We start from the raw sequence: 66,748 nt of genomic DNA, 5'->3' as shown, positions 1-66,748 counted from the left end.
AGAGGTCAGGGTGCCCCACAGACAAGGATACCCTGGAGATAGGGGCACCTCAAAGGTAACAGTCCCCCATTAATGTGTCTGTCATTTTACTAAGGGTGCCCTATTTATGTGGGTGCCCCATTACTATGGGTACCCCAGAGATGTGGGTGCCCTACTAATGTGGGTGCTCCATTAATAAGGGTGCTCTGGAGATGAAGGCACCCCAGAGGTGATGATCCCCCACTAATGCGTCTGCCCCATTAATGAGGGTGCCCTGGAGACGTGGATGCCCAATTAATGTGGATGCCCCATAACTAAGGGTGCCACGGAGGCGAGGGTGTCCCAGAGGTCAGGGTGTCCCAGAGAAGTGGGTGCCCTGATGATGACGGGGGCGGGCAGACGGTGGGAAGGACCCTTGTCCCCTCCACGGCCAAGCGTGACTCAGCAGCTGAGCCCGGCTGGAATGTGTGAAGACGAGAGGAAACCATCCCAAAAACAGCGTCGGGGGGGGGCGTGGGGGGGTGAGCTGTGACTCCGGCACGCGAAGCATCTGCCCAGACACCCCCAAAGCCAGCCCCCCTCCAAGGGACGGATCCTGCCCTACGACAGCGGCGGTGCTGCGGCGTGCACGGCCCCGTCCCCCAGCCCACGGGAAGGCGGTGGAGGATGCGATGCCACTGGGGAGGCTGAGTTCATCCCCCCGTGGTGCTTCGCCCCCAAAAAATCCGCCTGCTCAGCCCTGCAGCGAACCTGGATCTGCTTTTCCCTTTCCAAGAGGCAAAAAACCCGCTCGGCTGATGCTCGGCCGCATCCTGCGCAGCCGCCCTGGGTGCTGGGAGCTGAGAGAAACCAGCTGCCAAGTCCTGGCCCTGGTATCGGTGAGGATAAATTCACCCCCCTGGCTCAGCAAAAGTGTCTCGGAGGGGTAGAAGGAGGCGTTCTAATCCCAATCCGAATCCTAATCCCAATCTCAATCCTAATCCTAATCCTAATCCCAATCTATCTTCTCTCTATTGCACTAGCAGGTTGGGTCCTGCTCGTTCCCGGTGCCGGGCGCTGTACAAAGAGCCCTGTTGTCACCGTGTGGCTCGTGGGGTGTCTCGGGAGGGGGTTGGCCCTCAGGCTCCATCCGTACCCCGAGATGCTCAGCCTCGGGGAGGGGTGGGGGGGGTTCAGCTCTGTGCCACTCAGCTCCCCTCGCTGTAAACCTTCCCCCTACCTCCCAAAAAAAGGGGACTTCAGCCCATAAGCAGACCCACTTTCATTTTTCCGTGCTGGGGGGCACAGGGCAGCCCTGGCTCCAGCTGCTTTTCTGGATTTGGCTCTTTTTTCACCCTCCCCCCAAAGCGAAGATGTTGGTTTTGGGGTCTGGTACCTGCTGGTGCCATCGAGCCTCATGTGCCAGGGGAAGGGCTGAAGTGAAGCCAAACCACCCCGGGGCCTCGCGGCCAGGAGACCTGGAGCTGAGCAGGAGGAATTAACAGCTCCGAGTGGTTTGGGCTCTTCCCAGGGAGCTGATCCCGGCTCCCGTCCTGCTTTTCCGCAACGTTTCCATCAGCTTGGGATAACCCAGGGGGGTCCCCGCTCCGAATCCTGATGTAATTTTGGCATCCCTGGGGATGGAGGTGGGCTCTGTCCCAGCGCTGTGCCACGATCACCGGGAGGAATTCCTATTTCCCTTCTTTTTCATTGGCGTTTCCTCCCCTGTACCCGCCACCAGCATCAGCCGCGGGGCGGGATGGGGACTCGGCTGGTGGCTCTGCCCTCCCTGAGCCGGGCACCATCACGGTGGGGGTGGGAGAAGGAGGACGCGACCCACATGGAAACCACAAACGGTTTTAATGTGTTTATTAACCCCGGCCAAACTTCCTCCGGCCTCGTTTCCCAACGCCGGCCGCCGCGTTGCGAAGCCGCTCGACTCGACACGCATCGAGGATGTGCAATGGGGGGGGGGGGTGCAGCACCCATGGGTGCACCGTGAGGTCCTCATCTAGGGTGGCCCTGAGGGGTGGCTGTACCCCCAGGACAAGGCAGAGGTGGGTTTGGGGAGGGGGGTGGCAGCTCCGGCATGGCCAGGAGTGATGTCCCCATATCCGTCCCCGCTGCGTGGGGATGTGGGAGCGGAGCTGGGGCAGCGGGTGGGCTGGGGAGGGTCGGCCATCACCCCGGGGTGACGCTCACTGTCGTGGAAAGGGTGAGTGGTGCTGGCGGTGGGTCACGCTCTCCCCCTTCGGAAAAAGTTCGGGCAAAGGTTGTTCTTAAAAAAAGAGAAAGAAGATAAGTTTCCCCTCTTCCTTCCTCACTCCAGGCACGTGGTGGTGAGGTCATGGAGCGCCCGGCCTCACGGCAGAGCGTGCTTCCAGCTCGGTGTAATCCCGGCCCCGGAGCCGCGGCCAGACTCTTCTTGGCGGGGTCTGGGCGAGCGGTGGTGGTGGGGGGGGTGGATTTCTCCTTCCCCCATCCAGCCCCACTCTCCCCCTCCAGCTCCACTTTCCTCCTGGGCAAGCGACCACATCCTGGGCCAGCCCGTGGGCTCCTTCCTTCGCTCCCGTGGGGTTTCCCAAAGCGGCTTCTACATCCCAGAGGCCAACGTGTTTGGGTTTTTTTTTTTTTTTCATGGAAAAATCAGCCCCAGATGTGGCTGAAGCTGCTGCTGCTGCTGGGCCATGAGTGGGGATGGGGCCCGGGGGGGGCTTGGGGACCCCAGGACAGCAGGAGGGACCTGCTGGGTGGCCAGGACCTGGGAGCCAGGAACTCCTGGATGGGTTTATCCCACCCATCCGATAGCATGGATGGGGGAATGTATCCTCTCTGCAGCTGGGTGCTCCCCAGGGAGGGGTGATGGGGGCACCCAGGGGCTCCCCCACCCTTAGGGACAGTCACCAGGCTGCGGAGTGGTGCCACCAGCATCGGGCTGAGCAAACCCCTGCGATTTTGACCGTGCTTAAGAGCCCAGTACAGCCTCTGGTTTGGCTGTGCAGCTGCTGGCTGGGGGGGGCCGTGGGGCAGCTCCCCTGGGATCAGCTGCTGATTTCCATCCTGGGGTTGTTTTCTGGGAAGCGGGATCGCTTGCTGGCAGGAGGCAGGGCCCCATCGCCGTGCCACCCGCTCAGCTGATGGCACAACCATACCAGGGCAGGTCATCATGGATTTTAATGGGTCAGGGATGTTTGGGGACCCCTGGGGACATGGTGGCAAAGGTCCTGGCTGAGCACGGGGCTGGCGGCCCCGCTCGGGGCGGGCTGTCGGAGGGCTGCGGGGCGGGAACGACACGCTAATCAAAATCGGGTGGAAAACTCTTGTGGTTCCTTGGAAATGGAGCACGGCTACGAGCAAACCGCACCAGCCTCCGGATGCGACAGCAGTGGCCGCGGGATGGAATTCCACCGGATTAGGCTTAATTACGAGCACCGAGGGGGGCCACGGCGGCAGCAGAGCGGCCCCGTGGCATTGCCAAGCAGCACCGGACGGGCCCCGGCTCACACCCGGGTCTCCTTGTTGAGCTGGGACTCGCCTGGCTCATCTCAGCCCCTAAATTTAAGCCTTTCCAAGATCCTCGGGGATCCTAAATCCATCCCATCGCTTGGGATGGGAGGAACCATGCCAGCGGATGCCATCTCCATGACTTGGAGACACTCAGCATCCTGTACCCTCATCCTGCATCCTCCCCGTGCAAGGACATGGAAGATGACCCAAACTCAGGGTGCAATCGTGGGGTGTCCCCCCCAGCATCACCCGCTCTCCCGGGGCCACCAGTGCCCTTGCAGGTCCCCTGTTGCGGTTTCATGCTCTTCAGCCTCGCCGGGCACCGTTTCCGCCTGCCCCGTTGCGACAGCGTGTTGCTCCACAGGGTTTCAAAGGGGCCGTGGGCGCCGTTTTTTGCCGGCGGTCCCACGGGCCGGAGGGCTGCCGGGCGGGAGGATGGGCGGAGGTGCAGCAGCACATGCCAAAAACGCATCAGCTCGTGTTTTTCTGGTGGCTGGAGGTTGTTTGTGCCGTCCCGGGGATGATACAATGCTCTTGGCGGAGGTGCACGAGCCGGCGGCCGGGCACGCGTGGTGCTGTCGGCCGGGACGGGGGCGATCTGGGCTACCCCGTGGCATCTCCTCCTCTAAGCAGCCCCCCAAAAGCTGCTGTGGGACCCCATTTTTGAGCAGCTTTGCTTGAGCACCCCGCTTTCCAGCTCTGTTCAAACTTTTCCTTGTATCCGTGACATGGCTGATGCTTCCTGGAGTGGGATGGGGTGTTTGCGCCCTGCCTGAGCCAGGTAACAGATCACCTGCTCAAAGGTCCATTAATTTTCTTGGAAAAAGCAGCAAATGCATCACAATCGGAGACTCCGACCACATGCAAACAGCTGGAGCTGGTTCGCCCCATCACTGGGAGCTGTTCAGCTCCGCTCTTGGATGGGGATGGAGGTTGTGATGGGTGGGGGGAAGAGGATGGGGAAAAGGGTGAAGATGTTGGGATGGGAAATGTCCTGTGGGAGGGAAGCTCAGGCTGCCGGGCTGGAGGCAGGAGCACCTCGGCCAGCTGCGAGGGAGATGGGAAAGGCCGGATTTAGTATCGGTGTCAGCCGGGGAGCGTGGGAGCGGTGGGAGAGGTGCCGGCACGATGCCCATTGCCCTCGGTCCTGCCGTGTCCCCTCTCGTGACGTCGGACCCGAGCCAGCTGGATGCAGGGGGTTGGAGTTGGTGTTCGTAACACATTTATTCGATTTCCCGGAGCCCAAAAGATGCTTTTAATAAACCCGAGTGGATTCCAGACCGTCCCCAAGCGCAGAGTTTGGCTGGAGATGTGTGAAGCCGGAGAGCTTTTTGCAACACCCCCAAACTCCTCTTCACCCCCTTATCACCACCTTCCCCCCCCGCTGCTGTCGCAGAGGGTCCAAGTCTCCTGTTTTCCGCCCAAAATGAACCACTTGGCCCCCAGCCAGGGCACCGAGCTGCCAGCCCAGCTGGGTTTGCAAACACGTATGTGCTGCGGCGTTGGCACAGCTGGCACCGCGATCCCTCCAAACGGCCACCTGAAAAGCATCCCTGTGATGGAAAAGGGCTGGATCCAGGCCTGGAGCCACCGGGAGCTCTCCCAGCCAAAGCTCATTAGGGGTGAACCGCTACCAGCTTCCCTCGACCTGCCGTTGGCACCCCGTCCCTCCCAGGTAGGGCTTTTGGGGGGCCGTGCCGGAGCCGCGGGCAGGAGGGAGGAGGCAGCTTTACGGTGCTAAAAATCTCTGCTGCTGCTGAAAAACAGGCTCTGCTCGACCAAAACAGCTGATCCACGGGCTGCCGGGCTGAGTAATGCCTCGAATTCCTGGCAGGAGCCGCTTTCTTTCGGGAGGAGAAGGCTCCTGCCTCCGCAAACGAGACCCTTCGTGTGTGTGTCCCCAGCTCCGGGCATGGGGGTGTCCCAGGGGCTGAGCCCCGCTCGGGGACAGGGCAGCCCCCAGCCACCCCTCGGGGATCGGGGCTGGCATCAGGCAATAAAATTATGGGGTTTTGCACATTGCAGGGGGTCTGGTGGGCGCTGGTCTGGCTGGCTGGCTGGCCGTCTGTCTGGCCGGTCATATAGGTGCTTGTCTCGGTTTCCCTCCATCCGCAGGGAGGAAGATGATGGGGTCTGAGCCCCACTGCACCCTGCAGCACCCAGAGACTGGTCCTTGTCCCCCAGGGTGGCACTTTGGCTCTTGGGGCTGGGGGTCATCCCCCGATTTGAAGGATGGAAACAGAGAAAGGGGCTCCGCAGCTCCCGGGGACGGATCCTGTACGGGGGAGAGCTGCTGCCAGCGGGGGGGCAGGACGGCTGCTGGGTGTGGGGCAGGATGAGGCCATGACTCAGCCCTCGCCAGGGCTTTCGTACACCCCGAGCCATCCCCTCACCCCGCTCCAAAATGCCAGCGGCACCTGGGGACCCCGGGGTGCAGTCGGGGACGGGGCCCCGCGTGTGTGTCCCCGTGTCCGTGGCGGAGATCGGGGCCAGCGGCTGATGTCAACAGCTCCGGCTGCAGATAAACAACCCGCGCCGGCGGGGAGGACAAACGGCTCCTCTGTCCTGCTGCGGGGGTGGCTCCGGACCCCCCTCTCCATGCTCCCAAGTAGCATCTCCATCGCTCGGAGTCGGTGGCTTGATGACCGTCCCCCCCCGCCAACCACCACCTTCCAGCCCCACTTTTGTGGGTCGCACCCCCTGAGGTCAGCGATGATGCTGTCTCCATCCATCATGGCAGGGCTGTGGCATCCCAAGGGTTTGGCAGGAGACCCCAGTGACAGCCAGGGACCCCCCCGAGCCCTGCCAGGGTGACTGTGGCCAGTCCTTGTGTTCCCCCCCCCGCCATGGCGCCAAGGCCAGGCTTCCCTGGAGCGTTCCCAAGCCCTTTGCCCATCCTGCCCCCAGGCCTGGCACGGAGCCTCGCTCCCCCCACCGCCGCTCAGACGCCTGTCCCCACCTGTGCCCAGCTGCTCCCGGCACAGCCCCTGGACCCTCCTGCCCGGGTCAGCACCCACTTGGCTCCAGCCAGGCTGAGATGGAGGGTGCTGGGGCTCGACCTGCTTGGCACCGTGATGCCAAGCTGGTGGGTGCTCCCTGTGCAGGGCTGGGCAGGGGATGGGGCATGCTGGCAGCTGTGACCTCCCCCCCCCCCCAGCACCCTGGTTCAGGATATCCTGGGAGTGCAGGGGAGCCCTGGGCACCCATGGGTGCAGCCCCCCTGGAGAGTGGACACACAGAGATGCTGTGGGGTGGGCAACCTCATGCCATCACCCCAAAACCCCCGATCACCTCCTGCCTCCCCCTTGTCCCCTCCAGCCTCGGTGGGTGCCAGTGGGCAGCCACCCGGGGAAGGCGTTTGGTTCCAGCTCCGGCCAAATTCCTCAGTGGAGGGAGGAGTGGAGCTGGAGCCTGGTGTGACTCAACCCCCGAGCCACCGGTGACCCTTTTGGGGCCATAACCCGTCCTCTGTGCCCCCCTTACTGCCTGCCGTGGGTGACTCCTCCTCAAGCCAAGGGGCTGAGCTTTATCCCTGCCCAGGGACCCTCTAGCATGCCTCCGGGTGCGGGTGGCAGGTCCCTCCCATGGGTGCCCACCGCGTGGGGAGGGGGCTGCTGCCAGGGGACCTCGAGCACAGGGGTCATTGGGGCTGGATAGGGTGGGGGGTCCAGAGCAGGACAGAGGGTCCGTGGCTGGAGGAAGTGGCATGGAAGGATGGAGGGGAGGAAGCGGGGGACTCGCTGCAGGATGAAGGCTCCGTCCTCATCCTGCCGCCTGCTCATGACATCCTGAGTCCCCACCGCCGGCAGCGGGCCAGGAGCAGCGTCCGCCACCCACATTCCTCCGCTCCTCAAGGAACCAGCTCGGGACCTTCCCACGGGGATTTCCAGCCTGGGCACACACCGCTCCAGCCCGGATAGTGCCAGCGAGAAGAGGGGGGTGGTTCGTGGTCCCGGTCGCCCAGGAACGCTCCGCCACTGGCAGCATCCCGGCTCGGCGCTGAATCACCGGGGAAGGAACTGATTAAGAGCTCACAGCACTTTCTTGTTGGAAATAACTTTCTCCGCAGAGGCCATTGGCAGCCCAAGGCTGGTCCCCCTGGCACAGCCCAGGGAGGCGGCAGGGGCTTCGGATGTGCTGCACGTTTTGCTCCCCCTCTTTGGTGCTCGCTGGCCTGGAAAAGCTTCCCAAAATGAGGTGTTGGGGTTGGGAAGAGGAGGAATTGCTGAAGTTCATGGTGCCCGACCAGCTCCCTGAGCCAGAGGGTCAAGGTCCAGGGATGCTCGAACCTCAGACGCGGAGGAGATGTGGCTGCAAGGGGGGTGGTCCCCGTGTCTGGTCCCTTCAGAGCTGGGAGCTTCCTGCATCCCCCCCTCCCCCCACCCCGCATCCCTGCGTGGGGAGCTGCGGGCACGGGGAGCCCCCTGCGATGCCCACGAGCCCCCATGGCCTCATCCTGCCTTTCCCCCCCTCCTTGGGTGACAGCCTCAGGGCTTGGATATGGCTGTGGGCGAGATGAAGACAGCAGCCTCTGGTCCCAGTTTGCAACTGGGAGAGGGACAAGAAGATCCCCAGACCCCAAATTTCACCTCCCCTAATTTTACTGGCTGTGGTGCGGGGATGGAGGGGGGGCCACGACTCTGCCACAGCTGTCACCTGCCACCGCTCTTGATGTCGTCTTTATTTCTGCCCCGTGACTCAGGGATTTTGGCAGGTTTGGGAGGGGGGGGAGGGGCAGAAGCCACTTCCCTGCCAAAAAAACCAAACGTGGCTGCTGCTCTCGCCCTCTGTCATGCAGGAGGTGGGTTATTAACCCGAGCGCCATGTCGTGCCGCCGTCCCACCATCCCCCTGCCCGCGGTCGCTTGTCCCATGACTCGGGGATGTGACACTTTTCCGGTCACTTAAAAGGAGGTGGGAATGAGTGTGCGGTTGATAAGAAGGAGCGTGGTCCTCTGTCGGCTGGCACGGGGTCCCCGTGAGTCACCTTCCCCCCGCGCCTGGCGTCACCCGGCTGCCTCTCCTGGGTGCCCACCCCGGCGTCCTCCCACCTCCCGGTGCTGCGGAGGCTCCCGGGACAGCTCATCCTGGAAAACGGAGAGAATTCCTCACCATTTAGGGGTGGAGAAAGGGGGGGATTTTGTGGGTACAACTTGCTTTTAACCCCGGCGTCCTTCCTCCCCCCCCTCGTTCCCCGTCATCCTCAGCAGCGATGTTTATCGGTGCGGTTGCTATGGGCCACCCATGGGTGATAAGGCCACACGTGGCACCCAGAAACCGGGGGTAGATTTGATGCCATCACGGGGCTGTCACGGCCATCCCCATCTCCGGATGGTTCCCGGTGCTTCCCCAACCCCGACTCCCCGTTGTTCCTCCGTCCGGGTTCCCCCGATCCCGGCCCCTCGCTCGCTCGGGGTTCTCTCAGCTCCAAGAAAAACCCTCAGCAGCATCTGAAACTCCGTCAGCGTTTCCGGCGCCGGGGAGCAGATACCGCCGCGTCCTCGGAGCTCGGATGTGGTGGCTGTCACCGGCACGCGGCCCCGGTGTCACCGTGCCGCTGTCACAGCCGCAGCCCCGGGGCTGCCGGTCCCCTCCAGTTGTGTTCAGGGAATATTCAGGGTGGCGAAGGCTTTGCAAGGTGATGGTTCACCTCCTGGAGACCAGTTGTTTCCAGTCACCTGCAAACGAACGGGCAGCGGAGTGACAGGGGTTTCTGCATGCCCAGCACCCCAATGTCGGTGGCTTTTCTGTCCCCAGATCCGTCCCCAGATGGATCCGTTCGTGCAGTCTCTTGCACAAGGATCCATCGGTGCGCTCACGGATCCCTTCGTGCACACCCGTGCAAACGGATCTGCTTGTGCACGTGTGGATCCATCCACGCACAAGTGGCTCCAAGCATCCACATGCGTGCACATGGATCTGTCCATGCACACGGATCCATCCCTGCACGCAGGGATCCATCCATGCACACCCACGAAAACGGATCTGCCTGCGCACCCATGGATCTATCCAAGCACACATGGATCCATCCATGCACACGGATCTGCCCGTGCACATACATGCAAATAGATCTGCTTGTGCACACATGGATCCATCCATGCACGTGTGCACATGGATCTGTCCACACATGCCCATGCAAACAGATCTGCTTGTGCACACATGGATATATCCATGTATGAGTGGATCCATCCATGCACATACACGCAGATAGATCTTCTTGTGCACACGTGGATCCATCCTTGCACGGGTGGATCCGCCCATGCATGCCCGTGCAAATGGCTCCGTTCCTGCATGCAGGGATCCGTCCGTGCATGCCCAGGCCCACGGGTCCTTTCACACACCTCTGTGCCTGCTGCCTGCCTGGCACCAGCACTAGGAAGAGCGGCCATGGGAGCCTGGATCAGCCACCGCAGGAACACCCTGGGGCCTCTCACCATCCTCTCGCCTCCGACGCCTCCGCTCCGGCCCTGCTCGCATGTGCCAACACCCCCAATTCCCTCCCGCCGCTGCTCCCAGCACCCAGTGCACCCACGAACCCCGCACCCCAGTATGGCAAGGGCACCCCAATCCCAAATCGCCTGCAACCCTGTGCGTGGCAGAAACGTCTCTCTCGGACATTTCGGCTGCAGATGACGGGGTCTGGGGGAGCTTCGCCCACCGGAACCGGGCACGTTGCTGCAAGGGGAAGGTTGTCAAACCCAGGCAGGATTTTCTGCAGGACAACGGCAGGCGTGGAGCAGGAGCAAGGTGCAAAGTCGCAGCGGGGGCTGCGTGTGCGCATCGCCGATGCACTGGGGTGCGTGTCGGTGTGCGTGCGGACGCGTTTGTGCATGGTGCACGTGGGGATATACCTGCACGTGTGCATTTGTGGTTTGTGCACAAATAGGACCACGTAACCCTGTGTGTTTGTGATGTACACGTGTGGGTGTGCACACATGGCTGCATGGTTGCACCAGTGAGCCTGCAAGTGTGTGTGCACGTAGGAGGTTATGCATGTGCACACACTGGGGGTGTGCTTGGGTGCACACGTGCAGCGTGCATGCGGGTGGTGTGTGTGTGCATGGCTGTGCATGCAGGCATGGGGGCTGCGTGTGCACGCACATGTGGTGTCACATGCGTGCGTGCATGGGTACCTGTGCCCAGAAGTGAGCATGCACGTGTGCAAGCTCCAGGACATGTGTGTGAGTGTGTGCTGTGTGTGTGTACAGGTACGAGTGCCCGGGGTGACCATACACATGCACGTGTGTGCCAGCTGCAGCGCTGCACACGCAGTGGTGTGTGCATGTGCGTGTGTGCACGCCTCAGTCCTGTGTATGCCTGTGCGTGCACACGCGTGTTCCGAGGGGTGTGCATGCACGTGCAGCGATGTGTGTCTGTCCTTGATGTGTGCACACGTGTGTGTGTGTGCACGTGCGCAGGGGCGTGCATCATGCATGTACGTGTGTGCATGTGTGTGTGTGTGCATGTGTGTGTGTGCGTGTGTGTGTGCATGTATGTGTGCACATGATGGTACGGGGGGGGGGGGGGGGTGGTCGCACAGTGCCCAGCGCTCCCAGCGTCCCGAGTCGGGCTGGGGCCGAGCCGAGCCGATTCGATCCGAAACGGGCCGATGGGATCCGAGCGGAGCCGATTCGATCCGAGGTGGCCGAGCCGAACCGAACGGGGCCGATCGGAGATGGCCGATCCGATCCGGACGGGGCCGATCCGATCCGAACGGGGCCGATCGGAGATGGCCGATCGGATCCGAACGGGGCCGATCCGATCCGAACGGGGCCGATCGGAGATGGCCGAGCCGATCCGAACGGGGCCGATCCGAACCGAACGGGGCCGATCGGAGATAGCCGATCTGATCCGAATGGAGCCGAGCCGAACCGAACGGGGCCGATCTGAGATGGCCGATCCGAACGGAGCCGATCCGATCCGAGCGAGGCCGAGCCCACCCGGGGGGGGCCGAGCCGAGCCGAGCCGAGCGGGGCCGAGCCGAGCCGAGCGGGGCCGATCGCAGCCGCGGGGGCTGGCCGCCCGCCAGCCTTTCTCATAAACCACATGTGCGGGGCTATAAAGGGGAGCGCGGCGGCGGCGGCGGCTCAGCCCGGCTCCGCTCGGCTTCGCCGCCGCCTCCTCCTCCTCCTGCGCCGCTTCCTCCTCCTCCTCCTCCTCGCCCGCACGTCCCGGCCCCGCCGCAGCCCCGGCCCCACGGCAGCCCCCATGCCCCGCCTCGGAACCAAGGTACGGCGGCCCCTCCTGCTACCCCGTGGGGGCACCTGCCTACCCCCTGCCCGCCACCGGCACGGCCCCCGCGGCCAGTTGCGCGGGGTCCCCGGGGGGAGCCGCCCTCGCCGCTCTGTCAGCCCCGGTTCTCCTCGTCTTCTCCCCCCCTGCCTCCCCGGTCACGCAGGGGGACGTGGCGAATTCTCCGCCCCGGTTCCCGGCAGGGTGATGCTCCAGCCCCGTCCCCGTTCCCGGACCCGCGGGGGGAGATTCCAGCCCCGTCCCGGTTCTCGCTTCCAGCCCCGTCCCGGTTCTCGCTTCCAGCCCCGTCCCCTGTCCCGGACCCGGCGGGGTGAAACTCCGTCCCCGCCCTAGTTCTTGGCTTCAGCCCCGTCCCGGTTCCCGGAACCGGCGGGAAAAGGCCCCGCTCCCAGCCCCGTCCCGGCCCCCGGCTCCAGCCCATCCCCGGCGGGGTGAGGCTCCGGCCAGCCGTGGCCGCGTCTCGGCGGTGGCCCGGGCGGCATCTTGCAATTTCACAAGAGCGAAGGATTTCTGGACAGCCTCCGAGGGAAATTCCCCCCACCCATCACCCAGGCACCCTCTCGGTGCCGGTGCATCGCGGGGGGGGGGGGGGGGGCGGGCGTACACCCCTCGTCCCGGGGATCTGCTCCATCCCCACCTCGGGAGTCTTGGCTCTGGGACAAGCCCCGTTGCCCACCGGGGTCCTGCCATGATTTGGGGTCTCCCCGCGTCTTTGCAGGGGGATTGGGAGGGGAATTTGGGGTGACGCCAGAGCCGCTGCATGGAAAGAGCCCGGCGGGTGCAGGCGGTGGAGGCTGGGGGGGGTGGGAAGAGGATTTTTGGGGATGGGTGGGTCAGTGTGTCAGACAGCTCCCTGGAGCCGGGGTGGAGGAGAGGATTTGCAGGACAGGCGGAGAAATGGTGCTGGAGAAGGGACAAGGGCTGGCTGGGGAGCGTGGAGGTGGTCGGGAGCTGTGGCCAGGCTTGTGGCAGCCGGGCCCCGGCCACGCAGCCCCCCGTGTCAGGCACTGGGGAATTCCCCGCTGCCCTGGAGTTCCTAAAAATAGCGGGATGGGGATGGGCACGGGGCTTGGAGGACCATGGTGGGGTTATCCCGGTGGACTGTGGTCAAGCCCTGTCCACCACAAAGGTGGCCGCTCTGGGGGGTGGTGGGGAAGGGGAGGGGGCTCAGGTGGTGGGGTTAACCCTGCTCCAAGCCTTTTGCTCTGCCGTGCTCAGGTGTGCCTGCTCCGCTGCACCCTGCTGTCGTCCCTCTTCCTCCTCCTGCTCTGCAGCATCCATGAGACAGAGCAGAACAGCTACTGCCAGCAGATCATCACGGAGAAGCACCTGGCTGAGCTGGAGGAACTGGTGAGTGCCCTCCACGGGCTCTGCTGCGGGACGGGGGCTTGTTTGGAGCCAGGCAGCCACAAACTAGCCCTTATTTAGGGCTGAAAAATCAACAAATCAGCTTATTTTCACCTCCGCCAGCAAAACGATGGTACCCAGGAGCTGAGCATCCATGGGCACGAGAGACAAGTGGGCACCAGGGAGGGTGATGTGCGGCGGTGTCTTTGGCAAGGGGAAGGTGCTGGTGGGAGAAATGGAAGAAGGGAAGCGGGAGTGTAGCCGGAGAGTGGGGCTGGATGAGTGTGGGGGTGATGGAGGGGACCGGTGCTGTGGGATCCTGGTGATTTCTCTGCAGCCGCGCAGGGGTTAAGCGGAGGAATCCGGCTGCATTCCTGAGTCCAGCTGCTTGCCTGGAAGCTGGGCTGGCAACGGGGCTGTGGGTGGGTGGCAGGCAGCGAGGGAGGCTGCTGGCCAGGCTACCCTGCGCTGGAGCCAGCCGGGCTGGGGCGATGGGTGCCTTCATCCCACGGAGCCCGTGGGCAGCTCCGGGTGCTCGCACTCCTGGCCCCATTCCGGCTGTTGGGGCCGTATCTCGCCCTGGCCCTTGGCTCACCTCCGAGCTGGGAATCACGCGGCCATTCGGGGGAAGAAACGGGAATCGGGGGCACGCAGGGATTTGCGCGCTCGTCGCGGATTAAATTCTGCCGTCGCAGCGAACGGGGGTGCACGGGCGAGAGGCGCTGCCGGCCCCCTCCGAATCTTCCCCGCCAGCTTCCTTTGCACCGAGCTCTCTCCGGCGACTCGCGGCGTGTAAACCGCTGCGGCCGGACTCGCTTCACCTCTTCCTCTTTCAGCGCCGAGCTGCGGTGCCGGGAGCTGGCACGTACCGTGTGTGCAAACTCAGCTTCCTCTGCTCGAGCTGCCCCTGGACACCAGCACCCCGCTTTTCTGGGGGACCCTTTGCTTTGCAACCCCCCAGGGATTAAAAGCGGGTTGAGGAAGGGAGGGAAAAAGGGGAACGGAGCAGGTTTGAATGGAAGTTGTGGTTTCTGTGCTGAGGATGGCAGCCCTCTCCTCTTCCCGCTGGCGGAGGAGCCAACTCTTGCTCCAAACCCTGCGGGATAATGGAGTAATTGTTTCCGGGCCGGTATCCCAGGCTGGGAGGGCGAGGGCTGCCAGAATTGCCAGAATTGGCAATTCTGGCAGCCCTCGTCCTCCCAGCCTGGGATACCAGCCCGGAGGCAAGTGGGGCTTGTTCGGGGTGAGTTTTCCACCCCCACTATATCAGAAAGGGTCATGGTATGGGAGGCCGGCAGCGCCGCGTGCGGGGAACCCGGCGTTGTGCGATGCCGGAGGATGTGTGACCTCGGTGTCACGGCCACCGCCTGCATGGCGGGATGGTCTTTCGCAGCCTGGCTTTAGCGGGGCGAGTGATGTGGGGTAGAGTCTGGGAGGATGGAGCAGGGCTGAGTGCTGGGAGGAAGAGGAGGAGGAGGAAGAGAGGTAGGGTAGGAGTAAGCAGGGAGAGGTGGGGGTCCGTGGTACAGGAGCAACCGTCCCAGTGGGAGCAGGGGTCCTGGGCTCACCCCTGCCAAAGGTTTGGTCCTAGGGAAGAGTCTGTGCGAGGAGGAGGATGGTGTGGGATGAAGCAGAGGGAGGAGCAGAGCCTCCCAACATCGTGGATTCGGGGGGGATGAGGCACCCCTCTGTGCCCAGAGCATGGCACATCCCGGGGCTGCTTGTTTCCAGCCCCTCGGAGCAGCCGTGCTGGCTCTGCTGCGCCGTCCCCCTGGGACCGCAGGGTCACATCCTGCTCTGTCCTTCCAGGCTGACACCCAGATGCAGCACCCGGGCAGGGTCTCCTTCAAGTTCATCGATAAGATGCAGTTGGTGAGTGACTCCTTGCTGGGCACCGGGGGACAGAAGGGGATGGGGTGGGACAAGGACCAGGACTGGCTGGTGCACGGGGAGGGTCCCCAGGTCCCCAATCTCCCCTTTCCTGTTCCCCTTTGCGGGAAGCAGCCCAGGAGGGACCCATCCTGCCTGGCCAGCTTGGGCAGCCTGTGGGACCATAGAAAGACATTTTGTGACTCCGTGCCTCAGTTTCCCCCAGGCAGAGTGGGATGAGTGGTGCTGCCCCTACCCATCCAGTAACCAGCCTTGCTTTTTTTTCTGGGGGGTGGTCCGTGTCCTCGCAGAACGACTCCGTCTGCTACGTCAAAGCTGCCTTTCCTCTGCTGGGCAAGATCCTGGAGCGAACAGAGTTCAAGGAGAACTCGTCCAACGCCAAAAAGATGCAGGCGGTGCGGAGGATGTACAGCCGCATCGACGAGAACGTCGACCCCTGCATCAGGGAGGAGGATGATGAGGAGAGACAGGTATGATGTCCCCTGCCTGGTGGGGTGCCAGATCCGCAGGACTGGGGGTCTGAGCCCTTGTCCTTGGGTGAAACAGGGTGTCCAGAGCAGCCTGGGCTGGGTGAGCAGGCAGGACCTTGGTGTTGAGCAGAAACGGGGTGTGCATGAACTTGGAGAGCCATGAAGGGGTCAGACTCTGTCCTGGGCGCAGCGTGGTACCCCGTGACGGTGACACTGGGTGCTTGGCACAGTCGCGGAGCTGATGCTGAGCCCGGCTCTTCCTCCAGCTCTCGCAGATGTGCTTTGAGGAGTTCACCACCTCCCCCTACGAGATGCTGGTGCTGGTGAAGCAGTTCTTCCAGGACATCAACCAGCTGCTGCAGAACCAGGAGACCTTCGAGAAGGACTGCAGCCAGGTCTACCGCAGGACCTGCTTGGGACCCAGGAAGGCTGGATCCTCACCAGGTGAGATGCCAAAGCTTTGCTTCTGCCTGGCAAACCCGTACTGGGCTGAGAGAGTTGGGGGGGCTTGGGCTTGCCTGCATGGAGCAGCTTGACAGCCACGTGTCCCTGTCTGCGGGCACACGTGGGCACGACACGTGTCTCTGTTGGTCCTCGTCTCTGTCGCTCACCTGGCGGCCGTCCCTGCGGGGTGGCCTTGGCGGCGTGTCGGTGAGCTCTGCGTCTGCGCCTGGGGAGAGCCAGGGTTAGGGAAAGGGACTGGCTGCCCTCTGAGGGGGGATTTGGGCCGAATCCTGCTGGAAACAAGGCCGGAGAGAGATGCTGAGGGGGAATATGGAGGCATCTTCATCAGCCTGGCTGAAGGCATCAGGCTTGGCTCCGTCTCAAAGCCCCAGCGCCCGGGTTGAGCAATAACATGGAGCAACGGAGGCGCTGGGACCCCTCTGCCACCGACGTGCTGCATGACCTCGGCCGTGTCACTTCAACCTCCCCGTGCCTCGGTTTCCCCTGACCGAGTCTTTGGGGAGAGCGTTGCCTGCCAGGGTGGAAGAGCCCGTGGTGCCGTCCGCGCTTTTGCGAGCGCCGTGCTGTGTGTTTGCATGTCCGTGGAGGAGACGTCTCGCTGCCGTCCGCGTGTCGGAGCTGCGCCGCGTCCCTGTGCCGTGGGGGACGTTAAACGTGACTGTCCAGCTCCTGCCAGTCGTGGATAACCCACTGCCGTCGGCTCGGGGGACCCGGCGATGCGGGTTTGCTCCGTCCCACGTGCTGCTTGTCATCTTTGTGCTGCCACGTCTGTCCCTGCCTGTCCCCTGCCTCCCCTTTGCTCTCCCCTTTATTTTGGGGAGGCTGTTTGACCCTCATGCCCGGGGCTGCGGGGAGGGACGGGGACGTTGCCCCCGAACCTCGGATCTGCTCTCTGTGCCCTCTCGGAGGCTGGTGACCCCACGGCCCTCTCTTCTTTCTGCTTCTTTCAGGTGTGGGGACAGATCCCGACTGCAATTGCCTGTCCCCTGCCCTCCCTTCTGCCACCCAGCCCTCCCTCTCCGCTGCCACCCATGCCGGCAGGGAGATGGCACCTGCTAGCACCCGGGTCCCTTACAGCCTCTCCCATGCCACCCTCGCTGACTTAGATACCCCGTCTCAGTCCCCCAGTAGCACGGACGGCGGCTCGGGGACCGAGGAGGTCCTGGGTGCCGGGGTAGGTGACGCTGCGTTGGCACAGTCCCCCGCGATGCTGCAGACAGCTCCAGCCGACAGCGCCGAAACCCTCCTGGATCCAGCCGGGACCCTTAGCCTGGCAGCGGTGGACGTCTCCATCCTGCGCGGGGATGGAGAGCTGGTGGAGAGGGGCACCGAAGCGGTGACCGACCACCCGCCGCAGGATCCAGCCCTGAAGCAGGGAGCTTCCATCTTCCCGGACCATCCCGGTGGGCTCAGGACCACCGCGCCGGCAGCATCCCACAGCGGCGGCTCGGCGGACGGCGGAGCCAAGATCCATCCCGCCGAGGCATCACAACCCATCACCCAGCTCCGTTTCTCCAGGATGGCCCCGGGGCCGTGGGGCCGAGCGCCGGGTGGCCCCGGGATGGGGGCAGGGGGGCAAGGCTGGGGGCTGAGCCGGCTGCGGGAGCCCCAGGACGGCGGGGCCGGCCCCAGCTTTGACTCTGGCTTTGTTCTGAGCGCAGAGCAGCGCAGGAAGGAGGCGGCCGGCACGGAGGGCCACCGGGAGCCCCTGATATACATCCTGGTGGCCAGCGCGGTGGCCGTCTTGCTGGCCATGGGAGGGCTCCTCTTCTACAAGTATAAATTCAGGGTAAGGCTTCCCCCCCTGCCCCCTCCGTGGGTGCAAGCATCCTCTCCTGCCTCAGTTTCCCCACTCATCTCTCAGTCTGTGTGGGTTCAGCCCTGCTTTCCTCATCGTTTTGGGATGGGGGGGACAAGTGGTGGTGCCGAGCAGGGTGGGAGGATGTTGTGTGGGAGATTTCCACCCCCTGCAATGGGTTGGGGGTCCCTGCCGCAGCCCCCTCCCCTTCCCTAAGGCTCATCTTCCCGTTCCCCCTCCCTCCACGCAGGTCCTGGAGCGGCCGCTGGAAGATGGAGGCTGTGACCCCGAGGAGCCGGAGAGGAGGTGGGTGCCATCCCCTCCTGCTTGGGGTAGGGGGGGGGACACTGGGGACCCCCACCTGGGGCCACTCTGCCCTAAACCCCCCCATCCACCCCAGCTTTCCCTCGCAGGGCACTGCAGGGAGCGAGGGCATGTCCAGAGCTGGAGTCTCAGGACCTCTAAGGTGAGCAGGGGCTGGATGGCACCTCGCAGAGCTCCAGCCCGAGCCCGTGGGGACAGCGGCGAGTGCCCGCTCCGTCCCCACTGGCACTGACCTCGGCCACGGGCTGGGAAATTCGGCTACGGGGTCGGAAGACACGGAGAGGAGCAGGTCTGCACCCCGCCGCTGCCAGCGCGCGGTTTTGCAGCCCATTAATCCATTACCAGCGCTTTTTTAATATATACAGTAGTTTTTCCTGTGGTTTTTATATGTTTCTCCTCCTCCCTGGCAGAGCCTCAGCTCCCACTCATTTTTCTCCTGCTTTCCCAGGGCCCGAGGCGGGATGTGAAGCCGCTGGGGGGACGGATCCGGATGCTCTTCGCCGTGCGAAGGAGGGTCGGCACGCGCCAGCCTCGCCACGATGCTGATGCTCCCGCTTCCCTCGCCCCGTGCCGGTGGCCAGAGACTGGGAAAAAATCCCTTCCCAGACAGGGATGAAGGGCTGGGGGGGATGCATCCCGAGAAGGACCCCCCCCCCCCCAAGCAGCCAAGGGCTGGATGGCATCGGACTGTCACCGAAGGGCTTTACCGGGCTGGCGGCGGTGGCCGACACGATGCCGCGGTGCTGAGCGGGATGCCGGAGAGGCTGGACACGGGATGCTGGATCCCATTTGGACATGGAATGATGCGAGGGTGGGCACCAGCTCCCTGAATCCCCTGCAAATCTCCCACCCCAGCACGGCGGGGTTTGGAGCAGCACCCATCACCCCCCCTGCCTTCACCCTGCCCTTCCCGAGGCTTCAACCGGAGCATCCCAGATGCCGGGGGGGGGGGGGGGGGGGGGGCGGTCATTTGCCAGGAACCATCCATCCCCCCTGCCCTGGGCTGCACAACCCCAGCCCCGACCCTCACACTGTGAATATTTAAAGCCCCCATCGGTGCCACGTCTCCGGGCTTTGGCAGGGGGGTGTGGGGGGGTGATGCTTGGCACCCTCCCGGTCCCCATCCTGCCACCGGAGATCTGGCTGCGGTCCCGCGCCCGAGCTGGCCTCGGCTCCCCGTCACGCCGTTAGGGTTTTATTTTTAATTTAGCGGATGGAAGTCTTTTATCCTGCACAAGTATCTGATGGGATTGGGGGGGGGACACCCATCCTGCCCCCTTCCCCCGCCCCCGCAGGGTTTTTGCTGCGAGCTGGTCTCGCCTGCGACTGGATTATTATTTTTTTATTATTTTTTTTTTATGATTGTGCTTTTAGAGAAGGGAAGTGGGGCCGGGGGAGGACCAGAGTGACATGAGTGTAAGAGATGGAGATGCCCCAGTTGGGTACCTGGGGGAGGGCTCTTCGGCTTAGCCCCTTCCCCAGTTTTGGGAAGAGCCTGGACTGGGGATGAGCCATCTCTGGAGATACTCCGGGCTTGGGCCGCATCCTGCCCCACCGCAGCATCTCTCTGGCCCCGAATGTGAAGCGTGGCCTGCGCTGCTCTTGGGATTTGAAGTATTATTTTTCTACGATGGAGGAAAACATGGACAAACCAAACTTTTTAAAAAAAGCATTACTATTTTTTTTTTTTTTTTTAAATACGTGTATTTATGACTGCCAAAAGGAAGGGTTTCCAGTACAAGGGACTGGTGTAAATCAGGAGGAAAGCTCTGAGCGCAGCAGGGTGAACAGGGCCAGACCTGTTGCTGGTGTAAACCACCGGCTCGGCACCGATTTGCACCGCGGAGGAGATGGCAACGCCACGCTGGCCTCGCTCCTGGGGGAGAAAATTTGCCTTTTAAGCTGTGTTGGCTTTATTTTGCCTCTGTTCTCTCTTTTTTTTTTTTTTTTTTTTATACAATGAAATGTTGAAATATTTTATACAAAGTCATTTAAAGAAGTCTATTTAAAGAAAATAATGGAAAACAGCTTGTGTATTTAATATTATTAATAAACAGAGACGTGTAGCACTGTGTGAGTTGGGGGGGGGGGATATGGGGAGGGGGGTGATGGGGGATGCAGCCTGTGACCACCCCTGTCCCAGCTCTGGGGTCCCTAATAGGGGACAGGGAGGGGGATTTTTTTGGGGGGAGTGGAGGGAGGCAGGGGGACAGGGAGGGGGGATTTTGGGGTGGGGGGGAGAGGAGGGGGGCAAAGGGATAGGGAGGGGGGATTTTTGGAGGGGAGAGGAGGGAGGCAAGGGGGAGGGGGTGGAGAGGGGACATCTTGGGGGGGTCTGTCCCCAGTGCAGCTGCACGGAGCTGAGTACAGGGGACAGAAAGGTTGTTTCTTCACCACCCAGCCCCAGCCTGGACCATATGGGGAAGGGTGGGATGGAGTCTTCCATCCCGCCCCCCCCCCCCCCCCCCCCCAGGGCTGGGTCCCCTCCTGTTCACCCCCCAACTCTGTGGGGCTGCTTTGGCATCCTGCAGTGTGTGGGGGTGTCCTTGGGTGGGGGGGCACCCACGCAAAGCTGCTGGAGCTGCTGCTCCTGGGTGTCACCAGGACTCGGAGTCACCCTCGTCACCCCGACCCGCTTTCCTGTTGATGCACACGGAGAGTTCACGGTCACTGACACCGGCGCAGAGGGACGGCTCCGGCCTTCCTGCCCCCCAGCACCGCCCCCCCATCCCTCCGGCATGGTCCCTCCAGGCGTGGGGTCCCCTTTCCCAGTGGCTGAGGGGCTGCCCCAAAAATTGTGCGCGGGGGGTCGGGGAGCAGCTGCTTAAAGCAAACACACTCCGGGCTGCTCTGGGCAAAGTTTCCTGCGAGCCTTTCGCAGCCCTTGAAGAGGCATTTCCTGCCCCCCCCGCCCCCCCCCCCAGCTCCCTTTGCCTTCCAGGAATGGGGGACCCCCACATCCCACTCCCCTTGGATGGATCCAGCATCCCTGGGGTGGGAGGTACCCAGGGCACAAGGGAGGTTTTGATGCCATCCTGAACCCCTACCAAGCGTCCTCATGGGGGGGTTGGTGTTGGGGGGGTGCAGGGTTAAGCCCCCCCCTTCTCCGGGGTATGGGAAGGGCAGGATGAGGCCCGGGAGCCTTTTGCGGGTGTCGGTGCTGACAAACAGGATTCCTCGAGGGGAGCTGACTCAGCTCAGCCCTTCCTCTCCCCAGCAGCAGCCAGGGGTTTCCCAGGTCCACATCCCCTTCCCAGGGAAGTGGGACCTATATATATCCCACTGGATTCAGGCCACAATCATTATGGTCGGATTTGGGGGGGTATTTAAGGGCAGAGGCTGTTCTTAGGGGTGGGCAGGGTGCCCGGGTTTGCGGGGTGCTGGGGGTAGCAAGCCCCTGCTCCGCAGGCAACTCCAGGTGAAAGCTGGCTGTGTGGCTGAGGGTGTTAACTCTGGAGCTGAATGATGGCGGGGCTGTGACAGTAGCTTAATGCTTTGGTAGAGCTCAGAGGTGGGAGCGTCTCTGACTGCTGAGGGGGGATATTACAAGTGCCAATACCTGCCCCCTCCAAATTTACACCCCACAAACCCTCATCCCTGACCCCTCTGGCTGCTTTGAGCAGCCCAAACCTATAAAGACCAATGGAAAATGCAGGAAAAAAGTGAAAAACCTGTCTCGCCACTGCAGGATTTGGGCCAGGAGGGTGGAAAAGAAACTGCCCCCCCCCCCAGAGCTGAGTGGGGCACAGAGGGTGGTGGCACCCTGGGGTCCCTCCTGGTGGGCAAAATGGGTGTTTATGTCTTAAAATGCTGCCTTGACAAGGTGAAAAATGATGATTTTGGGGAAAAGATGGCTGGCAGAGGGGAAGGCATCATCAAGTGGCCTCTGGGACCCACAGGGTAGTGGCACCGTGCAGGCACGGGGTGGCATGGGGTGGCACAGCCGTGACATGGGGTGGCACAGAGCGGGGGCATCCCACCCCAGCACCCTCCCTGGGCACTCCAACATCGAACCTGAGGGGGTACCCCACATCCCCGGTGCTTGCAGCATTGGTGGAACTGGGACCTCCCAGGCTCGTCCCACTGTCCCAAGACCACCCCAAGTGCCCCAAGACCCCCCCAAATGCCCCGAGGGGTCCCTGCCCACCCTGAGAAACCTTCTCCAGCGCCACCGCGGGCACCGCAGAGCTGCTGACGGGGCAGAGACGCCCGGAAAGGGCCCCGGGGCCGCGGTTCGTGGGGCACAGAGGGTCCAGGACAAGGTTTTGGCCAAGGAGCTGCTGAAGGATTTTGGTGGCCAGAGGCTGTTTTGTGGCCAGACACAGCGATTTTGGTTAAAAAAATGTTATCTGCACACTGCCTCCCCATGGGTTTTAACCCAAATGCTGAGGTTTTCCTAGCTCGTATTTTAAGGGAATGCCACTGGGAATGCGAAGCCTGAGTGGAGCTTAGATGCCCCCCCGACCCCCTGCTGCCCGTGGGGGGTTTGAGGATGGGGACAGGGACAAGGTCAGGGTCAGAGTGACCCGAGGGCAGGGCTGCTGCCTGTCCTGGGACAGAGGCACAAGCCCGTCCCCAGACCCCATGAGGGGACCCTAGGGACCTGGGGGTGATGCTTGGGCAGGGTGGGCGAGCACCCATGGGTGGCGCTGGGAGTGGGGTGGTGCCCAGCAGGACAGACAGACAGATGGACACCCATTGGTGGGGTCAGGACCCCTGCCCACACCTGCACTCTCAAACCCCCCATTGCCCGCTGCCAGAGGGGTGCAGGTGGTGCTCAGCCCAGTGGGTGCTCAGCCCTGAGCCCCGCCACGGTGCAGGATGCGGCCCCTCAGCATCCCCGGCCCTGTTGTCAGGGTGTGGGTGTCCCTGCCCGAAATACGGACCCCACGGCAGGGGACCCCAGTGAGGAGGAGGAGGAGGAAGAGGAGGGGAGGAAGGCAGTCCTGCTCAAGCCCAGCACCCCCCCAAAGGGCTCAGCACCCCTCGCCTGGGCTAGGGATACAGGTGGGGACTCCCGGGGACCTTGGGGCACCGGTCAGCTCGTTAATGGGTAACGAGGGCCGGGGAGGTTACAGACCGGACTCTGCGCTGGCACCGAGCTGGGGGCTGTTGTGCTGGTGGGGATGGGTGCTGGGCACCCACCCAGGACCAGGCACCCACCCGAGACTGTGCACCCACCGAGGGCTGTGCACTCACCCAGGGCTGGGCACCCTCCCGCAGCTGAGCACCCCCCCAGGGCTGGGCACCCGTCCATGCAAGACCACGCACCCACCCGAGACCGTGCACCCACTGGGGACTGCGCACCCACTCGGGACCATGCATCTCCCCGGGGCCATGCCCCCACACCCCGATGTCCCCGGGGTCCCGCTGCCTCCCCGGGCTCGTAGGCGAGAGCGGGGCAGGATCAGGCCCGGCACGTCCCTGTCCCTCCCCTGCCCTCCCCGGGCCGTGGGGTCCGAAGGGCGCCCGCTCCCCCCGTGTCCCCGCTCCCACGGGCCGCCGCCTGGCGACATCCCGCTCCTGCCGCCATCCCGTGTCCTTCGACTTTTCCCTGTCATTTCTCTGTTTTCTTGACTTTTGATTTTTTTCCCCGTGATTTATTTTTTTTTTTCCCTGTGATTTATTTTATTTCTTTTTCCCCGGAATAAACACAAACATTTTTTCCTGAAAACCCCTCGTTCTTTTGTTTTCTCTTCTGTCACTTAATTTCCCTTCGTTCCGCGATTCCCGCCCCTCGCCCCGCCCCCCGGCGCAGTCCCCGCCCCCCGCCGCCAGGGGGCGCCGCCGCGCCGCGCCCGCCCTTCCCGGCGCCGCCGCGCGGCCTCACTTGCCCGGCGGGTGCGCGCTGACGTCGGTGCGCGCTGACGTCACGGCAGGACCGCCCCCGGCGCCGAGCGCGGCGGCCGCAGTCTCCGCCGCAGCGCGCTGCGAACCGGCGGCACCGGAGCGTCCGCCGCGGGCCCGGGCGGGCCCGGTCGAGCCGGACCGGGCTAAGCCGAGCCGAACCGGAGCGTTCCCGCCGTGCCCCGTCTCGTCCGGTACCGCGGGCCGCCGCGGCCCGCCCCGCCGCCGCCTCCTCAGGATGTCGGTGCCGGAGCCCGTCGGCGGCGAGGAGGTGAAGCAGGCCAAGGAGGTGGAGGACGCCGAGAAGTACTCCTTCATGGCCACCGTCACCAAGGCCCCCAAGAAGGTACCGGTACCGGCGGGGGCCGGCCCGGTTCGGGGGGAGCAGTCCCCGGTTCGGGGAGGGGGGGCTGGCCCGGTTCTGGGAAGAGCAGCCCCACGGGAAGCGGGAACCGGTCCAGTCTGGGGGGTGACTGGGAAGGTGGGGGCTGTCCCCATTCAGTGGAGGAGAGGGAAATCGGTACCGGGCTCGGAGGGGACCGGCACGGGGGCTGGGGGCGACTGGGAGCAAGCGTGGGGGGCGGAGGTGGCCGCACGGGGATGGTGGCCCAGTTTGGGGTGAAACGAGGAGGGATCGGGTAGTGGGGAGAGAGGGGTCTGTGCTGGGGCGCGGCCCCGGCCCGGCTGGGGGGTGCTGAGGCAGGTGGTGCCAGCAGCGGCCCGGTTCGGGGGGGCTGGGGCCCGCCTGGTGCAGCCCTGGGGAGGGGGGAGCTGGGGAGTGGAGCGGGGTCTGGGCGGTGGCACAGAGGGGTGCGGGGTCAGGGGGACCCCGGGCAGAGGAGGTGGGGGAGCGGGTCTGGGGACCCTGCGTGTGGGGAGCACGGTGGGTGCTGGGTGCGGGGGTGGGATGGAGGAGGGGGACCTGCTAAATAGGACGAGCCGGCAGCAGCGGCCCGGAGATCCCGCGGTAGGTCACTCTGAAGGGCGGCAGGAGGAAATTCGGAGTGTTGAACACTTTTAGTGTCGGGGGGTCTGTTGGAGGAGCACGTTTGGGCTTGAAGGAGCGACCGCCAGAGCAGCCCCTGGTGTTGAGCTCTCCAGAGTCACCTCTTTACCCTTTCATCCTTGAAGGCCTTCTTGCAGGAGCTCCTGAGATCTCCCGGTGCTGCTCCCCGCCGCCTGCGGTGCTCGCGTAACCCTTACGGGACATAGGGATGGCACCGTGGGCAGGCGAGCACTGGCCGTGCCACCGTGGCAGGGTGCAGGACCTCCAAAAACTTGGGTAACCAGCTTTTAGATGGGTGAGCTCATGAAGACGTTCGCTCCTGGCTTGGGTTGGACCTGCTGCGCTTGGTAATGTGCCGCTGAAATCCCGGTGCTGCCGGCGAGGTGGATTCGTGCTCCGTGCGCGGCACGGATTCGTGCAGCTGTGGCCGGAGGTCCCGGCTGTGCTGAACATCGTGTTCCCCCCGGGGCTGCCTCCGGCTGCCTCCGTGCTGGAAGCGAAGGCAGAGCAGCGGCAGTGAACGCGAACGTTCCCCTTCTTTGGGGGGGAACGTCCCTCTTGCCTGCTCCGGCCAGCGGTGGGATTAGGAAGCGTCTGACCCTCGTGCAGGGGCTGCCATCAGGTCGCTGTGTCCGAGGCATCGCTTCTCGGCCAGGCTCACGGCTGCTGCAGGGGAGCAGGAGTCCGGAGGCTCTCCCTGCACCCTGGCTCTTTATCCGGGATATGGACGTAGCCTGGAGGAAGGAGCAGAGGAATGCAGAGCCGGGATCTGCTTCCTCCAACTCAAGCTTGGGGATTGTTTTCACCTTTTTCGTTACCGTTGTCTTTCTCGAAGCTGGGGGGCTGACAGTGCGAGGCTGCAGCCGGCTGACCTGCGAGGGGAAAGCAAAGTACTCACCCTGAATCACCCCACGGGGCCAAAATACGCGTCGTAAAAAGAAATGCGGTGTATGCGTAAGGGGGGAATCGATCCAGCATCCTCAGAGGCGAAGTTTGCTCGACTCTCAGGGGGTGGTGGGACGTTGTATCCCCTGGAATTTGCTGCTGTACACACAGGCTCGTTGCACAGCGTGAGGAGCCACGGTCAGACCCTTTGCTGGCTGGGTGATGGTATTAGAGATGCCCAGAGCGACCCACAACATTTGGGACTGATAACATCAGCAGCCAGCGAGATCCTGGGGAGCTGAAGCTCGAGGAACGAGATGCTTCGGGCCGCTGTTTTCCTTGCCTGGCTAGTTGCCGCGAATAGCGCCGGCTGATAGCGCAGGCTTTGGCAGAAGGATAAAAGGACCGGGAAGGGAGAATTGCTCTCCTGAGATAAGGCGTTGAGCGTCCCCAGCTCGAATGCCTTCGAAGCAGGATCGCAATTAAACCATTAAAGCCATTAAACTTTCTGTTTCAATGCAAGTCGAAGTGACTTGTGTGCTCGCTGCCCCTGGAGCTCTCGGCGCAGTCAGAGGCCAGTGAAGATGATGGTTGAGAGAGGTGATTTACCAGCATCGAGGTAGGGGAAATTGCACCGAAGCGGTTCCCTCCGTGGGTTTTTAGGCTCCCTGAACTTTGCCGATGCGGTTGGTGTAAGGCTTTTGGAGATGGAGAGGGCGGGAATGTGGCCAAGCATAGCGCAGGCTCCGTCTCCTCCATGTGACCTGCCACTGAAGAGCTTTTCAAAGAGGAACCTGAACTGGTGCTGGCACTCAGGGAAGGTGCCAATGTGCAGTGGAAGAGCTGGCGTGAGCTCGCCGGCATCCCGTGCCCAGCTCGGACCTAGGGGAGCATCTGGGATGTAGCTGGAGGCACATCAGCCCCGCGGGTGCTGTGAAGAGGTCGGCGTTGGCAGGCTGCGTCGGGGGGCGACCCGGAGCGAGCCCGAGCGGCACAGCCAGCCCTGGGGATCGCTGACGTCTTTGTTCCCTCTCGTCAGTGATTTGTTTAAGGTGAAAAAGTGAAACAGCGGGAGGTAAGAGATTAAGAGATTAAATATGATCAACTCTGGATTTAAGTAGGAGCCGCCGCAGTTGCGGGGAGCGGAGCTGTCACCTTTCTGCAGAAATGGGGCGGTTTTCCCCCGGGAGCTGGGGTTGCCCGGCTCTGCCGACGCTCCTTTTTCGCTGCAGTTTGTGGGAAATCAGGCTGTCAGCAAAATAACGGCGGCTTGGGGCAGAGCGAAGTGGTTCTTTGGCGGGGAGCGGTTTAAAGGCAGAGGTGAGTGATGCTGAGCTTTCCACTTTCTCCAGTGTGTGCCTTGGTGTTGCTGGGGGCGAGGGTTTGGAAACGCTGAGGCTTGTGTCTTGCCCAGGTTAAGTGGATACAGGTGCGGGGATGAAGGCAGAGCTCAAGGGCACAGGTTGTGCTCTTCCAGATCCCTGTGTGCCATCACCGCTGTGTCTGGGCATCTGCTCTTCTGCCTCCCTGCTCTCCGTAGGTGCCCTTGAGAGCAGTTGCTGTCTGGATCCACGTCAGCCGGTCGGCGCAGCCTTAAACTCCGGGCCGAGTCGAGCCGTGGGTGCCCTCGAGCAGGCAAGGTGCATCGCCGTGCTTAGAGATGGGTGGCAAGGCAGAGAGGGGCTTGGCACGCGCCGTCCTCGTCCGTCACATCACCCGATCCTCGCGTGGGGCTCGCCGTCCCGGGGGCTCCTTCACACCTGGGTGCCGCCAGACAGACAGACGGACGCTCTGCAGGCAGATCTGCTTACTCATGCAGCGTGCCCGGAGCGCGGGACAGGCGAAAGCCTCGGATTTGCTTTCAGGGAGGTGAACTACACGACACCTCGGTGCCCCAGGACACCGAGCGAGCCCGTGGCCGGTGTGTTTGGGTTGGTGCTGTGCCCCTGCGGATGCCGGCGCCGGAGGAATCCCGCTGAGGCTGTGCGGCGGGGAATGCTAATGCAGAGCACTGCAGCTTTGCAGTGGTAGCGAGCCAGAGCTGCGTGCTGGCTGGCACGGGGGTGGCTGGAGATGGGAGCAGGGGGAGGCTGGGGAGAGGGGGATGGAGCCCAGGGGAAGCTGCCGTCCCCTGGGGAGAGCTGGGCGCCTTCTCCAGAGCATCGTTTCTGCTGCTGCTTTTTGCTGTTGGCTGCAGAGCTGCTCTCCTGCGGCCCGAGCGGTGTCTGACCTTGCTGCAGTCTGCTGCTTCCCTGCCCAGAGCCGGGTTTTCTGCCCCGTTTTTCCCAGTCCCGAGTCGTTTTGGGTCCCTGCAGCTCTGCCAGGCCGGGTGCTAATAAAGCACCTTCTCCTTTGGTCTGTCAGAGCGACAAGACTCTCCTTGTTTGTACCGACAGTGCTCCTGGAGTCGCTCGTTTTTCCTCTTTCTTAATTTCATCCCCTAGACTGGCTGCTCGTAAATCCTCCCCTGCCTTTGTGTGCTTGTCCAGGGCAGCGGCCGCCACCTCCTCTCCTGGTCGTTTAGCCAGACGCCGGGCACTCGACTGTCCTTGCTTCCTTGCCCAAATCCTCTCTTCTTTTGCCTTCTCGCTCTCCTCTCCCTGCAGTTTCTCCTTCTCTAATGAGATGCCTGGGCTGGGATGAGCTGAACGGCTCATCCTACTCTGTATGGAGCACCTGGGGTGGGTCTGGCCTTCCTTGGGGTGTAGGAAAACCCAAATAAGTGCACGTGTCGCTGTGGTTAGATGGTCACAGGCTGAGCTGGTCATACCCTGACCCGTGGTGAGAGCAAACCACGAGGATGTTTTGAATGGAGGTGATTTACTGGGGGCTGGGAGCAGACAGCTCGCTGGTCGTGCCGTATTAAATGACAGAATCGTAATTGTTTCTGTAATAAGTCACTCTTGGGTCCTTCTCATCACTTTGGCTTTTTGGAGGGTCTCGCTGCTGTCCAGAGGGGAGGCTTGTCCTTGTGACCCAGCACTCCTGCAAGGCCAGAAGATATTTCAGTTGTTGAACTGTAGAGCAGGAGGAAAAGAGATTTTTGGGATCTGATGGACACAAGCCATCTTCAAAGTGACACGCCAGGCTGTGTGGCTTTTACTTCTCCGTTCTCCTCCGGCAGTCCCGTGAGGTAGGCTGGGTTTCCATGCTGATGTCTGGCCTTTGGAGATGGGAAAGGAGTTGGATGTTCATTCTCCCCGGTCTTCAGAAGCATTTCTTGTCATTTTTTTAATGGTGTGGGTGTGGGGGCCACCCACCTGAGCAGCACTGGTTCTCCTGCCAGCCCCACTGTGCTTGGTGGGAGCCTCCTTCCCGTGTGAGCAGCCAGGCCTGGAGCATGGGAAGTGCACTGGTGTGAGAAGCGCCGTGTTTTCTTTAAGCCTTTCCCAAAACGTGAGATTATCTTCTACTAGCTACCAGCCTACCACAATACTTTCTTTGGGACCTGAACAGTTTTCTCCATGCTTTCCAGCCCGTACAAACGTTGGAGCCTGCTCCTGTGCTCCCTGCTGGAGTTTGAGGCTGGGTTTTTTGCTCTGGAAACCAGCTCTTTGAGGCCGGGTTGGAGTCGATCCTTTCGGATAACCAACTGGCTTGACACAGGGCTTTGCCCGTGAGGATCGTGTCCTCGTCGCTCCTCCAAGGAGCTGGCGAGTGCTTCATCCCAGGTGTTTGAGCAGGGGGAGGTGTGGGACTCGGCTGGAGAGATTTTGCTGGTGCTTGGCTGCGTCTTTTATCATCAGGAGTTTCCTGCGGGCGACGTTCACGTTTGCAGAGGGCTTGTTGCGTTTCCTGCTGAGCCCTTTGATCAGGGCTGCTTATCTGGGGACTCTGACTCACCTTCACTCAGCAGATGGTGGTGACGTTTAAGGTGACTGTCCCAGGGCCTGCTGCTGGTCCCGTGGAGCTGCTGGTGCAGAGGACCTTGTGCTAACGCTTCTGCAGTGCGTGACTCCTCCTTGTCTCAATGGGACCGTGGGCTGGATCAATGAGGGGCTGGGGCTGCTGCAGGAGGGTTGGGGAGTCCCACCAAGGAGGAGCATCTTGTTACCATCTCAGCAGGGTTTGCTGCAGCTCCTTATTGAAGCTCTGGGGACTTGGCCACCCTCAGCAGCACCTCAGCCTGGTCTGCACCGTACCCGTCCAACCTTGGGCTAAGCATCGTCTTGCCACGCTGCCGCGGCGTGGTTAACCCTCGGCGTGGGGAACGGGCACTCAAGGGCATCTTTGGTTGATGGTCCAAAGGGAAAGCTGCCACTTAGGGTGTTTTTTTTCTTTTGAGCAGCCGGTCTCCCTGCCTCTGAGAACGCGGGGTGCGGAAGCCGGGGCTATTCATGCCTTCGGGAGGCTGCCCCGGCTGCCCTGTCGCATTGGGCTGCTTGAACTGTGAATTTTAATTACGCTTCGGGATCAATACGGTGGCCTTGGTAACGAGCTTATTGCTGCTGCAGAATCTGTTTGCTTCAGGTTGGTGACAGCCAAAGAACTTAGGTGGCCGAGGACATGATGTTCCAGCTCGTCGAACAGACCGCATTGTAATTCGGGTGAGGCTCCCGCGGTCCTCGGAGGTGGGTACAGCTTCCCCTTGGCTGCCTCCCGCGGACCTGGAGTTGGCTGGCAGGACCCGTTCGTGCCTGGCAGAGCAGCTGCTGTAATTCAGGAGCCGAGATTTGGATGGGGGTTGTGGGAGCTGGGTTTATCTGCAAGGTGTGGGCGTAGGGAATAGCTCCTTCCAGCCTTCTGCAGGGAGGGAGGAGGTAGGCAGCCTGGAAAGGAAGTTCCTCGGGGCTTTGCCGTGCTGAAATTCACGTTTTGGTTTCCTCCTTCCAGATGGCCTGGGGTGAGGTTCGACCTGCGCCTGCTGTTTTCTGTCTCTCCTCCTTTCGCCTCCCTGCAGGGAGCCCCGAATATCGCACATTCTTGCACCGTTGGGAGAGGCTTGCATCCAACCTGGGCATGTTTTGGAGCGAGAACATCTGGCAGATCCCTGTTGACCTTGGAGCCATCAGCCTCGTGCAGGCAGCGCAGCCTGCGTCTCCCCACACTAACCAACCTCTTCCAACCCCTTCTCCAAATATTCTCCGAGCTTGCCGTCCCCACTTCTCATCCCTCCCGTGTCACTTAAAAGAAAGGAGCTTAATGGAATCAACCCTGCTTGCAGGAAAGGGTCAGCTTCGCTCCGACATGAGGAGTCAGTGTCCAGGAGGGTGATGTTTGTCCATCCTGATAGCGATTCCTCTGAGTCCTGAGCAACGAACAGCCTGAGCTGAAGCCTGAGGTTTCTCTCCTGCCTTCCCTCTAATCTAATCCATCAAAACCAAAGTCTTTTCCAGGGCTGGAAATAGATTATATTGGTAAATGAGAAATGGGCAGCTCTAGTGGAGATTCCACTGCGAGGGGCTTGTGGGGATCAGCCAGGGTAGGGGGCATGGGGAGGATGTGTTCCCAATTTTCCAGTTGCACAGCTGTGTTTCCCAACTCTGAGATGTTGCACACAGGCTGCTCCTGTTTCGATGCTGCTCCTGCCGGGCGTTTTCCCTTGGAGCTGTGGCGTAGGGATGGAGGGTCTTCGACAAGTAGCTGGAGCCTCGCCTGGGTGGTGGTGGTGGTTGTACTGGTCTCTTGGAAAGACCGAATGAGGTCTTGAAATGCTGGAGTTCTGCAAGCAGGTTCTGGGGGAGAAAGGAGGCAAGTGGGGGAGCGGGGCTGCTCCCCCAAAACACAGGGGTTGCTTTAGTGTTGCAGAGGAGAGGTTTGGGGGTTTCAGTTTGGTTTTTTGGGGGGGCTAACCCTCACTTCAGGCTGTATGGTGGAGCTGAACGAGCCCTCTGACACCTCTTCCCAGTGATCCCTTGGTCTTGTACAGCTGTGGTTGCAGAGGAGTCTTCTCGTTAATTTAGAAATCGATGCTGATTAAAGATGATTCCCTATCAGCCATGACACACGAACGTGTTTCCATGGGCTTCCAGCTCCAAAGCAGGCGGCCACCCTGCTCGAGGCCGTTAGTCCTCCGTTTGCCCCACAAGCCAACATGATTTAACCCCCGGTGCTGCCCGTGCAGTGCTCCCAGCAAGGAAACTCCCATTAACACCAGTTATCCTATTGCCCAAACACTCGGTGTGCCACAGGCTGGGGGGGTGCCCCGCAGATGATTCTGTAGGTGAAGAGTCTGGGATGCCCGAGTTCTTGGGGTTAACTCTTGGAATGTGATGGAAGTTCACTGCCCTCAGAGGTCCCCGGGATCGGACTTTTGCTGTTCCTGCTGCAAGGAGATATCCCTCTGTGTTACAGCCCGGAGCGAGCCTTTCCCTCGATTCCTGGAGTCCAAGGACTCGATGCCTTATCTGCTGGCGGAGAGCTTTCCGGCTGCTCTCTCCGGAGGCAGCACACCTTTGACCTCAAGGTGTTTATGAGGCAGTCGTTATTCCCAGTTACTATTTAACAGCTGGGCACTCAAAATCCCATTTATTTTATTTAATCCTGCCTTCTGTTTATTTTTCCTTTAACTAACATTTACGGTGATTCTCCTGATGGCTGAAATCTTGCGGTGGTTTCCAGCCTATTAACCTTTGGAACGGGCCTCTTTCCTGGTGCTGCTTCTTCTTTCCCGAGTTTTGGGATGCATGTGAAAGTCCTTAATTCTCCTCTTGTACTCACGGAAACTTCTTTTTGTTTGTTTTTTTTTTTTTCTTTTTTTCCCCAGTGCTTTACCCAACCAGCCCTTCTCTGCCAGGGAAAGATGGAGGCTGGTATCAGGGCTTGGCCAGTTTACTTTGCCAGGACCTCAGTGCCTTTTATTTCCTTGTCGGGAACGGTGTAAAGGTTTCCAGGCAGAGATTTGGCTGCAGTTCCTGCTCAGGGAGTCAGCAGGGAGAGTGCCGGGCAGGTCTTTGCCTCTCCAGGGAGAAAAACCTGCCCTGTGAACCCTCTGGAAGCTAGAGGTACGAATCCAAGCGGCACTGAATTCGGCACTGATCGTGCTCCGATCCGCAAAGCGGAGCAGCACCCTTGGGCGACTCTTCCCAGCTCTGTTGTCCAAACGAAGCACTTTGAGGTTTCTTCTAAAGGTTTGGGTTGGGGAGACTTCTCCATCAGGAGAAAGTCCTCCTGTTGCAAAGGCCACGCCTGGAGCAGAGCAGGTCCTATTCTTCCATAGAACTTCTCCAGCCAAGGTTGTGCCACTTCTAGCTCTCCCCAGAGCCTGTGGTGCTCTGCCAGTGGGTGTGGAGGATCAGAAGGTGCCAGCTGAGCACCCAGCTGCTGACCCGCTCCTCCAGTGTCCCTGCAGCGCGGTGGGGCTGAAGCCTTGGGCATCACTAATGAACCCCCCCATGCCTACACCTGGCCTCGTGCTCTGACTGGGATGTCTGTTGCTGCTGAGCTGATTTGAACTGGAAATCTGGTTGTCCCATGAGCTTGGCCACAGCTTTGTGTGAATTCGTGCAGCTGCTCGTCATCTAGGTGTGTGCCGGCTCACTTGGCCAGAGCTCGGAGGGGCTAAAGTGGGATGGTTTATGAATCACGTAGCCAAATCCACCTCAAAAACCTCCCCTTGCTGGTGGTGAGGACCACCAGTGGTTGGGGGGTGAGGACGGTGAGTGGTCAGAGTGGGAGCCATGCTGATCCCAATGCCCCCATCCCTCTGCTCCGAGTACCTCATTTTTCCTTTCCTTCAATCCTATGGGACGCTGTGGTCTATCCTCCAGGGCTGGATAACCTCACGGGAGAGGAACTGTAAAAACATCCATATCTGCCTTCCTGATTTCCACCCCAAAAATACGCGTGTCCTATCGGGTCGTGGAGCAGGAGCTGTGTCCTGCCATGTGCCAGAGGCTGCTGTGGGTTCCCTGCCCCGTGGCTAGACGCTGTCCTGTGGGAACGGGGGCTTGGCTCTCCCAGCCTGGAGGCAGAGCAGAGGGGGTCTGCCAAGTCCTCTAAACAAACCGAGCGTCCTGGCACGGCCATGCTCGCCAGTTCCCCCGGCCGCGCCGCGGCGGGACTGCTGCCAGCCCCGGGGCCAGCGCCGGGGAGAGACATGGGAACCTGCGGTGAGTGGTGTGGGGCAGCTTCGGTCCCTTGTCCCAGCGAGGGCAAACGTGGCAGGAGGCTGTGGGTGGCTTTGGGGAGGGCTCTTTTCTTCTGCTGAGGAAGTTTGGGGTCCCCAGGACCCGGGTGGTTGCAGGAGCAGAGCCCAGAAGAGTTTTGTCCCTTCTCTGGGGAGGTGGCGTAAGAAAAGCTGCTGCTCGTCTCTTCTTTTTGATCTAGAATAGAAGACAAGCCTCATGCTGGTTATTTTATTTTATTTTAATTTTTTTTCCTCTGCTGATGCGTGGCTGAAGAGACCTCAGCCCCTGGGGTGCCCCTTCCCTCCCTCGCTGCCGCGTGGACTGAACGCGACGACTCGCTTCTGCAAATAAGTGGATTAAAACAACTGTCGTTTAGAAACACCTGAACTCATCGCTGGGGCAGGACCTGGCTCCTCGGGAGACACCAGTTACGACTTCCCAGGAGGAAACGATGCTGGAGAAAGGGTTTTTCTGCAGATAACAAATCCTTGGCGTTTGAAGGTGTCCATCTCCAGGTCTGTGAAACTCAGCCCTGGTACAAGCTGCTGATCACGTCTTGGGTGCAGGTGGGGCTGGTGAGGAGGATGAGTGCTGATTGCAGCTGTGAAGCATTTCTAGTCTGGCTGAATTTCCAGGAAGGACAAAGAAATGGTGAACTTAAAAGACAAGTCATGTCAGGGCTGCTTTAGCAGCGTGGGCAACTGGCAGTGCCCTCCCAGCCTCTGCCAGAGAGTTTTTCTTGGGGAGAGGAGATTAAATAAGGGGAACTGGCTGCCCTGAGTAGTCCTGATCTCTGCTGCTGGCTTTCTGCAGTGAAAGGAAAGGTCCCAGGACCATGGATCCTTCCAGGCTTTCTCCTGGGAGGGCAGAAGTGGGTTACAGAGACTTTTTATTTTGCTTTCCAGGGGGGTTGTGTTGCAGCAAGAACGTGCTCTGCTCTGATTTTGCTGTTTCTCCCCGGGCGACTGCGCTGTGTCGTCACGTCCGTGGACGTGGTGGAGGAAACTTAGGAGGCCGGAGGGTTTTGGGTGGTTCACTGCTCCCTCCTTATCTTGGATTGATGTGCAGAGCCTGCTCTGGTACCCACCCCCCGGTTACTCTAGGACAGAAGTGGCTGTAAGGGCACTTTTCTTAACACCAGCGTGGATGTGTCATCACTCACATCGTCCCTAATGAAAAATACTCATTAAAAAAGGGTTGCTAAGGCAAACCTGGTGGTGGTTAAAATGGGGAGCCTGGAGCTGTTCCCCAGCACGTGTCCTTTCCCCCACGGAGCCAGCGCCTCGGTGAACGGGATCAGCGTGCGGCCCCGGGGGTGGCTGTGAGTCGGTGGATACTTTCCCAATTCTCCTTCTTCTTCCACAACCTGCTCTGCCGCTGTCCCCCGAGGCTGCGGGATGCGACCGGGGATGCGTAGCACGGCGAAGGAGCTCGAGCATCCTCTCAGGAGCCATTCTGGGGATGGAAAGGGTTTGAAAATTAGAAACAAGTGGGGTTGTCTTGTGTGAGACGGACGTGCCTGGCCCCTCTGTGCCCGAGGTAAATCCAGCTGGATTTACAAAGTCCTCTGCAGCTCCGAGGTGGGGGGAACTTCTCAGTAAGCTCAAAAAGCTGCTCTGTAGCCTGACTGCTGGGAAAAAAACGTGGGATAAACCATGGAGGATGGCACACCCAGCAGTCACGAGCTGCCAGTCCGTTTAGATGGTGGCAGCCCAGATCTCCAATCTGTTTGCCCTTCCTATGGTGTAATAATTAAACAAACGAGGCTGGATGTGCTGGGGCCCCGTGTGCTGCTGCGCTCAGGACTGCCCGCCCGACGTGCCCACCTAGGGGCAGGTACTTCATTAACATGGGAGAGGCTCGTTGAAGCTGGTGGTTGAGCTTCACGGTGGTTTTGGGCCGCACCGGGCAGTGCAGCCAGATGAGGTGCCTGGTGTTTGCCTTGGGAGGACCCGGGGGTCCCTGACACCTCGTTTAACTCTTTTTGGGATGTGGTGCTGTATCAGTGAGGATGGTGCTCCCTCACCTCCTGCCCAGCCAGACCTGGCACCTGGAGGGGTGGTTTGGGCTGAAAACGAGTGGGCTGTTGTTGGGAAGAGTCGGATCTGCGTGGGAACGGGCACGGTCGTGCCAGGTTTCGCAAGGGGAGAAAATGTACTTCTGGCTTGGCAGGTGTGACTGGGAGCAGGCAGCGTTCAGCATTGCTTTGTGAAAACTTGGCAGGAGATGTCGGATCCTGGTGTTTTCCTACAGGGCATTTCCCAAAAAAACCTCTGCTATACCAAGCAAGGAGCTGCTCATTTGGCACAGGGCTCCATCAGGACCCCGGCTCCATAGAATCATAGAGTCATGGAATGGTTGGGGTTGGAAGGGACCTCAAAGATCATCTAGTTCCAACCCCCCTGCCATGGGCAGGGACACCCTCCACTACACCAGGTTGCCCAAAGCCTCATCCAACCTGGCCTGGAACACTTCCAGGGATGGGGCAGCCACAACTGCTCTGGGTGACCTGGTCTAGTGCCTCAGCACCCTCAGAGGGAAAAATTTCTTCCTTAGATCCCATCGAAATCTCCCCTCTTCCAGTTTAAAGCCATTGCCCCGTGTCCTGTCACTATTTCCCATCCCCTTCTGTAAAGGGAGAGCGATGCTGGAAAACACCCCGGCTCTGTTCTGTGCAGGAAATCAGTGCTGTGTTGTTTTACCTCCTTGGTCATGAATCGCTGGGATGAAAAAATATTTCCCTTGCTCTTAAACCTTTGTGCTCCACCCAGTTGGAAAAGCCACTTCCAGCAGGATAAAGTTTGGGATGTGATTCGTGATCGTGCTCTCCGTAGCCCGATGGTCCCGAGCCCAGTCCCCTCTCGCTTCGGTCAGCCACAGCCGACTCATCCGCAGCCCCCGGCCAGGAATGCCATTCATCCAAATTCCCACGACAAGATGAGGGATTACGGGATTTTCTCCGTCGCCTTAATGCAGCCGGAGAACCCGGCACGTGGAAGGGAACGCAGCCGACGGTCACGCACGTCGGCTCGGTCGCTTCGCCTGACCACAGCACCCGCCGTCCTCCCTCATCTTCCTCCCGGCTGGTTGCCGGACGCTGCGTTAGTTTGCCGGGCTTGGAGGGGGTTTGATGTGCCAAGGGGAAGCTGCGTGCCACGTTTGATGATAATTTTAGACAGGGCAGATTTTGCTAAGCTGCGGAGTTCGGATGAGCTCCGGTAAAGCCACCGCGGGGATTACTGTGGTTAATTCAGCACTTGGTTTCTTTAGTTGTGGTTTTTTAATTTTTTTTTTTTTCCCCTCTTGGATTCAAACCTTGCGTTTCTAGGACTGCTGTTTCTCCTAAAAAAGTGGGACTGTGCCTTGGAGCTGGCTCAGTGCCCATGGCCGGTTCTCCAAAGGGGATCCGGTAGATGCCGCTTGTCCTGGTGGTGTGGGGATGGTGTGGAGCCGGGAAGCACAGCAGCCCTCCATCCCCACCTCTCCTCCCGTCGCATCCCAAATGAGCTTTGCTCCAAGAGACCATCCAGGCAGCACATTTCACTGCAGGGAAGTGCCCTGGCCCAGGGTATCTGTGTCCTGGATGCTGTAAGCAAGGACAGACACCCACTGTGCCCTGGGCTGGAGCAGCAAAGCCTGGGCTATCTGTTTTTTTTTTTTCCCCCTTCTGGCTTCACCTCTTCCCTGGAAACCTTTCCCTGAGATGGAGAAAATTCCTCAGCTGACACTTTAAGTGATTTTAATGCTAGCAGCTCTTCTGTGGGGCACATTTACACCCTCTGGTTTGACGAGTTGCCAGAGGAAGAGGTGGGTGCGAAGGGCTGGAATTGTTGCTGTTCTGAAATTGCTGATTTTAAAAATTTGTTTCCCCCCCCCACCCTGGAAACGCCCGCGAGCGATGCGCCAGCACAGAGGTGGCACCAGCCTTTCTCAGTCTGTCCGAGGAAGATTGATCCAAGCAACAGACCTTGAACAAATTCCAGTAATGTCATCCCTTGGTTGGGAAATAGCTGTGCCTGCCAGCTCCAGCCCTGCACCCTGAGGATGCTGCTGTGACCTGCCTGGTGTTGCTTGCTAGAACTGCTTCTGCACCTCCTGTCTCTCGGTACCGGCTCTCCTGACGGTGCTGTAGGTTGCATGATGCCCTCCAGTTCCTCCCTCTGCACCAAACGACCTAAACCGGTTCCAAAACCAAACCTGCAAACTCCATTTAGCGTTCCCATTCCTTCTGGGAATGCGGTTAGCTTCAGCATCACCTGGGCATCTGCTGGGGAGTGTGGTCTGGGAAGCAGATACCAGTTGTAACGTATCCAGTACAGAGGAGCTGTCTAAATAGCAGCAGCAGCACCCGCAAGAGTGCCTGGGATGCTTGCTTGGGTGCGATGGTGGACTTGATCTGGTGCTGGTCCATTCCTGGAGGGGATGCTGGAGTCACCTCCACCGCCCCACATCACCCCACATGTCCTCCCTTAGAGCAGTGGGTTTCACATCCCTCTTTCCCCTCCTGAGCAGGGCAGCAACGTGGCTTTTGGCCCCTTGGCTGAGTTTCTCCGGGAACCGTGGCTCCGTTTCACAGCCCAAATAGCTGTACTAGTGCTGCAGACACCCCGGACTATGCAGATTCCTCCTTTCCAGGATGGATCATCTCAACTAAATAGTTTCATTCTTCTCCCTTTGAAGGCTGTTTCCCACATCAAAGCTTTTGGAGCGCTTTTGGGATGGAAAACCCCTCCTTGAGGCCACTGTGGCCTGTCTCTTCCCATCAACTTCATTTCTTCAGGACTCTTCTCGAGGTCTCCTGGGTCTGTGGGGATGTTTTGTTAATCCTGCTCCCTGCAATGATGTCTCATCTCTGTTAAGTGGCAAAATTAAATCCTGCAGCGACGGGATCAGAGGGAAGAGGCCACGCCGGGGCTCTTTGTCAGGGTCTCCTGCATGGCAGCGTGCCGGGGAGGGGGGCATCAGGCTGGATTCGCTGCTGCTTTTCCTAATTCCCTTTCATCTCCGTTGTCTCGCTCTTGCAGAAGCAGCAATAAGGCTTTTTTGCTGGCTGGTCATATGGGATAGTTTGGGGCCATTTTTCCTCTACTTTTGACCCAACACACTTGAATTTGATGAGCTGGTGGTAGGTGCTGGAGCCTTGAGTTGCTTCTGGCCGAGAGAGGAAGGAGGGGTGGCTCTTTTAGGGCTTCTCTTACAGTGGAAACATCTCTAAGGCAGAGGAGACCGAAAGGCAACACAATGTCAACTCCTTTTTGTTGAAATGTTCTCTCTTGATGAGTTGTTTTTTTTCCTCCCTGCTTTTAGCGTTGGTTTTGGAAGGATGCGCCGTTGTTTTTAACCTGAGGGATGCTCTGCTCCTGGGGAAGAGCCTGGAGGCACCAAGGATCTGAGTTTCTGCTGGGATCACCCCAGCTTTCTTGCTGCTGTGCTTTTGGGCAGAAATTGGTGGAGACTGGTTGGGGTTGGAGCAGGGGCTCTGCCTGCACAGGGCTTGTCTGGAGGGCTGCAGGGTGTTTGTGTCTGACTTTCTTGGAGGAGCCTCAGGGAGCAGAGATGGGCTAAAGGGGATGTTTCAAGGCTTGCTGGGTTCTTTTTTTCATGTTCAGGTGTTAGGTGTAAAATCTGCTTTGACCTTCTGGTGACAGAGATGATCAGGCAGAGGAAAGGGTTCAATTTTGGGCATCTGTAGCCATAGTTCTGTCTCATTTCTGTGACTACAGCAGTTAAGGTGGAGTGAAGGAAGCCACGGGTCCGTATGGCCTGGAAAGATGGGATGCAGTAAGGAGCACCTGCTGATTTAGCACTTCTCTTTCTTTGCGTTTTCAGCAAATCCAATTTGCAGATGACATGCAGGAGTTCACCAAGTTCCCAACCAAGACGGGCCGTCGGTCCTTGTCCCGCTCCATCTCGCAGTCTTCCACCGACAGCTACAGCTCTGGTAGGTGCTGGGCTCCTTGTCCATGCCTGGTCCTCTCCCAAACCTGGCATTGGTGCCGCTGTGAACATGCTGCTCACACCGTGTGTCAGGATGCTCCGTGCTGCTGTGTTGTACTTGGATGTGGAGGGGATAGTTCTAGGGGTTCCTGAAGCTCAGGCATTGATTACCAGTTGATAGCCCAGTTAGTTCTGGGTTGTTTTAGGGAGCAAGAGTGCAAAATTCCTTCTGGACATTGATTTTCATCATGAAACTTGTAGTTTGAGCCATGAGTGTGTACAAGTGTGAAAGGTGGGGAGCAAAATGGAGCAGAAACGTGAAGGGTAGGAGGTCCCGGGGTAACGTAGGTCCCTCTCCTGGCTTTAGCTGCCTCCTACACAGACAGCTCTGATGACGAGGTGTCCCCCCGAGAGAAACAACAAACCAACTCCAAAGGCAGCAGCAATTTCTGCGTGAAGAACATCAAGCAGGCCGAGTTTGGGCGCCGGGAGATCGAGATCGCTGAACAAGGTGAGAGTGGAGCGTGGGGTTCGTGGGGCTTGTGGCTGGGTGCGGTGTTCTTCAGAGACCAGGAGCTGAGCCATGGCAACTCCCACACTTGTGCTACAGCCTCAGATATCCTGTCTTTACCCTCCAAGTCACCAGATGATGTGAGGAAGAGCTAGACGTGACAGCAAGCGTTAATGATGCGTGGCATCCATGTTCTAACAGCGGCAGGGCTGTTGTGGAGTTTCATGTTCTGGTGGCTTTGGATGAGAAACCTCAATGGGCGAGGATCTTGCAACGCCTTCCGAGACATGAAAACTGACAGTCCCAACCCCTTCCCCTGGGGCTTGTGGGAAGCTGAGTTACCATTTCCAGTGGGGTGATTGGGTAACTTTGCTTTCGGGCTCCTTTTACACACATGCTGCCAAAGCCTTAGCAGGAGAAGATACAGGCACATTTAGAGCAGCTTCCCTGAGATGTGGCAGCACTGTTTTCATCTTTAGCTGCTTCTTCTTGATGCTGTTCTGCTGCAGGGCTGGAGACTGTCCTGAGCTGGGGCACATCGGATGCCTTCCTTGGGCAGTGCCTATCCCAGACCTCTCTCGTGTGGCCAAATGACACTGGTTTTGGTCCTGTTTTGGGCAGACCTGCCTGGCCAGGGATGAGGAGTTTTTCTCCCTGGCTGCATAATGACTATATCAAAAATTTGTGGGGCTGGATGTAGCCCGGGGAAGCCCGGAAAGGAGAGCAGGTCTGGCAGAGAGGGGCCTCTCTGGACTGAGCCATCGTTAAAACCTCTCTCTTCCTTTTGCAGACATGTCTGCTCTGATTTCACTCAGGAAACGAGCTCAAGGGGAGAAGCCTTTGGCTGGAGCTAAAATCGTGGGCTGTACCCACATTACAGCACAGACTGCGGTGAGTGGCTTCTTATTTGGGGCATCTGGGGTAGGAGAGACCATTTTTTCCCTGGGGAGGAAATTCTCTTAAGTTTCCCAGCCTTGGGCAATCGGAGGGGGCACCTTCACTTTTCTGGAAATGTCTTGGAGAGGTTCTGCTGCCCACATTTCCCCAGGGCAGCGTTTGCTGGAGCCAATCTCCAGTCAGTTCCTCGCTGCCCGTTGCACAAGGATGTGCTTGGAGCCCTGTGCCATGCTGCTGTGCTCGTGCCCATCACCGCTGCCCCGGGCTCACCCCGCTGTCTCGCAGGTGCTGATCGAGACGCTGTGCGCGCTGGGAGCGCAGTGCCGCTGGTCTGCCTGTAACATCTATTCCACCCAGAACGAAGTGGCAGCTGCCTTGGCAGAAGCTGGTGAGTACAGCGGAGCGTAGGGATGCAGGGTGCGTCCAGCCCCTCCTGGCCCTGCAGCCTTGTCCCAGTCGGGCCAGTTTAAGGAATGATTTGGACCACGTATCTTTTAGGGAGGGATAAACAGGTCTGATCCTGTTGTGGGCTGCGGTTTGATCTCTGCACGGCCCCTTGGCCCTCCTGCCTGTGGTTTTCCTGAGTCGGCCAAGCAGGAGAGAGCTCTGCCAAACTCAGCGGATGCCAAGGATGCTCCTCTTCTTCTAGGTGTTGCCGTGTTTGCCTGGAAGGGGGAGTCGGAGGATGACTTCTGGTGGTGCATTGACCGCTGTGTTAACGTAGATGGCTGGCAGGCCAACATGGTAATGAGCCTTCTTCCAGCCCTTCCTCTTCCTCCGTGGAGCGGTCACTGGGTGCTCCCCACCCTTCCCTCCCTGGGGCTGCCTGGGCACCTGCTGGTGTTGCAAAAAAAGCCTCTGAGCCCCCTGGAGAACGGCAGCTGGCACTGGGTTGGGGGCCACCGTGGGTGTTGTGGGAGCTGCAGAGACAGTGTCCTGAGTTGGTACAGCCCAGTGGTGTGGGAGCATCTCCTGCCAGAACTGCCAGCGAGTTGAGAAACCACGAGACCTCTTTTTCCCCCAGGGTCAGCCCTAGTGGAGCTGCCCCAACCGATCCTCTCCCGACACAGGTCCCATCCACCCTCTCCCAAAGAGCGAGGGGTCTCTGCAGGGGACCTTTCCCTTGCTGAAAGCAGATGACGCCTCTCGCTGCCTTGCTGCATGGTCCGTGGTCACTAATGATGCGATAGCATGTGTCAGTGGGCCGTGACAGCTCCCGCAGCCTTTCCTCTTGACTGTTTGCTTTCAGGGCATTCAATGTTGTGGCATCCTTCTGATCTCAGCCTGTTTAGTTAGTGCTGCCTGTGGTCACGTTTCCAGGCTGCAGAGCAATAGCAGGGGCAGAAAACCCCATTAGGATCCATCAGCTCCACACAGGGGGTAAGAAATCCTCTATGTTTTGGAGGAGACCCCGAGTTGCTGGCAACTAGGGGAACCCAGGAGTCCTGGCCCCCAGGCCTCTGCCTGAACAGCCCTCCACCAGTGCCTGAAGATGCTCTGCATCTCTTTTTCCCTGTCCTGTCACCAGCGAGTGCTTTTCCCAGTGAAAGGCCTGGCTGCTCCATGTTCTTCCTTTGCCTGTTCTCTAGATCCTGGATGATGGTGGGGACCTGACCCATTGGGTCTATAAGAAATACCCCAACGTATTCAAGAAGATCCGAGGGATTGTGGAGGAGAGCGTGACTGGCGTGCACAGGTAGGAGGTTTGGGAAAGCTGATCTGGAGACCTCCTGTTGGGTTGCTGCTCTCTGCTCTGACCTGCCTTTGTCCTCTTCCAGGCTGTACCAGCTCTCCAAGGCCGGGAAGCTGTGTGTCCCAGCCATGAACGTGAACGACTCCGTTACCAAACAGAAATTTGACAACCTGTATTGCTGCCGGGAATCCATCCTGGACGGGTGAGTCCAGCCTTTCTCCCGAGAGGTCGGGCTCTTTGCTGCTTTGCCCTTGCCGTGTGTTTGCAGGACCTGGTTTTGGGGGCTCTCACAGCGGAGCGCTGCCCTGTGCCGTCAGCGGTGTGCGCTTGACTAATCCCAACACAGGTCTCTCTCTGTCCCCCAGCCTGAAGAGGACCACAGATGTGATGTTTGGAGGGAAGCAAGTGGTGGTTTGTGGTTATGGGGAGGTGAGTTTTGCAAGCGGCAGTCGGTGGAGCTGTGAGTCAGCCTCCCCCCGAGCCATCCTTCCCCTGAGCTCAGCGTCCTGCTTCTTCCCTGTGCAAAGACCACGTGCCCTTGGTAGCAGAGTAGATCGAACCTGGTGAGCGATTACCAGGGAAATCTTGCTAGAACCTGCTGGGAGGCTGGAGAACAGGCGTCAGGCTTCCCAGTTTGCCAGCAGATTAGCTGGGCTGCAAATACAACAGTTGCTGGGAACGCTGGCCTGAATTATAACTACCCATGAGTGCTCCCATCTGCTGTCCCTGGACAGAGTTCAGCATCCAGCCCGGCTGTCACCAGGCCTGCGAGGCGGAGGGGCAGGCTGCAGCTCGCTGGTGGATAATGTTCTGGCAGAGGGGAATCATATCACAAACTTGTAAATGATTCTGCCCTGGAAGAGCACGGAGCCGGGAGCTGACACCTTCCCTCCATCTGTGCGCTGTCTGCGTGGGTGTTTATCTTCCCGCGCTGCGAAGCACCCGGCAGTAGCTGCAAATGCTCTTCCCAGCAGGAACACTCTTACTAATTTATTTAGACACCAGTGGAGCCCAGCTCTGCTCGACCAAGAGGCTGCGCTGGCTCTCACCCAGGCGCTCCGGGGTGGCGTCTGAATCTCCAGCCATGGGTTGTGCTGGGAGTTGTAGTCTCCAGGGCCTGTCCTGAGTTGTACTGGACTTCTTCAAAACAAGGGACTCCTTCTACCCACACTGGTTTCCCCTTTGGATGTGGGTTGGAGTCCCCGTTTGCCTTGCCTGGCTGTTTTCAGTAGACCTGCTGTCACAGCTGGTGATAAGCAAGGGTGTCTCTGGAGATGTTTCTTGCCTGGCAGCATCTTGCTGGTCAGAAAATGGGACTGAGCATGGGTACGTGCAGATTAGCTGGGTGTTAGTGTGGGTAAGTGGTGTGGAGAACCAGACTTTAGTTTATTTTGTAGGGAGGAGAGGGATAGAGCCAGAGATCCTGTTTACAGGAGCTCTGCTTTCCCTCATGCTGATACGGAGAGCGTGGGATGGAGGATCTGTCCCCTGATCAGTGCAGGACAGCTCTGAATCCCAGAGAAACCATTTGGTTTAAAGGGAAGCGAGTGCTCGTCCAGGCTGGCTTTCATCTCCTCTTGGAGGAGGGCTCAGAAGGGCTCCTGCGATGCTGGGGGCTGCGCAGGCTGCAAGCGTGTTGGGTTTGGAACGCTCATGCCATCTGGTAGCCATGCTGGAGGGCTGGTGGCCTTGGAGGGGGAGCTGGGCTTGCGGCAGAAGCGTCACTCTCCAGGTACATTGCTGAGCTGCCCCTGGCATCGGGCAGATGGCCGGGATGAGGGTCTCCCAGCCTGGGATGCGCTCGGGCTGTTTCAGGGAAGGGATTGTAGCGCTCGGCGTGCCCCACGTTCAGCTTCGCGCTGATGCTTTGCCTCGGCAGGTGGGCAAGGGATGCTGCGCCGCTCTGAAAGCCCTGGGAGCCATCGTCTACGTCACGGAGATCGACCCCATCTGCGCTCTCCAAGCTTGGTAAGATGTTACCTGCTGCTTGCGAGCATCTCTTCGTCTGTTCTCCGGCCTCCTTTTAAAAGAGGGTGAGGTGCTCATCCTGAGACCCTGAGAGATGCCAAAACAGAGCCAGGAGGATCTATGGCTCATCTTGGAGAATATAGATCTCGTTGGGGTGTGATGGGGAAGGGCTGAGGCAGCTTTCAGGGCTGTGGGGTGCCAGGCGGTGGGCACCTGCACCAGCTGGCTTGGGAAGGCCGCTCGAGGGTTCATGCAGGGCTGGCTGAATGCTCCATTTATCTCCTGACTCCTTTTATGAGAGCAGGTTTGATGCTGTCTCCTTTGCACAGCCCTTTCTCATGCATCTGGCATCCCTGGAGTGTGGAAGGATAGCCTGGCTGCTGCGTGAGAAATTCAGAGCTGCTGCAGCAGTACAGCACTGAGATCCCTCCTGGTCTGGGGCAGAGAGGGAACAGACTTCTCCTCCTCATTGTGGTCCCTCTCCCCCTTTTTTGCTAGCATGGACGGATTTCGGGTGGTGAAGCTGAGCGAAGTAATCCGTCAGGTGGATGTCGTCATCACCTGCACAGGTAGGGATGGAGAAGGTCACGGTGAGCCTTGGAGCAGGCTGAGAAGGAGCAGATGTTCCCAAGTGGGTGTCTCGGGGGCTCTGGGGGAGCTGGGGTTGGAGGACGCTTTGCTGCCACGCACCACTAATTTTGCAAGAGCCATAGCTGTGCTCTGGCAAGAGCTTTTCCTCCTACCCCCGCAGTCTGCTGTTTGACCACGGTCCTCCTCAGCCCCTGGGAGGAAGGACATCACAGCCATGTGTCCCCAGAGGTATTCTGGGGTCTCCTAAAGCCTGGTTAATTCATGGGACCAAAGATGAGCGCTCATCTCGTGCATGTCTCTTGTCACAGCCAGGAGGGCTCTCATTCTGGTTGAAGTTCATCTGGTGTTGCCCCAAGCTGAGCTTTTCTGACCCAAGTGCAGGGAGGAGAAATCAGGGTTTGTATTTCCATTGCCTTGGGTTCACCTGAGCCCTCTCTGCAGGAAACAAGAACGTGGTGACCAGAGAACACCTGGATCGGATGAAGAACAGCTGCATCGTGTGCAACATGGGCCACTCCAACACCGAGATCGATGTGGTGAGTCCATCTGTGGCCTCAAAGGCTGTGTCTGCCCCACCATCCTCTCTCCATGACTCCAGCCTCTTCCTCCTGCTCTTGCAGACCAGCCTCCGGACCCCAGAGCTGACCTGGGAGCGGGTCCGCTCCCAAGTGGACCATATCATCTGGCCGGACGGGAAGCGGGTGGTGTTGCTGGCCGAGGTGCGCCGAGAGCTGTGCCACGACGTTGCTTTGGGCCTCCGTTGGGAAATCACTGAAATCCGAGTTTTTAACGGAGATTTAAGCAGGTGGAAAGGTGCTGGGACACCTCGTGCCTAGGAGGAGGTTCAGAGCTCAGGAAAGGGTTTTCCAATTCTTTTTTTTTCTTTTCCTTTTCCCGAGGCAGGGGAGGTGTCACGTACCGCGTGCAGCCGCAGAGGTGCCATCTGGCTCCGTTCTTCCGAGCCGGCAGCCATCCCTACCAGCCAAACGCCGTCTGCTGCTGGCTTTGGCAGGGTTTCCCAGGCAGCAAACTGGTTGGGTGTCTCCTCTTCCTGCTTGAGCTCCCCTGGCAGTGGGAGGGACTGGTTCTTTCTAGGGACCACAAAATTGCCCTGCCGTAAAGCTTAAGGGTTAGAGTGGAACCTGTGAGGCAGAGTTTGAACACTCTGGTCACGCAGGTGACCCCTGAAATCACCGCGCTGTGGTTTTCCCTTGTCCCAGGGAGGGGTTAGAGGTGAATCCTGTCTCAAGACACAGTTTGGTTTGGCTCTGGGGACAAGTTCAGCTCTCTGCAAACTCCTCCTGCTGTCTCCTAGGGCCGTCTTCTCAACCTGAGCTGCTCCACGGTTCCCACCTTCGTTCTCTCCATCACAGCCACCACTCAGGTTCGTATGCTGCAGAGCCGAGGCGCGAGGGGTGGGGGATGCTCTGGGGCCTGACACGAGCCTCGGAGTGGGAATGGTTTGGAAGAAGCTGGGAACAGGCAGTGGGATGGGTGCTTGGGATCACACTGGTGCCAGAGATACCGTAGCCACCACCTCTTGACTGGGATGCAGTTGATGATGGTGTGAACTTACTACTTGGTTACAGCTGGGAGAGAGCTTTTAAATGAGCCAGGCTTTGTGGCAGAGCTCCTGCTGTGCTCGGAGCCGCTGGAGAGTTCCTCTTGCACAGGTTTAAGCTCTTACCTCAAAGCAAGGCTTTGCTTTGTCTTTGGACTCGATTTCTACATTGCTAAAACATGCAACCCCCCTGAGATCACTTTTGGGGATCTAGAGGTCAGTGTTTAAAATGTTCCCCAGCTCAGCTGGGCGGACACGGCTCGTGTTTTGCGCTGTTTGTTGTGACTCTGCCTTTCCAAGAAAAACGAGGATTAAATTTAGCTCCGCTCTGCGATCCGCAGTCGGTGCTGGCTGGGCTGGCGATGGGAGAAACGCGGAGGGGACTGATGGCTGTGATGGTGGGGGAGGACAGCCACGCTGTGGGCGAGGGGCTCGCTTATCCTCGTGCCTGTCAGTCCGAACTGGTGAGCACTGGGGCCGCGTTCTGGCCCTGGCTCTCGGCTGCGTGGCCCCGGGCTTGAGGGAGCTGCAGTTTTATTTCTGCTGAAGGAGCAGCCGTGGTTCTTGGAGTGATGCCGACAGCTTAAAACGAGCAGTCTCTTCATTTCCACGTGACGCTGCAGCCATATGGTTTGAAGAGAATTAGAGCTGCTCCCCTCTCCTCCATCCTCATTTTCTGTTTTTTCCTGGGACGTTAAGCCCAGATCCTGCAAACAAGCTGGGTGACATCTCCGATCTCCCTGGTCCTCCCCCAGTGGCAGTGGGATTATCCCACCCAAAGAGGGATGTACCCTCAGGTGGAAGCTTTTCCTTCAAGGCATTTTAGAAGTGGTGTCCCCCACCCTGCTGAGGCTCCCAAACCCTCATCCCTGCTCCATTGCGAGTGCCCAGCGCTGCCTGGCTTGGTGACTGTCCCTGTGATCTCTGCAGGCTCTGGCTTTGATTGAGCTTTACAACGCTCCCGAGGGCCGTTACAAACAGGACGTGTACCTGCTGCCCAAGAAGATGGGTGAGTGAAGGGAACCCAGACTGACTCATCCCCCGGACAGCTGTGGGCCAGCGGTGTGGGATGGAAGGAGAAACTCACACCTGGGCTGGACAAAACTTCCCTGGAGAGGATGAGTTGAAGGAAGCCATCAGAGGCAGCAAACTTTGAAACGCTTGCAGGTCGTTAGATTTGTTTTCCTTAACGTTCCGAGTGGAGCAGGCATCCTTCAGGCTTCTTGCTCCGAGGCTTTTCATGCAACCCCTGTGCCTTTCAGTGCAATCCAGCCCCGCTCAGCTCCGGGGCTTGGGCTCAGCTCTGCTGGAGACTTACTGGACGGTGAATCCGTGGTGCTGGATGGCACGGACTCCCTGGCCAGACCCAGCATATGGCCCTTTTCCTGCCATAGGATGAGTCCCTACATCATCTCCTTGATGGGACAGCGTAGTGGGGGACATGCACCCCCTGATCCCCTCTTTCTCCCTTCCCAGACGAGTACGTCGCCAGCTTGCACCTGCCTTCCTTCGACGCCCACCTGACCGAACTGACGGACGATCAGGCGAAATACCTGGGACTCAACAAAAATGGGCCTTTCAAACCCAATTACTACAGGTCAGTGCTGGCCGGGGCAGGGAGCCGCTGTCTCCCCACCCAGTGGGTGCTGTTGGGGGCATCTGCGTGCGCTGGGACAGCATCAGGTCCCGGGGGGTTCGGTGACCGCTCTGCAGATGGGAGCAGTGTCCCCAGCACCCACAGCCTCACTGTCCTCTCTCTTCTCTTCTAGATACTGACGGACCATACCCATGAAGGACCAGACCACACAAGGCAACATTAGAGAGATTATTTTTAAAGATCATTTTATTTTGGTTTAACTTTTTTTTTTTAAAAAAAACCCAACAACAAAGCAACCTGTTTTTACATTTATCAGTGTGATTTTAAGGTCACTCTTTCCCCCCCCCCCCCACCTCTCAATTTTACCCTTTTATGTGATCACATCTCTGTCTGATCTTGGCAGACGACCTGGGATTTGCTTCCTGCTTTCATGTGGCTGAAGCCGCTGGTGGCTCCCAGCCCTGGCTCCCAGAGAGGGTTTCCCTTTCCCGGTGTGCCAAGGGCAATCATTCCTGCAGCCATTTATTTTCTTTTTTCACCTTTCCAGCCCGTGTTAGCCTCGGCCGGGATCCCTGCAGATACGGAGATGCTGTTCTACCTTGTCTTATGTTTCTTTCTTTGTGTGGATTATCTGCAACTTCTAAATTGCCTTAAAGAGCCCAGTTTTAGCTGCTAGATCAATGCTCCCGGTGCTGCTCGGGAGCAGAGTGGCGCCTGCCGGCCACCTCGCGAATAGGTGACCATCCCCAAGCCCTGCCAGGCTCCCTGCGTGGAGGTGGCCCAAATTTGGTGGCCGCTGGCCCAGGGTTTGGTGGCTGGCCGGGTGTGGGGGAGTTCACTGTTTCAGGGTGCTAATCTGAATTCGGACGGGGGTCACTTACCCAGCATTAGCCTCATCTCTCCTGTTTATTTTTTTTTTTTTTTTAGCCAAACTGCACCTTAATTGAGTGAAAACATTTTGTTTGTTTGTTTTTTCCCTCTCTTCCTTTTTGATCCTTGAAGAGATGTTTTAAAGAGGGGAGGGAAGCGTCAGGGACACGCTGCCTGCCGAGTCCGGGCACTCGCTGCCTCCGAGCAGCCCCCTGTCCCACCGAGAAGCGCGGGGTAGTTCTAAGGGTGTCTGGGGTTTGATTATTTTGGGATGGTTTTTTTTTTGGAGGGCGTTTCACTTTTTGTTTTGAGACGGATGCCGAGGTGAGCCTTGCCCATACCCCAGCCCAGGCCCTCTGCACCACGGATCCCTGCCCAAAGCCCTCGGCTCCCCTTTGCTGCTTCCCTGCCCTCGCGCTGCGTTTCAGCCGCTCTCATCGCCTTGTTCGTCCCCTTCCCACATCCCCACCTGTGACATGTTTCTCTTTTTTTTTTTTTTTCCCATCTCTTGCAGCTTGTCCCAGGATGGGGGAAGCTCCTTGCAACCCAGTGAGGTTTCTCTTGGCTTTTTTTATCTTCCCCAAATTGCCCCGTTCTTCTCCCAGCCAAGGCCAGAGCATGGAGCGAGGGAAGGACCCCCGCTGCCTGCATCTCCTGCGACCCGGATAACGGAGATGCTGTGGTACTTGTGACCGGAGCTGCTCCTTCACCTCTGGGCTTTTTTTAATGCCACCTGGCTGGGTCCCTCCCGGGGATTTTCACGGTTGGGGGTGCCACCGCTTCCCGGGGTGGGGGCAAAGCTCCTTTGTGGGGTCGGGAGGAAGAGATCATGAGGGATGCTCGTGGCTTGGATCACCCTGTTTTCCCTCCTCACTCCTTTTATCCCTCTTTCTCCCCCTGCCTGGTCTCCTCTGGCCTGTTGCTGGGTTGCCCGCTCTCCCCATGGATTTTGGGGATCACCTGCCTCACAGTGACACCCCCCCATCCCTCAAACTTCCCGGGGAGGACTAGCACCTGGCTCAGTGAGGCAGGGGGGGTGTCTGTGGGAGGGAGCGGGAGCATCTCCCTTTCCCTGGGAGGGAGGTTTTCCTTTCCCATGCTCGGGGGTCACGGTCCCCCCCTTCCCCACCCCACCAGGGTCGAACCACGGCCGAAGGGCTCCATCTCTGTATAAGCCATGTCGCAGCGGGGGGGGAGCCCGGGGGTGGTGGTGGCAGCGTCGGGCCGGGAGGGAGAGGTTTATTTTGTATATGAATGATTTTTAATGAATGCAATATTAATCCTTGCAGATGAGCAATAAATCATTAAAGTCTAATTAAACTATTAGGAAAAACAAAGCTCCTTTGCTTGTGGGCAGTTTGTTTGGAAGAGGGAATGAACGCAATCCCGGGGGAACCCTGGTGTGTCTGAGCCCCACCAGGACCCCCTGAGCCCCTCCAGGGCCCTGGATTCGGGAGTCTGACCCCCTCTAAGCTCCTCTGGGCCCTGGATTTTGGGGTCTGACCCCCCTGAGCCCCTCCAGGGCCCTGGATTTGGGGGTCTGATTCCCTCTGAGCCCCTCTGGGCCCTGGATTTTGGGGTCTGACACCCTCTGAGCCCCTCTGGGCCCTGGATTTTGGGGTCTGACCCCTTCCAAGCCCCTCTGGGCCCTGGATTTTGGGATCTGACCCCCTCTAAGCCCCTACAGGGCCCTGGATTTTGGGGTCTGAGCCCCTCCGGGCCATGGATTTTGGCGTCTGACCCCCTCTAAGCCCTTCTGGGCCCTGGATTTTGGGGTTCAAACCCGCTCAGGTCCCTCTGATGGGGTCTGGCTCCCTCTGAGCCCTATCGCGCCCCTCTTTTTGGGGTCTGAGACCCACGAGCCCCTTGGTTTGAGGATTCACTTGGTCCAGGGCCCCACCTCAGCCGCCGTACCCCTTCCTGCCACTCCCAACATGGCGGCCTGAGGCGGCCGGGCCCTGCCTCCCCGGGCCAAAGGAGGGCGGAAGTGCCGCTCCCAACATGGCCGAGGCCAGCGGCGCGCCACACCTAAGATGGCCGCGCGGGGGCGGAGCTCCCCGGCCAGCCGGACGCCGCGCCGTCCGTGGCCACCGGGGGCGGGCGGCGCTGGGCGGTGACGGGGCGGGCGGGCGGAGCCGCACCGCAGCCGCTCGAACGGCCGGCGAACCCCCACACACCCGCCCGGTGCCACTCCCAACATGGCGGCGGCGCTGCCCCGGCTCTCCCTACCGCTCCCGCGAGAGGGAGGGGTGAGTCCTCGCGAGAGCTCGGCGCGGCGCGGCGGAGGGCGGCCGACATGGAGCCGGGCGGCGGCGGCGGCGGCGTCGGGGGCGCGGGGCCGCTCCCGGGCTCCAACAAGGCCCGCGGCGGGGCCGTGCCGCCCGGCAAGGCCCGCGACCTGGGCCGCCCGCCGCGCAGGGACTCCGAGGTCAGCGCTGCTGCCGCCGGGCCCGGCTCCGCGGCGGGGCGGGAGGGGGCGGCCTTCCCGGGCGGGGCGGGCCGGGCCGGGCCGGGCCGGGCCGCGGCGTCCCCCCCGCTGTGGGCCCGGGAGGCGCCGGTCCTGCGGGGCTCCGCCGGCCGCTTCAGCCCTGACCCTTACGGCGCTTCTCACGCCGCTCGGGCTCCCCCTTCCCCCGGTGCTGGACCCGCCGCTCCGCCGGAGCCGGTGTTCCGGTACCGGTTTCCCGTTCATCCGCCTCTTCCTCAGGTCCGGGTCGGTTTGGCCTGTCTGGGGCTGGAGGGTGGCTCGGTCCTGGGCCCCCCTCCTGCTCTGGGCGCTCGCCGCACCCCCCGAGGGCTTCTCCGCGGTTTGGCGGTCGGTACGGGCCCGGTGTGGCGGCGGCTCGGTTGTCGGGTCCCCGTCGGTGCCGCTGCGGTGCTCCGTCCAAGGACGGCTCTGGCGGGAGGTGACTGATCCCTCCAAGGAGTCACCGAGGTCCCAGTGGGGGCCCCAGAGTCGCGGGGGATCAGGAGGGTTGCGTGGAACTGATTTATCCCGTGACTTTTCCATCACGTCCCCCAGATCCCTGGAAGTGTTCCAGGCCAGGTTGGATGGCGCTTTGGGCAACCTGGTGTAGTGGAGGGTGTCCCTGCCCATGGCAGGGGGGTTGGAACTGGATGATCTTTGAGGTCCCTTCCAACCCAAACCGTTCTATGATTCTATGGAGCTGGGTCCTGCTGGAGCCCTGTACTAAATGGGCAGCTCCCAGCCCCGCGGAGCAGCACGGACCCACCGCCCTTCCCGGAGCCGGTGGCTGGATCTGCCGCTCGCTCCGGAGCGCATCCCCGGAGATTTGGGAGGGTTTTGCTGTGGGTCCACATTGATGACTTGACTTAAAGGGAGCAGCTCTAAAGCTTTCCCTGGATGTTTTTCCAGCCTCACCAAAGCTGCTTGGAGTTGTTTCATTCTCACTGTTCACATCCACTGGCATCCATCCGGTCAGCGCTTGAGGGAATAGCCCAAATTTTCACCCGTTGTGCAAAATGGTTGAGCTCTGAGAGCTCCCGGGTTATGTGGGGCATTATCCCTCCCCGGGATTAAACACGCCCCATCTCCTGCTTCATTTTTTGGCCTTTTGGGGCTCCTGGGATGTTTTAGAGGTGGTGCCATCGGCCAAGCGCAGTGTGGCTGGATGCGGCGGTGCTGGGGAGAGCTGGGATGGAGATGCAGGAGGTGGGTAGGGAGTTGCCGTGGTAACACTGACGCTGCTGCGGGTGCGTAGGGAAGATGCAGTCCTGGATTTGTGGGAGGATGAGGTGAATTGTGAACGTCTTGGGGGTTTTGGTTTTCCTGAGGAGTGCTGTAATTGAGCTGAATTCTGCCTCTGCTTTCAGGGCTATTCGGAGTCCCCAGACCTGGAGTTTGAATATGCAGATACGGACAAATGGGCAGCAGAGCTCTCTGGTAAGGGGCTCGTCCTGGTGGGTCAATTAATCAGCCGTGATTTTCTTCCCTGGGAGGGATTGAAGGAGCTGTGTCAACTCCAGTACCACTACTATTGTCTTTAAACACCTTAGTCATGTTAAAAGGGAAGTGATAATGGTGTAATTAATTTTTTTAGCCTTATGCTGGGTGTGGTTTTTTTGCATTTCCCTCATTCTGGATAAAACGTGGCTGAGTTGCATCTTTCCCCGATGACTCGGTGCAGGTTGTTGACAGATTTTCCTCTGCGCTCTTTCGGCAGAGCTGTACAGCTACACGGAAGGGCCAGAGTTCCTGCTCAACCGCAAGTGCTTCGAGGAGGATTTCAGGATCCACGGTAAGACCTTTCTCTTGGACCTCTTGCTTCTCTGTAGCCCTAAAAACTAAAGTTCTTCCACCTGGTGTGCAAAGAGCCATTTTACACACAGAGTCGAGATATTTGTTAATTACATTTCTGTGCAGAGATGGGCATTAGGGGGTGAAATCACAAACCTGGCACACCCGGGTGGTCAGAACGGTGCTATTTATACATACATCATTACAGATGTATAAGCTAGAACATTTCTGGTGCTAGTCATTCTACTTAAACCTCTTCTGACTGGTACAAGTTTTCTTCATCTGCAACTAAAGGTGGAAATCTCTAGAAAATCGTTGTGTGTGCTCAGTGGGTGGGGGTCTTCTTGAGGAGACAGGGAGCTTCAACCATGTGGGTGTGTTTTTCTTATTACAATGAGTGAAATCTCTGGATTTTTCTAAGGCCAGGAAATCCCTGGGAGTGTTCAAGGCCAGGTTGGATGAAGCTTTGAGCAACCTGGTGTAGTGGAGGGTGTCCCTGCCCATGGCAGGGGGGTTGGAACGAGATGATCTTTGAGGTCCCTTCCATCCCAAACCATTCTGTGATTCTAAGTTCAGCTAAAGGACAAGAATTTTGTAACTAGTTAAACATTTACACGGCCAAATTGCCAAGATCCTGGTACAACAGGATGAGGCTCCTCATTTCTTAAATTTCAGTGCTGAGCCAGGTCTTTGTGACCTGCCTTTATCATCCATCTGGTGACATGCCTTACATCAATTTCCAATCGTTTTCTCTGCTGCCAGAGAGGGAGGGGACAGGGCTCTCCCGAAGGAGACTCAGGGATTGAGGCATGAATGCTGTGTCAGAGAGCGCGAGCCGTGCGCCGTTAATCTTTGTCCTGGAGACCTCTTAGCATGCACGGGCCGACCCCAGCACGCAGCTGATGTCGATGTCCGAGGTGCTTCATCAGCGTCAGGACGGCTGTGCTGGAACATACTGGCTGCAGCGAGAGCATCCAGCTCATTTCCCATCAGCTGCCAGCTCTGGAAATGCTTCACATGGCTGTGATTCATAGAATCTTGGAATGGTTTGGGTTGGAAGGGACCTCAAAGATCATCTGGTTCCAACCCCCCTGCCATGGGCAGGGACACCTTCCACTACACCAGGTTGCTCAAAGCCCCATCCAGCCTGGCCTTGAACACTGCCAGGGATGGGGCAGCCACAGCTTCTCTGGGAAACCTGCTCCAGTGTCTCAGCACCCTCAGAGGGAAGAATTTCTTCCTTAGATCTCATTGAAATCTCCCCTCTTCCAGTTTAAAGCCATCACCCCGTGTCCTGTCACTACACACCCTTGTCCAAAGCCCCTCTCCAGCTTTCTTGTAGCCCCTTTAGGTCCTGGAAGGTGCTGGAAGGTCTCCCCGGAGCCTTCTCTTCTCCAGGCTGAACAGCCCCAACTCTCTCAGCCTGTCTCCAGAGCAGAGGTGCTCCAGCCCTCGCATCATCTCTGTGGCCTCCTCTGGCCCCGCTCCAGCAGCTCCATGTCCTTCTGATGTTGGGGACCCCAGAGCTGAATGCAGCACTGCAGGGGGGTCTCATGAGAGCAGAGCAGAGGGGCAGAATCCCCTCCTTTGACCTGCTGCCCACGCTTCTTTTGATGCAGCCCAGGACACGGTTGGCTTTCAACCGTATCATCTAGTTGCCTGCTGGAAGGCAGGAGACGATCCCTCCGGCTGACCACACATGCCTGGACGTTACTCCTGGATCACAGCGTTCCCAGGGCAGCCCTGTTTTCCGTCACGCTGAATCCTTTTGAGCTTTTCCACTGATGTTTGTGTCCAGGGCAGGCAGAGGCGCCCCGTGCCCTCAGCCCGCCTGCTTTGGCATTTCAGTGCGGGATAAAAAATGGACCGAACTGGACAAGAACCAGCACCGCACCCACGCCATGCGGCTCCTCGACGGGCTGGAGGTCACCGCGCGGGAGAAGAGGCTGAGGGTTGCCCGAGCCATCCTTTACGTTGCCCAAGGTGATGCCAGGCCTCTCCTCCCTTACTTTCCTCATTGCTAGATCCGGGTAATGGATTGGAGATTGTCGATTTGAAATGTTTCTAGTAATTTTTTTTTCTTTGCATCTTTGATTTCACGTGGAATGTCTGGAACGAGGCAAATTCTCGTGGGAGCCAGGCAGTCTATAGGAGTTTGGTCCAAAATTTGGCCAACTTCCCTGTGCTATCGCAGCTCTGCCAGACCTGGGCTGCGTTACCCACAGGAGGGCATTTCCATCCTTTGCATCCGACTTTTTCCCTTAAAATTAAGGCTGTGTTTTTCATTCCCCCTGCCAAGTGCTGTGGCGGTGCGGGAGGACCTCGGGATCCCTGCGGAGATGGGATCCAGCGAGGCTGTCGTTGCAGGCACCTTTGGGGAGTGCGGCTCCGAGGCCGAGGTGCAGGCTTGGATGAGGTACAACATCTTCCTCTTGCTGGAAGTGGGGACGTTCAATGCTTTGGTGGAGCTGCTGAACATGGAGATTGAGTGAGTACTGGAGGAAAGTACTTTAGAAACGGCTCTGGAGCTCCTTGGCAGGAGTTTTTCTGGTTTGTGGCAGTCCCATTTCTGGTCTGTCTATCCCTAATCTGATTCCTGCAGCCACTGGAATGACTCCCGTTGTTCTGGGTGGGCATATAATGTAGAATTATACCTTATTTATACAGAAATTCGGAATGAGCTGTGCCTCCTGGCAGCAAACAGGGATGGGTCTGTTCCTCCTCCCTCAGTTGCCTTGTGAACAGGGAACTCCTTGCAGCAATATCTATTCCAGGGTTTGGCTCTGGGGCAAACTCTCCAGGGTTGCTCGTGGCAGAGTTAAAATGTCTCCAAAGGCCCCTCTGAGGCTGGTTTTCCCTCCGCAGCAACAGCGCGGCTTGCAGCAGCGCCGTCAGAAAGCCGGCCATCTCCCTGGCCGACAGCACGGACCTGAGGTACGGAGCAGGGCTTGGGTGCAGGGCATGCTGTGGGGGTGAGAGGGGGACCCCGTGTCTGCTGGGTTCTTTGGTGGGCTGAGACAGGTCAGCAGGCACCCGTGGGTGTCCCAGGGCTGTCCCACCTTCTGTCCTGGCTCCGTGAGCGTTGTCGGGTGCGCTCGGGTCTGCTCAGCCTGTGTCCCTCGTGCTCAGCCTGCACAGCAGGCGTGTGGCTGGGCAGGGAAACGAGAGCAGACCAGTATAGGAAAGCAATTTTGTTTTTCCTGCTGTGACTTGCAGGGATGTTTTTCCTCAGTGCCTGAGCTCCGATCCCCTGGTGTGGAGTGGCTGTGTGGAGGCTGGCTGTGGTCTAGCCTCCCCCAAAGCCTTGGGTGCTGATGGGTGCTTCCCTAACTCATCCCAACCTCTGGTGATTCACCTGACCTGCTGGTTTTTGCAGGGTGCTGCTGAACATCATGTACCTGATTGTGGAGACTGTTCGGCAGGAGGCTGAGGGGGACAAGCCCGAGTGGAAGAGCATGAGACAGACCTTCCGAGCAGAGCTGGGTGAGGACCAGGAGCTTGGGGGCTGACGGCACGGAGTTTTCCAGGGCTGAAGAGCAAGAGTGTGAGATGGATTTTTGGGTCTAGGCCTCAGCTAATAGGGGCTGGCAGCACTGGGTTGGTTTCTGCTAGGCTGAACCTTGCTGGTGAGGATGAGCAGAGGAAGCCAGCCAGCCTTTTCTGCTGTCTGGATGCTCTCTCCCTGGGGAAAAAAATTGAGTATTGGGGCCGTCGTTTCCTCTCAACGCAGAGGTCAGAAATTTTGGAGGGTACAAGGTCTTGAAAAGGAAGAGAGGAGCTGTTTGGGGTGAGATGAGGATCTCAGAGCTGGCGAGTGTCACACTGCAGAGGCTGTGGGAGGGTGAGGGGGCTGGTGGTGCTGGAAGTTGGGGTGAGGACAGGGACAAGGAATGCCTGGCTGTCACTGCTGTGTGGTTCCAGGAGCCCCCCTGTACAACAACGAGCCCTTCTCCGTCATGCTCTTTGGGATGGTGACCAAATTCTGCAGCGGCCATGCTCCACACTTCCCCATGAAGAAGGTGCTGCTCTTGCTCTGGAAGACCGTGCTGGTAAGGAGAGGCCACGGGGTGGGCTGACATGTCTTGTGGTTTGACGTTTGGCAGAGGAAGGAAGTTCTGCCCTCGGAGCTGGCTGTAATTGCTCCATGCTCTTTTTCTGGCGTTCAGTCGAGTAGTTTGCACCCTATTAAACCCACCTCCAGGTTTCACCCCGTAGGGCAGCGTTGGATATTGGTGTCTGGATGTGGATACCAAGGATGGACTCAAAGCCAAGTCCCCGGCTGGGGTCTGCATGAAAGAAAAGGTCCAGACACTTTAATTATGGATGCGTGGATGCTCTCCTGTTCTTCTGCCCTTCACAATGACAAGAGCAGTGTGGGGACAGGCAGCTCTTGTTTTACACCCTGGGGAAGGATTTGGGACACCTGGAGAGTGGATTTAAGGACGGCAGGTGGAGAAGCCCCCCCGGTGCTGTGTATCAAGGAGTCCCCCATGCTCAGGGTGCCGTGGTCTCCCTTGCAGTGCACCTTGGGGGGCTTTGAGGAGCTCCAGAGCATGAAGGCGGAGAAGAGGGAGATCCTGGGCCTGCCGCCGCTGCCGGAGGACAGCATCAAAGTGATCCGCAACATGCGGGCTGCCTCGCCGCCCGCCTCCGCCTCCGACCTCATCGAGCAGCAGCAGAAGCGCGGCCGGCGGGAGCACAAGGTGGGGACGGTGCAGGGAGCTGGCGGCTCCAGCTGGAGTCTGCCCGCTGACCTTGGAGCGATTCGACCCCAGGATATTCACCCACCTGCTCTGGGGATCCCTCTCCAGGCCCTGATTAAGCAGGATAACCTCGATGCCTTTAACGAGCGAGACCCTTACAAAGCTGACGACTCCCGCGAGGAAGAGGAGGAAAACGACGATGACAACAGCCTGGAGGGAGAGACCTTCCCCCTCGAGAGGGACGAAGTGATGCCCCCACCCATCCAGCATCCCCCCAGCGACCGCATCACCTGCCCCAAGGGGCTGCCCTGGGCCCCCAAGGTCCGGTGAGTCCGTGGGGCTGACCGCAGGGAGAGACGAAGCCGGTTGAGGCAAACGGAGGCTGTTAAATAGTGAGAACTTCAAGCAGAGCTGTGGGGAAGACGTTGGGGATGGGGTGGTCTCTTTGGTGGCTGTTCTCTTGGTGAAGTGGGCTCAGCACCCGCTCCTTTGTCTGACCACAAGGCTTCTCCTGTTGCCCTGTGCCTGGGGCTGTGGTGTACCCAGGTGGACAGGAAGATGTGACTCTTCCCCTTGTCCCTTTGCTGCAGAGAGAAGGACATTGAGATGTTCCTGGAGTCCAGCCGCAGCAAGTTCATCGGCTACACGCTGGGCAGGTGGGTTCCTGCAGAGCCAGCCTGGGGGGGCTGCTGATTTGAGGGGGGTTGTGGCAGAGGCTACTGGGATGGGGGCTGTCGTTGCCCTCTGCTTGGCCACTGGCTCCTTGGGGTGGTGGTCTCTGACCTGCCCACGGGTGGCTCAGCTTTTCTCCTGCCTGCACCCAGCCCCGCTCTTTCCCTTCTCTCTAGTGACACCGACACCGTGGTGGGCTTGCCCAGGCCCATCCACGAAAGCATCCGAACCCTGAAGCTGGTGAGTAACTTGACGAATTCCACCAGCCCCTGCCGTTGCGTGGGTGCCCCTTCCCCATCCCCCTGCACTGGTCACAGCTCAGGGCCCAGTGGTGTGTGTTCCTGCCCCCTCTCCCACCTGCTGAGCCCTGTGACAGGAGAAGCCTCAAGTTTTCATCCCGTCCCTGGTCTCCCAGGCTGGCTGAGCCCCTTAACTGGCTTCATCCCTTTCTTACTGGGATTGTCCCAGAGGTGAGGCCAGCAGCCACCAGCCTGCCCGAGCCCCTTTTCTTACTGGCTTCATCCTTTTCTTACTGGGATTGTCCCAGAGGTGAGGCCAGCAGCCACCAGCCTGCCCATCAACATCGGTCACCACTGGGACAGGAGTAACAGAGGTCCCTGGAGGGACTGAAAAAGATGACGGGACCAGGCTGGGGCTGGTGGCATCAATGGGGGCTCCATGGCGTGAACCTCTGCTCTCTCTCCGTGCAGCACAAGTACACGTCGATCGCAGAGGTGCAAGTGCACATGGAGGACGAGTACCTGCGCTCCCCGCTCTCCGGAGTGAGTGTGGGGAGGAGGATGGGATGAAGCTTCTGGGCTGGGGGCACTTGGTCCAGCCAGGCCTTTGGGCTTTTGGCAGGGCTGGGGGGTTTGCTGTGCTGGGGAGGGAGGAGCGATTTCTCTGGGGCAGAGGGGGGGTGTGTGGGGAGGCTTTGGGCAGGAGCCGGGGGTATCCTGCCCTTGGGGTTGGAGAGCCTGGGGCTGAGCCAGGCCCTCGGGGCTGGTGGCAGCTCCTGGAATGAGGTGTTCTGGTCTCTCCTGGCACCAGGGGGAAGAAGAAGTGGAGCAAGTCCCTGCGGAGATCCTGTACCAGGGTCTCCTGCCAAGCCTGCCGCAGTACATGGTGAGCTGGGAGCACTGGGGGTCTCCTGGGCTGAATGGAGGGGGGAACCTCCCTCCACTACTCAATCCCTTTCCAGTGATGCCCCCAGGTTTTCTTCCTTCCCCACATTATTACCTCCACACATATTACCCTGCCCTCATTATTCCCTCCCCTGTTACTCCCTCCTGGGGTGCGGAGGCCCGTGGCCAGTCTCCCCATTCCCATCCCCTTTTCCATCTCTCCCTTCTCCCCAGATTGCTCTCCTGAAGATCCTCCTTGCTGCAGCCCCCACCTCCAAAGCCAAGACAGACTCCATCAACATCCTGGCAGACGTCTTGCCGGAGGAGATGCCGTGAGTGACCGTGAAGGGCGAGCAGAGGTGCTGGGTCATGGTGGGAAGGGAAGAGGGGACGGGAGGGAGCCAGGCAGGATGGCATGGTTTGGGCTGGGGCTGTGCTGAAGCGTCCTGGGTGGTGTGACCCGTCTTCTGCTCGGTGGTGTGCCAGGACTTGGCTGCAGGTGGCTGCTGAGAGCCCAGGGGATGGCAGGACTGTCCACTGACACCTCTGGGGCTGAGCGAGTGCGGACAGTGCCCCAGCCCAAGGATCCCTCTGTGTCCCCCAGGACCACAGTGCTGCAGAGCATGAAGCTGGGGGTGGATGTCAACCGGCACAAGGAGATCATCGTCAAAGCCATTTCTGCCGTGCTGCTCCTCCTGCTCAAGCACTTCAAGCTCAATCACATCTACCAGGTGAGGTGGGCCAGGGTCCAGCCGCCCTGCACGGGGCTTTGGGGATGGGCAGGACCCAGGGTGGGTCCCCGTTCACCTGCCTTTCTTCCCAGTTTGAGTACATGGCTCAGCATCTGGTCTTCGCCAACTGCATCCCTCTCATCCTGAAGTTCTTCAACCAGAACATCATGTCCTACATCACTGCCAAGAACAGGTAGTGGAGGGGGCTGCCCACCCGCATCCCTCCTGGGTGTGGGGAGGGGGTCCCTGCTTGCTTTGCCCCTCCATGAGCCCTCCCTGGCCAAGGATTGGGTCCAGGTAGGCCCAGGGAAGTACCCACTGCAGCTGATCTCTGGTGGTGGGGAGATGTGGGGCTGTGTACCTCCCAGGCCAGGTAGGATCTGGGGGAGCAGCACAACACAACACCCCCTCTCCTTCCTGCAGCATTTCCGTCCTGGACTACCCGTACTGCGTGGTGCACGAGCTGCCGGAGCTGACGGCAGAGAGCCTGGTGAGTCGCACCCTTCTCTGCCGGATCCTGGCACCCTGGGCTGCTTCCTGGGGAGGGGGGATCATGGGTGCAGGGATGCAGCAGCGCTCCAGCACCCAGCCCTGGCACCCTCAGCATTCCTGGGCTCAGCTCCTGGTGCTGCTGAGGCTTTGGAGGGTGTGTTGGGCTGGCAGATGTCTCCTGCCTGCACGCTGTGCTTGTAACCCTTTGGGCAAAGGTCCTCGGGCCAGAACGGCCGCTCCTCATCCCTGCTCCCATCTCTGCCCTCGCCCCTGCCTCTGCTTTCCCACAGGAAGCCGGAGACAACAACCAGTTTTGCTGGAGGAACCTCTTCTCCTGCATAAACCTCCTGCGCATCCTGAACAAGCTGACCAAGTGGAAGCACTCCCGCACCATGGTGAGGGCCGGGGAACCTGCTGGGGCTCAGCCCAAGCCAGACTGGGCTGTCACAGGGTGAGGGGGGCTGTGGATACCTTGGGGTGCCCCAGACCTTGTTGAGGAGCCGGAGGTGGGTGGGAGAAGGACAGTACACGCTGCAGGGAAGGGTTTGTCCATGCTGGAGGAGGTGGTCGACACATGTGCAATGGGAGATGCCCACGTGCCCATCCCAGCTGTGTCACCCCGCTGTTGGGGGCTGTTCCCTGCAGATGCTGGTGGTGTTCAAGTCAGCACCCATCCTGAAGCGGGCGCTGAAGGTGAAGCAGGCCATGATGCAGCTCTACGTGCTGAAGCTGCTCAAGGTACAGACCAAATACCTGGGCCGGCAGTGGAGGAAGAGCAACATGAAGACCATGTCAGCCATCTACCAGAAAGTGCGGCACCGTCTCAATGATGACTGGGCTTACGGCAACGGTACGTCCTTCGCAGCGGCCGCAGAGCATCGTAGAGTCATGGAATGGTTTGGGTTGGAAGGGACCTTCAAGATCATCCGTTTCCAACCCCCGTGCCATGGGCAGGGACACCTTCCACTACAGGTTGCCCAAAGCCTCACCCAGCCTGACCTTGAACACTTCCAGGGATGGGGCAGCCGCAGCTTCTCTGGGCAACCTGGTCCAGTGCCTCAGCACCTTCATTGTAAAAAATTTCATCTTTAGATCTCATGGAAATCTCCCCTCTAATCTAAATCTATCCTCTGAAGCATCCTGTTAGCTGCTTTCCTTCCTGCTCCGTGCAGTGACGTGGCTGTGCCCAGAGCTGTCCCTTTGCTGCTTACGGCTCCTGCAGCCCTTAGGTCTGGGATACAGGGAGGGATTTGGGGTGGTGGCATTGCTGGGAAGAGGGGAAGGACTGGCAGTGGCCGGTGTTGGAGATGTCAGTGGCTGCCTGCTCTGTGTCCTGCGTGTTGCTCTTTCTAAGGACCTGCAAAGTCCTTTCCTGAGGGATTTGGGCTGGCTGAAGGGCCCCCAGATCCCTTCTGACACCCCTCTTCCTTCTACCCAGACCTGGACGCCCGTCCCTGGGACTTCCAGGCGGAGGAGTGTGCCCTGCGCGCCAGCATCGAGCGCTTCAACTCGCGTCGCTACGACCGGGCGCACAGCAACCCCGACTTTCTGCCCGTGGACAACTGCCTGCAGAGCGTGCTGGGCCAGCGCGTGGACCTGCCCGAGGATTTCCAGGTCAACTACGACCTCTGGCTGGAGCGGGAGGTCTTCTCCCGACCCATCTCCTGGGAGGAGCTGCTGCAGTGATGGACGACGGGGAAGGCAGGACTGGGTGCTGCCGGGAAGGCTGGCCCGCTGCCGAGGGGGCAGGGGGAGCGAGGCTTTGCGTGGTGGGGGTCTGTGAGTGCCTGGACCCCCTGTAGTGGGTTTGGGAAGAGGCCGGAGCTCTGGGGTCCTCACCAAGATGCCATCCTGCCCCTCTGCCTCCTTCCAGGCTGTGCCAGGCTCAACCCTGATTGAGGGTGGAGGCCACGGTGCCCTTGGGAGTCTCCCGTTGGGTGGGGGGACACCTGTGTGTGCCCCTGGTCACTGTTTTCAGAGGCAGCATCACCGTCGCCCTCCTGCCCCCCACCAGCTGGGTGCTGAGCAGGGGGAGCTGCCGGCAGTGCAGGGAGCGGGACAAAGGGGTGAGGGACCCTTCGGCGCTGCTGCGGGATGGGGGAGCAGAGTCTGTCCCCCTGCCCAGACCCTGCCTGGGGACATGGGGACAGGGTCGGGGGTGCTGGTGGGGGGTGGATCGAGGGACTGTCCCCTCGCCGAGGGGCTGGGGAGGGCTGGAGGCTGCAGTCTTCCCTCGCCCCGCTGGGTGGGGTGGATGAGCTGTACATGTATAGAGATCTATTTCGTGATATCTCCGAGCCGAGCGTGTCTGGGATCCGTCTGTGTCCCCATCTCGCCTGTCCCTGGGAAGTGGAAACGGGGGAACCCAGCGATGGGACTGGGCTGGTGCACGAGTTTGTTGTCTCCTGTCCCACTGGGGGTGGGTTACCTGTCGCTGAATGATTTATCTTGCAACCAGATCTGTTGGCGTGGGGGGACGTGGTGACCTCAGGGGAGCGCGGACAGGAGCTGGCAGGTTGGCACAGGGGTTTGCCTGTTCCCTTCCCTGCACCCTCCCCGCTTCTGCCCTGGGATTTCTGGCACTGGCATTGTGGTGTTGCTGGGATTGGCTTTGGCCTCTGCTCCCTGCACCTGACCCGCCATCCCCAAAGCCTGGCCTTGACAGAGCTCACTCTTGCACCTTGCTGTGACTCAGTTTCCCTGGCAGAGAGGTGACAGCAGCCCTGGCCAGCTCAGGTGAATGAAATCCTGGGAGCTTCACCCCTGGTTTGAGGTGGGGGGGAGAGGCACAGCAGGGGCAGAGGAGGCTCTTTGCTTCCCTCCCCAAGGTGGGTGGTGGTTGATGGCAGAGGGAGACTGGAGATGGGCATCTCCATTGCCTGCTGGGATGCACTGGGGCTGAGCCTGTGGTGCTCCAGGAGCAAGCCTAGCCTTGGGGATGCTCAGCCCCAGCCCCGTGAGCTCTGAGGGCAGGAGGCAGCAAACTCAGCCCTTAGTAGACATCAGAGAAGCCACAGGGGCTCAGCCTCCGTGGCAGCGTGGCCTTAATCAGTCCCTGGATTAAGCAAGATGGACTGTGGGACCCATCCTGCCCTCCTCCCTCATAGCCATGGGCGAGGGACGGGCAGTGACATCGAGCCGGAGCCCAGCGGGGTCCCTCTGGGGTCCCCAGTGCTGCACCCTGACCTCATCCCGCCGGGATCAGCACAGACCGGAGGGGAATGTGGAATGTGTCCTGAGCCGGATCCGCAGGGGGGGTGCAGCCACCCGTGTCTCGTTGCAATGGGTGCTGGCAGGTCTTTGGGAAGCGTGCTGAGCACCCCTGGGTGCTTTCCTTCCATCCGGGTGCCCCCAGCACCCACCCTGGCCCCCCCGAAAACGCTGGCAGATGAGGTGTCTCCATCACACCTCGCTCCCCTCCGCCTGCTCCGAGATGGTCCCCAGCTGCGCCGGGCGATGGCAGACGGCGGCTTTTGGAGCGCTGCCGCAGCCATAAATAACATATTAAAAATGTGCTTTATTGTTTGGAAATGAAAAACAAAATTCCCACCGGTGGGAGAAGGGCTGCGAGAGCTCGGCGAGCGAGGTAGCCCAGGCGAGGAGGGGGGGCATGTGGCCGGGTCGTGGGCTGCCTCCCCGGTGGGGGGCACCCGCCGTGGGGTGCCGAGTCCGGTGGGTGAGGAACAACATCCGCGCGGGTTTTGGAGCGTTTGGGCTTCTCTTTGGCTCAAAACCTTGGCTTTTGGCCCAAATCAGACTGGACTGGCAAGTCAGGTGCCTCCCCAAGGGGGTCCGTGGTGGCCAACTGAGGTTCCCTCCCCCCAGCATGAGGATGCTGGCAGGAGCTGGGGGCAGGGTGGCATCGCAGTTTTGGGGAGAGCTTTGGCACAAGGGGGTGTGACAGCATCTGCTGGCGATGGGGTGAGCGGGAGCAAGGGGAGATCCCGTTCCTGACTTGATTTGGGGGGGTCACACCGGCTGGAGGATGGGATGGGACGTGCCACTGTGACCTGGTGCTTGGAGGGACCTGCTGTACCCCCTGGAGCAGATGAATCCCATCGGACACGATGACATGACCCCCCCCCCCCCCAGACACCTGGGACCGACCATACAGGTACCACCACTGATGTTCTTCCTGCAGGCCCCCAAAATGGGGAAAACCCTCCAGATTGACCACTTGTGCCCCCAACACCCCAACTAGGGGGCACCCGGGATGGGGGGGTCCCACCCAGGATGGCTCTGGGTGACCCCACAGAGAAACAGGCTTCAATTTAGGTGTCACCTATCCCCACAGCCCCCCACCCCATACTGGTTTATTGCCTGTCCCGGGGGGCTCCACGCTGTGAAGGACTGTGCTGGGGGGTCCTCCTGAACCTTATTTCCCCTCCGAGGGGGAGCAGAAAGGGGTGCTGGTGGTCTGGGGGGGCTTTGGGGGGCTCCTTGAGGCTGGCTGGGGGTTTTTGCTCTGCCCCCAGGAACCCACCTCGCCCCCCCCCCCCCCCCGAGCACCAGTATCTGTCCCAGCTTGCATGGGCCTTCCCAGGATGGTCGGAGTGGGACATGCAGAACCCACTTTCTGCCATTGTTGTCTGCGCTGGGGGGTGGTCAGGGGCAAAATTTCAGCTGAGGAGGGGAGCGCTACCCCCAAAACAACCCAGTGCCCCCTGCTACGGTGCTCCCCTGGCATCCCCCATCGGCACAGTCCTCTTCCTAGATGTACCCAAGGCTGGTGCCCCCGGGTTGGGCTGGGGGACGAACTGCAGGTGGGGGGGGGGGGGGGAAAGGCTGCACCCCTGCTGCAAAGCACCAGTTCTCTCCATCAAATCTCATGCACTGAAGGTGCTTGGGGGGGGCTCAGTTTTTTTCGGGGTCCTGAGCTGCCAGTGCCACCCCTGCTGGGGCAGGCTGGGTTTTGGGGGGCACTCTTTTTCCCTCCCCCAGCAGCCCTGCTTTGCACCCCCCCCCTCACTGTGGGATAGGGGGGGCCAACAGCAGTGTGATGGAGTGGACTGGGATGCAGGAAAGCTCACGGAGATCGAGGTGCAGGGGAGGGGGGTAAGGGTGACCCCAACAACCCACTCCCAACCCCTGGTGCTGGGGGGGCGGGGGGGGAAGGAGGACACGCTCTGGGGTGGGGGGGGATCACGTAGCCCAGTTCAGCAGGCTGCTCGTCGCCTCTTTGCTCTTCATCCTCAGTGGCACCAGGGTGGGCGACTTGTAGTCGTGTTCGGGTGCCGGTTCGAAGGGGTGGGTGCCCAGGGCTGGGGGGGGGAGGCTGTGAAGGGAATAGAGGCTGTTGATGGTGGGGTGGGGGCCGGGAGAAGT

General features: G+C 59.8%; 4 protein-coding genes across 6 annotated transcripts in view; 3 read left to right on the top strand and 1 right to left on the bottom strand.

Moving 5' to 3' along the window:
* Window positions 1-11,672: 11,672 nt before the first annotated feature.
* Window positions 11,673-18,152, top strand: CSF1 (colony stimulating factor 1). The gene is made up of 8 exons (XM_086627383.1): window positions 11,673-11,693; window positions 12,936-13,067; window positions 14,874-14,936; window positions 15,245-15,424; window positions 15,691-15,868; window positions 16,840-17,678; window positions 17,938-17,993; window positions 18,101-18,152. Exons 1-8 carry the CDS (start codon window positions 11,673-11,675, stop codon window positions 18,150-18,152), a joined length of 1,521 nt encoding a protein of 506 aa, XP_086483509.1.
* Window positions 18,153-24,096: 5,944 nt separating this feature from the next.
* Window positions 24,097-48,881, top strand: AHCYL1 (adenosylhomocysteinase like 1). Of its 2 annotated transcripts, XM_086627160.1 has the most exons (17): window positions 24,097-24,204; window positions 39,648-39,759; window positions 40,123-40,266; window positions 41,057-41,157; window positions 41,449-41,551; window positions 41,813-41,907; window positions 42,753-42,859; window positions 42,942-43,058; window positions 43,222-43,285; window positions 44,736-44,824; window positions 45,323-45,393; window positions 45,857-45,951; window positions 46,036-46,134; window positions 46,731-46,799; window positions 47,907-47,985; window positions 48,453-48,573; window positions 48,746-48,881. In XM_086627160.1, the coding sequence occupies exons 1-17, from the start codon at window positions 24,097-24,099 to the stop codon at window positions 48,750-48,752; spliced, it is 1,581 nt and encodes a 526-aa protein (XP_086483286.1). In that variant the 3' UTR covers window positions 48,753-48,881. The 2 variants fall into 2 exon arrangements, with proteins under 2 accessions (XP_086483286.1, XP_086483287.1); XM_086627161.1 differs by lacking the exon at window positions 40,123-40,266 and having other exon boundaries at window positions 24,138-24,204.
* A 2,858-nt stretch (window positions 48,882-51,739) lies between these two features.
* Window positions 51,740-63,550, top strand: STRIP1 (striatin interacting protein 1). 2 transcript variants are annotated; one of them, XM_086627103.1, is made up of 21 exons: window positions 51,740-51,871; window positions 53,278-53,347; window positions 53,628-53,702; window positions 55,550-55,684; window positions 56,069-56,189; window positions 56,567-56,635; window positions 57,078-57,184; window positions 57,623-57,750; window positions 58,222-58,404; window positions 58,513-58,730; window positions 58,995-59,060; window positions 59,253-59,316; window positions 59,787-59,858; window positions 60,127-60,201; window positions 60,435-60,532; window positions 60,805-60,931; window positions 61,024-61,124; window positions 61,355-61,421; window positions 61,714-61,818; window positions 62,069-62,273; window positions 62,862-63,550. In XM_086627103.1, exons 1-21 carry the CDS (start codon window positions 51,740-51,742, stop codon window positions 63,107-63,109), a joined length of 2,466 nt encoding a protein of 821 aa, XP_086483229.1. In that variant the 3' UTR covers window positions 63,110-63,550. The 2 variants fall into 2 exon arrangements, with proteins under 2 accessions (XP_086483229.1, XP_086483230.1); XM_086627104.1 differs by lacking the exons at window positions 51,740-51,871; window positions 53,278-53,347; window positions 53,628-53,702; window positions 56,567-56,635 and having other exon boundaries at window positions 55,562-55,684.
* Window positions 63,551-66,565: 3,015 nt separating this feature from the next.
* Window positions 66,566-66,748, bottom strand: part of ALX3 (ALX homeobox 3) — a 6,220-nt gene continuing 6,037 nt past the window's right edge. The window contains exon 5 of the mRNA XM_086627129.1: window positions 66,566-66,748. This exon is cut by the window's right edge and continues 149 nt beyond it. Within this exon, the coding sequence (XP_086483255.1) occupies window positions 66,566-66,748 (183 nt within the window).

Source organism: Tauraco erythrolophus, chromosome 27 (assembly GCF_009769465.1).
Source record: "Tauraco erythrolophus isolate bTauEry1 chromosome 27, bTauEry1.pri, whole genome shotgun sequence".
Lineage (NCBI taxonomy): Eukaryota > Metazoa > Chordata > Aves > Musophagiformes > Musophagidae > Tauraco > Tauraco erythrolophus.
Note: the sequence above shows the minus strand (reverse complement) of the source record. Positions and strands in the feature narration are given on the sequence as shown.

What these genes read in the sequence shown, in the direction of transcription:
- CSF1 (XM_086627383.1), top strand. Translation starts at nt 11,673, where the DNA reads ATGCCCCGCCTCGGAACCAAG. An exon ending in TCATCGATAAGATGCAGTTG is followed by an intron (nt 14,937 to 15,244) that starts GTGAGTGACTCC and finishes GTGTCCTCGCAG; the next exon opens with AACGACTCCGTCTGCTACGT. An exon ending in GAAGGCTGGATCCTCACCAG is followed by an intron (nt 15,869 to 16,839) that starts GTGAGATGCCAA and finishes TGCTTCTTTCAG; the next exon opens with GTGTGGGGACAGATCCCGAC.
- AHCYL1 (XM_086627160.1), top strand. Translation starts at nt 24,097, where the DNA reads ATGTCGGTGCCGGAGCCCGTCGGCGGCGAGGAGGTGAAGCAGGCCAAG. An exon ending in ATGGCTGGCAGGCCAACATG is followed by an intron (nt 41,908 to 42,752) that starts GTAATGAGCCTT and finishes CCTGTTCTCTAG; the next exon opens with ATCCTGGATGATGGTGGGGA. An exon ending in TGTCGTCATCACCTGCACAG is followed by an intron (nt 45,394 to 45,856) that starts GTAGGGATGGAG and finishes CCCTCTCTGCAG; the next exon opens with GAAACAAGAACGTGGTGACC.
- STRIP1 (XM_086627103.1), top strand. Translation starts at nt 51,740, where the DNA reads ATGGAGCCGGGCGGCGGCGGCGGCGGCGTCGGGGGCGCGGGGCCGCTC. An exon ending in CCCTGGGCCCCCAAGGTCCG is followed by an intron (nt 58,731 to 58,994) that starts GTGAGTCCGTGG and finishes CCTTTGCTGCAG; the next exon opens with AGAGAAGGACATTGAGATGT. An exon ending in GGAAGCACTCCCGCACCATG is followed by an intron (nt 61,819 to 62,068) that starts GTGAGGGCCGGG and finishes TGTTCCCTGCAG; the next exon opens with ATGCTGGTGGTGTTCAAGTC.